At 34.0% G+C, this 63,873-nt stretch overlaps 2 protein-coding genes across 2 annotated transcripts; one reads left to right on the top strand and one right to left on the bottom strand.

Annotated features, from left to right (window-relative positions):
* Nucleotides 1–8,589: 8,589 nt before the first annotated feature.
* Nucleotides 8,590–15,867, bottom strand: LOC120348934 (protein big brother-like; the record flags this gene model as incomplete). The annotated part of the gene is given in 3 exon segments (XM_039443895.1): nucleotides 8,590–8,700; nucleotides 12,241–12,327; nucleotides 15,610–15,867. Coding segments are annotated over 3 exon segments (372 nt in total), but the record flags the coding sequence as incomplete, so codon positions are not given.
* Nucleotides 15,868–25,238: 9,371 nt separating this feature from the next.
* On the top strand, nucleotides 25,239–56,882 carry LOC120355477 (inactive peptidyl-prolyl cis-trans isomerase FKBP6-like). The gene is made up of 8 exons (XM_039443896.1): nucleotides 25,239–25,480; nucleotides 27,781–28,006; nucleotides 29,843–30,113; nucleotides 41,150–41,339; nucleotides 51,353–51,562; nucleotides 52,120–52,231; nucleotides 55,346–55,499; nucleotides 56,875–56,882. Exons 1-8 carry the CDS (start codon nucleotides 25,413–25,415, stop codon nucleotides 56,880–56,882), a joined length of 1,239 nt encoding a protein of 412 aa, XP_039299830.1. The 5' UTR covers nucleotides 25,239–25,412.
* The last annotated feature ends 6,991 nt before the right edge of the window (nucleotides 56,883–63,873 follow it).

Raw genomic sequence — 63,873 nt, 5'->3', positions numbered from 1 at the left:
CCCATTACCCATTTCAAGTACAAACAAACAAACAATGCTCACGATCCTCCCACGGCCTCCATCCGATGGTAGATGGGTGAGCGACCTTTTGTTTCAGGGCACAAAGCGACGTTTTTGCAAGGCGGTATCGCGACGTTGCAGGGTGGCGTCGCTAATTGACGTGCAAACAATGAGTCCCACTCGCTCAAAAATACGGAACAACTCTCTTCCACTCTTCGCATTCAAACATCCCTTCAAGTATTTCCAAACGTACACACTCCACGCTCTTGTTCTTGTCAAAGCCTTGTTCTTTCGTTTGTAGACTACATGGACAGAGCTCAACTCAACATCTCATCTATTTGTCCTCATCTCACCAGCTAACATCAACTCTAATAATATTCCTTCGACGAATAGTAATATCATCATTGGTTTTGTAGATGGTGTGGTTGGCTACTGCTTATACTGGTGACTATAGTCTTACAGTGATGTTAATAATCCAACAATATGGTAACAGTAGAGTCTTGAGCAATTTTAGGTGAATCAAGGTTATCGATTAATTCCATGATAAATGAATGTTGTCAACATGTTACCCACTATAGACTCAAATGTTTAGGCAAGTCACACATTTGAGTGAAGACTTGAGACTTCATTATGTTTTTCATCTTATCGAACTCTACTCTGTTCAAATATCATCAAATATTCATTTACCTCAAGTTCAATATCATTTTTAAAATGCTTTTCTTTGATAGTATACAGAGAAACCTAATGATCAGATGGAATATCAGCCTTGATATAAGTATAAAATGTATTTATAAATTGAAATTTGTTTTGCTTCTTTCCTTTTCCTTTCAAGGAACTACCATTCCAGGATTGTTTTTCTTTAAGATTGAGAAATTCTCCCCTGCTTGATCTTCAAGTACTAAACGTACATTACTACTATAGTGAGGCCCACGTTATAATGGCAGTGGAGAAATTCAAGAGAACAGCGTTGCCGATTCTCTGCCTTGCCACTGCCTTCTGTAGAGGATGACTGATACCGGTATATCTGATGAAATATTGACTGTTCATTCTTGTTTAAAATAATCAATTTTTATCCGTCAAGAAAGTATATCATACTTATTAAATAATGAATTTCATAATTGTTATTAAATATGATGTTAATCAATCATTTTTCTATATTGTAAAAAAACGATCTGGCAACGTAGCAGAGCTAGAAAAGGATAGCTCTATCTGCTTTATTGAATGATAGTCAAGGATATCAACGCTTTTGTTAATCAAATACTGTCATTATAACTTGGACCTCACTATAGCAGAGTACTAGAAATTGAAAAAACCATAGATCAATATTACTCCAATATTTTGCAATTAGTGATACTCATTCCTTATTATCACTTGGATTCGAAATTGGCCTTTTTTATTCTCCTGGTTGCTGGCTTTGAGAGTTTATTTTGTAATAAGCATATAATTTCAATCAATGAATGCGAACAATGCAAGCAAAAGCCTTCTGGAAGTGAGTGAATTTCCAAATCTTTGCTTTTACTATCTAATATGTTGCATATTTTTGACCCTATTCAAATTATTAGAACAGTTCAATACTAGGCTACAACAGTAGGCCTACATTATTGTCTGGAACTCATAAGTTCATCGTTTTAACTGGAAGTGAGTTCTTGAAGAGTCATTGTTTCAAAACGTTATCAACGGAAGAGACGTTTGATAGCGTTTTCCGGTAATGCACGATCTTGCGTTATCTTGAAAATCTCAAAACTCTCACCCAATATTTCTCTCATTACTAATTAGAAAATGAACAATCAAACATTTTATTTCCGTTTCCACTAACGACGAATCATGCAGATAAGATAACACAGTTCTATTGGGAATTAGAATTAACTTCATGCACATATTCGAATATCACAGCTCCAGCAGCACTCTGAAAACAACGAACTGCGCAAGCACGTCGCAACTGCACATCCTCTTTCATTATTGTGAAAAATAGAAACTTCCTCTCAACTTAATTTGGCAATTTAAACTCATGTATTCACTTATAATATTTAGTCTATATTACATCAAATACACAAATTTGTAATCTCTGGAAATTTAGTCACAATCACAAAGTATCACGGATATAAATGATACGTTCTTAATTAAAAAAATAGCAATTCTACCTCTACCGGAACATTTTTTAGATGTTGGTATTCATTGAATTTTCAGAGCTCTCATTCTGTCATCTATTCTGTTCATCGTGACGAAAGTCTTCATATAAATTTATACAATTTTAAAAACTGCGAAATATCAACAAAAGCTCATCTTTTGAACTTTTGAATGAGTAATAATATCAATAACTCATAATTAAATCAATCATTATCATTTGATAGTAATGCACGAAATTATCGACTCCACTCAAGCTGCATTGGATATAGAGTTGATAGATTCTTATGAGGTGAGTTTTCCAGACAAAACAATCGATCACTTACTTCAGACATTTTATATATTTTGATATTTTATATTTAGACTTTAGATTTTATGATTCGATTTCAAACCAGTGTAACCGATGAGTGAAAGATTCTATCAATTCTCATTAAATCATTTTGGATTATGATTATGAAAACAATCATCCAACTAACTAACGTACCAACATACTACCTACTAACGTACCTAATATCACACTAAACATGTTCACTCTTCCTCTGAAACTATGTTCATTCGAGCTCACCTCCCATTTCTTTCTGTTACATCTCGTTAGAACTTGTTAGGCCTCGGATCTTGTTGAGAGCTCTACATCAGCATGTAGTTGGCTGTTGGCTATTGAACAGGGCTTCTCGATGACAAGTGCCCGCTCAACAACCAGAGTGAAGAGTGCTTCAGAGCTGAGCTCAGAGCTCAGAGCCGATCATTGTGCGACTCAAATGAGGTGAACACGCGACCACGCAAAACACCAGCCACAACCACGACGGCACGACCTCCCACCGAGACTGCGAGACACCGACAATATTGTTGCTAATCTTCCATTCTACACCAACAACAACTTCATATGGGTATCACCTTGGCTTGAAAATAGTTGGGAGATAATTCCTTGTCCATTCAATCCTCATAAATAGCATCATTTGTAATTCAAATTCAACAATAAGCAAAAACATAGTTGAACAATCTTATTGTCTACACTATTGTTAATGAAATTATGGAAAATATAAATGAAAATAAACTTTAAACGCTTTTATTTTCCAATTTCTTGTGCTATTTTTATTATTGATTTAATTCATATTAGAAGTATTTTTCAAATTTGAAAATGATTCTTATGTGTTTTGAATTGTTAATTGGAGTGTTTATTGAAAAATGTTGAAGTGGCACATAACCTAGCTACATTTGAACTGTTGTATAAATTAGAATTGGAACTGTTTTGGCGTAAGCCTGTGGTACTCTTTTGAAAATTGAGTGATTCTGAATGATTAATAAATAAATAAAACATTCATGTGAGTGGAGAATACTACGATGATTCTAAGTAAAAAATATAGATAAGAATCACGCTATCAGTATCACGGATCAATAAGTTAAAATGACTTCCGTACTCTCAATTTTCTGTCATACATGCTTGTCTCTTTTCACTCATGAAGAAATATTCTATTTAATATCCAGTGGTCATGTTTCGTTTATCAGTTGTTTCCAACATTTTGCTAAAAGACAAATCTTCTATAGCTTTAGTTGGTTCCTTCTGCTATATCTGTCCCGAGGAGCAACAATTATTATTGTTATTTTTTCAGTTTAGGTCAGTGGCGGATCAAGAGGGCTTGAATATCCAATTTCGTCTATCATTATATCATTATATAATGATACTTTTTAATAAAATTTAACTTTAATATGCAAGTGGCATCTGAGTTCAGCTCCTGATCCTGTTAGGCACACTCTACTCAATCCACCACTGGTGGATCCTAGATTCCATCAACGAGATTCCATGAGGTAGCCTATTCAAATTCTAAACTTCGAAACTAAAAATGTATTTTCATTTCCAATGAGATAAGCGATGTAAGCTTGTTGCTATATTTGATAATTAGAAGAAAAAATATTTTTTCCTTCACTTACATACAAAACTCGATATTTTGACAACAACTCTGTATTATTCTCATCTTGAAACCCATTCATCAGTAACGTACAGTGTATAGTGTAACAATGTTGTAGGCTCTAAGCCTAACAAAGAACTTGAAATAGCCGTGACATGTTTGTATGTTTACCATGGGAGTGGCTGAGTCTACTATGAAGGGTTTAATCCCGACTAAAACTGTTTTGATTGGCTTATTTCCGTTATAAGCGTTGTTCAAGAGATGAGAGGAAGAACATGAGAGATGTTTTTTGAAAGCATGGGGGGGAGGGGGAGTTGGACCAGCACATGAGTATTATTTGAAGGGGATGTCTTAATACTATGGTATGGTGAGGGGTGTAGGGAGGGAGGGGCTATTAATGGAATAAGGGAAGTGAGCTTGTTGCTATATTTGGCTGTCAACGGCGACAGAGAGTATGAAAAGGAGAGTGAACACTGGAAGACAGCAGCTGTCGAGCCGTTGTTATATATTATAGGCGGAGAAGAAAGATGTCACCCTTGTCGAAATTGATACTTTTCCATAATATAAATATAAAAGTTGAGTTTTGAACAAGCAGCTATTGTCGCTAGCTCTCAAGGGCTAGGGCCAGGGACTCCAGAGAGCTTCACTCCCCAATTCGCGCCCCAATCGAAAGGGGCGACAAAAACGGCCGCCATTTTGCTCCGCTTCCGCCATTTCGATTCATTCGCTACCCTTTCAATATTCTGTTTCATTGCGCGACCAACCCCTGCCCCTTGCCCGTTTCTCCAGCCCCAGCAGCATATTACTCATTCATGCCCTTTTATCACAATATTCAAAAATAAGAGGGCTCATGCAACGCCAGTGGGGTTGATGCGACATGCGACGCCAGTCGCCAGCGTTGCATCAGTTAGCACAGCAATTATGCTAATGGCGTATCACTCTCAAGTCAAGCCTACAACGAGTAGCTGTGATTCGCTGCTTCTTCAACTAGGCCATAACAAGAAGCATTCAATTAAATATTAGTACCGGCCGTTATAGAAATTGAAAAGTCATACATAAAATATAGAACACAAATGTACGAAATATTATGATTGCAGCCTCAAATTAAGTTACCAGTAGGCCTAATCAGTGATTTGAAGCTCATTAATTAAGTAGGAACCATACTTTTGAAAAGATTGTAACATTGCTTTAAGCCGCCTACACACTTCCAGACCAGACCACAAACAGTCTGAGCCTTTGGTCTGGTCTGGAAGTGTGTAGGGCTGTCTTCAGACCGATTAATGATTTTCAGACCGTCTGCCGGTCTGCTGAAGCCCCCTACACACTTCTAGACCAGACCTCAGACCAAGACCGTTTGGCAAACGGCAAACCGTTTGGGACGGCTCTACACACTCCAAGACCAGACCTCAGACCAGACAAGCATGAAGTAGAATACCTTATGAATATTACTATTTGAGTTCACTATTTAAATTGGCTAGAACATTTGAAATCTATACTTATAAAATTCTTATCTTACTCACTGACTTACTCACTCACTCACTTCCACTTACTTTCTGAAAAACTACTGGATGGATTGCAAGAAAACTTGAAGTATAGCTTTCCCACAGGTCCTAGGTGCCCACTAAGAAATCTTTTGGTGATATTCAAACTCTAAGTATGGTAATAAGGGTTTGAAGTTCGTCTTTTAGCATGTATACTCTTATTTTTCCAATCTCTTAAATATAACATTTCAAATGTCCATACTATAAATGTTAGTACGGTAGAACTATAATCTAGAGAGAGTACCTTTTCGTAACAGTTGTTACGATTGAATTTGCCAACTAAATTGATTTTCAATTCTGTCAGGTTGGCCTAAGTTGAGGATGGTTTCTAAACAAGATTTGAGTTCTGTCACTTCATTAGGTAGAAGCTAAAGAACTTGAAATAGATTTATTGTGCAAAAACTTGATTGGGCACTGCTGCTTCAATCGGAGTCATTCTTGAGGGTATAGATCATTTTTATTAATTCTCAATGTTTCATGAAACAAACTTTATTACGGGAGTTGCTCTTATCAATTGATCCGATTCTATCAATACTACTTGTGTTTGTTTATTCGACAGATCTCGGAAAATGCTTCAACAATTTCGATGAAATTTGGATTATTCAGTATGATATATATGGAGGATCTTTTTAAAACTTCAGAAGTGTCTGTGGCAGAATCTGTGTGTAAAGAATGAGGAAATTCGGTCAAAATTTACTTGGGAAAACAAAAGAATGGTTTATTGAAACGACCAAATAGCTTTTCTTGCTTTCCTGAATGTAGAAATATCTTTTCTACTATCTTCTATCTTTATCTTTTCTTCTATCTTTTATAGAAGTAAGGCGCTTTTTTTCTGAATCAATTATCCTCAAAAATTAATTGCTTCACCAAAGAAAATAGAAGGTAGCTTTCGACAAAAATAATGGAGAATATGCATGACTTTTTGATTTCAAACTGTCAGTAGCATGCTATCAATAGCATCAATGATCCACATTCAAACAATGCTGAAACATTGATGTGAAATGTACTATAATAATTTATTCACATTAGATCAGATGAAGAACATTATATATTTATGATCACTCCTGTTCCAATATTATTTATGGCATTTTTGCATTTTATCCCAGCTGTTATATTATGTGAATACTATCATTATTTATAGAAATGTGACTATTTCTCCAGCTTTTGCTGAATTGGTTCCCCTGTTGCTCTTTGTTTGGACGCAGCTATGGCCTTTAGAGGCTTACACCCAGTTGCACATGACTCTGTTAACTCCTAATCCAGACTAAATATCACGAGAATCAATAAGAGGATCCTTCTTTCATCTAAAATAAGATTCCTGGGTAACTAGTATTATAGAAATGTATTTGAATGTAGCTTGTAATAGGCCTATAGCTAGGTGTAGTTCGGCTCCTATAATGTACATTCTTCTTTCCGTCTCCCATGACATATATGTTAAAATTTTCATGTAGGGAAAGCACCTCTCCGGAAAGAATGTTCTATGATAGTGACGAAACTGTATAATTGATTTATTAATACAGTTCTATTCAGCAAGCAACTTTTGATTGCATGGTGAATCTGAGACACGATTAAAACGATTTGATTGAATTTGGATTATAAATATCTCTCAAAAATAATCTACCTTTCAATTCCCGTAGCGAAGCACGGGTGCCCTGCCGGTTAATGAATAAAAAATTAATGAAAAAAGTGATAAATTGTAAAGGCATAGGCTAATATTGATTACTTCTATAACTTGTAGTAAAACAAGAAATCTGCTAGCCTTATAGTGATTTAATGATTATTATATGCAATCGAAAAGAATCCTAAATTTTGATTATTTTTGAGTACTAGCGAAGCATTTTATTAATTTGAGGGCGCTGAATCCGAATCTGAAATCACAATTCCTCTATCTTCATTTTTCGGCAATTCAAGTTTCCGATGAGCTACTATAGACCGTCTGCCGTCTGAAGACAGCGCTACACACTACAAGACCAGACCAAGATAGTGTTCGCACAAACAGCACAAACAGTCTGTTGTCTGTGGTTCAAGTCAAATAGATTTTTTATTAAAAATAATCATCAAGTATGTTCATAATAAAAGACTACTGTAATAAATTGAGTTCATGGATTCAAAATTTCGGAAAATATATTGAAGTGAGTAATTTTTGTTTTAGTAGGCCTACACTGAAACATTAATGAATTTTATTGAATTTAAATTCGCAATATTTTGAATTCTATCTCGAATCTGATCAAACGTTTGAAAAAACAAGCTTTTTCTGGAATCAATTTTGTATCAATATCATTATCATGTATTCTCATACTCTTGTTTTTGAGTTCAGTACCTAGCCTGCTGATCGAGAAACTGAAGTGGATTCTATGTCTTTACATTGGTTCATAATTCTGTTCTCATAATCTTTATATTAATTTATTTACATTTTCAAAAGTATACAAATGAAAACAAAGTATCGAATTGATGAGTGATATTCACTTCATCACGGCTTCAGTGTCCATCACGAAACCCATAGCTCACTTCCCCCCCCCCACTTGTTTCAGTTTTTCACGAAATTTTCATAACTCGATGAACTAAGATCGTGAGGAACTCAGACCCTTCTAAATCTCTATCTCGTTATCAGAGTATACAAATATTGTCTGATTGGGATTTATTGTCATCTAATTCTCTTGTCTACCATCTACATTTAATTTCTCTCATTTTCAAAATTTAATTAGAATTGGTTCTGATCATCTGATGAGTAACCTGAAACTTTGATAAAAGAACAGAGTACTGTAACCGCCTTTCCACAATGAAACGTCTCAACTAACCTGGGATGAGGTGGACTGTATTCAATTGAAAGACTGTATTTGGAATTGACAGTTACACTGAAAATAATATAAGTTTCTAAATACCTTCAGAAAAATTATCTGCTGAACCCGCAATGATTTATTTAATCAGGAAGGTCATATTCCATAATTAAGAGGAAGGCTACTACAGGAAATTTCAATACTGATGATTATCTACGTAAAAATGAATTTCAATCTCACCTTTCCGTGTTCTTTATCGAAGTCACATTCTCGTGCGGCGGAAGAGATGTGGTATCCGTTCGTGCTGGGACTAAAAACTAGTTGAATATTTGTTCCTGTCGCTATAAACGCCTGTGAAAACAGAGAGAAAATTATTAACGACATATGAATTTAAAAAAAAATAAAAAAATAAAAACATTTACTCCAGGAATAACCAGAATCTAGTCATCTATAGCGTCTTCGTACTTGTAACATTTAGAGCCGTTTGCGCAGTAAAAGCTTAAACTGAATTTAATTAGCTTATGCCTTAAACTCAGAATGAACCTCATTATGAAAAAGAACTAACGGGACTTGATATGGATTTAATCTAGTTTGAAATGAAATTTTATTCAAAATGGCACTGTGCAAACGGCACTATCAGAGACCAGAGTATCCCATTCAGATACTCTGTTAAAAATTTGAAGATACTAGCTGAACTGGTGTAGGTTTTCATTCTCAGGAAACAAGTATTCAGTTGATTACAAGTTCACAAGATAACAAGTCTACTGGTACGTCATGCTAACTCACAAAGTACATTCAGCATCTCGTACTAAACATTGATGAAGTATTTATGTTTGAAGATTATTCGGCCCATTTCTTATGCTTCAATGGAAGTTATGAATGAAATTGAACATTATTTGAATTAATCTGATGAGCAATCAAAGATCATAGGTGGCACGACGTCTTGGCCTAATTTGTTACAATGAGTATAGATTTGAATCTCTCAAGTATTATTTACTGTGATATATAGCTAACAAATATAGTGCAACGGAGAAGTTATGATTTGTTGAGAGAATCATAACCAAGTAAATAATAATTCTTCAAATGTTTGTGTTATCCCACTTTTTTGATTTTGGTTTTTACGTGACATTTTAAATTATTGAGGTGTATATCGATATAAAAGCGAAATGGTACTGATTCATTCACATACTATAATCAACAGAACTAAAAATCTCTCAAATTTTGCAGCTTGGTTCACTTGGCCTTCTAAAAGTGCACTAAGAACAAATTTTTGAAAAATTCCAAAGATACGCCAAAATCTGCATTTTTTCATCGCTTTTCTGCGTTTTTTCAGCTTTTTAAAGTTTATTGGCAAAAATGTTCAAGCTATTCGATACACAGGCTCAGCTGAGGTACAAAAATGTTGTACTGGAAGGGTTTTAAAATAACGCCCAAGTTCCGCTCAAGATCGACGGTTTTTGTGCGTTTTTCCTGCGTTTTCTAGGCCTTCTCAACAACTTATTGACAGACGATGTTCAAATTTAATACAGAAGTTCAGCAAGGGTGTGGACATTGTGTCTTTCAGAGGATTTCATAATTATGCCAAAGATAGGAGGTTTTACTGTATTTTCCTAGCGTTTTTTGCTGTGTTTTTTTCACATTTTTTCCAGAAAACATTTGGGGAAAATGTTCCTATTCGTTATAGAAGTTCAACTAGGGTGAAGATATTGTTTTCTTTAGAGGACATCTTGATTACGCCGAAGATACGCCGAAAATTAGCGGTTTACAGTATTTTTCTGCGTTTTCTCATCTCTGTAAAAAAATATTTTACAAAAAATGTTCATATTTGGTAAACAGGTTCATCTAAGGTGTTCAAATGTTGTTCTAAACTGGCTTTAAAATAATGTCAAAACATAAATCTAAATCTGCTTTATTCTTTGCTTTTTCATTGACAGAAAACGTTCAAATTTGGTACAGAGGTTCAGCCACGGTCTAAATATTTTTTGATGAGAGGACTTCAAAATTTCGCCGAATATACGCTCAAAATTTGCGTTTTCTAAATTTTTCGGCTTTTTGATTATAATTTGTCACAAATTATTGTTCAAATTTGGTGCACAGGTTCATCTAATATTTTTTGGGCTTTAAGTTCTTCCAGGGTCTTCAGGAACAAATGAACTTGAAAGTATATACACTGACGGTTTTAGCTCAAGTAATGTTAGTGCTAAATTATGTGGGTCTTTTCTTATCACTTATTGAGTTTTCAATGCATTCTTCTATAATTCTCAAGTGAAAAAATACTTAAGAGGGTTAGATTTGGATGGATGTTTGTTGAGTTCTCCACATTTCTCCTGTTTCAAGGTGTTGTTAAGGACGTATAAAACCGCCAAAGATATAGCCTATGCCCTCAAAATCGGCGTTTTTCCAGCGTTCATTCGCATTTTTTCAGTTATATCAAATGAACAGAAAATGTTTAAATTTAGTACAATTTTTCTGCTAAGCTCTGCAAATGTTTTGTTGGATGTGCTTGAAAGTTTTCCTGAAGATACGCCCATAATCAGCGGTTTCTGCTTTTTCTGAGAAGTTATTGACATTAAAGGATGAAATTTGGTACATTGGTTCAACTAAAGTGCACAAATTTTATCGAGAGTGCTTGGAAATGACACCAAACATACTTCTTCCTAAATCAGCGTTTTTCTAGCGCTTTTTCGTTTTTCAGTTTCTTTGAGGAAGAATGAAAAGAAAACGTTTAGAGCTGTGGGAGCATAGAACAGAGGTTCAGCGAGAGTCTGGAGAGATTGTGTAGAGAGAGCCTCAAGAATCCGCCAATGGGGTTTTCAGGGATGACTGAACTTGAACTAGCTTTACTTGCGATACACTACTTCTGTTTAGGTAATGGCGGTGCTACTTTTGAGGGTTCTTCTAAAGTATTCTTCTAGATCTTGATAGTAGATTGGAACTTGAAAGGGCGAGATGAATGTTTTGTGAGTTCTGTATATTATTTGTTTTAAAGAACTAGACTGAAATAGGATAATTCCTATCATCATAATTATCTTGATGACTTTAAATGACATTCATTTTGAAAATGACATTTTTTCCAACCCCGAACTACATAGTTGATATCAACTATTTCGAGAACTGATGAATAGGAAACGTTCATATTGGGTACAGAGTCTCAGCTAAGGTCTAAAAATTTGTTGTAGAAAGAGCTTCCTCAAAAGTTCGCCAGCGATACGATCAAAATCGGCGTTGTCCAGCGTTTTCTAGCGTAGTCTCAGTCAACTTGTGATTGAATCGAATCTAAAAGTCTGTATTCGGCTGTTTGACGGGAGGAAGCAACCTCAAATGAAGAATGCGGCCGAGCGAAGCGAGCCGGCTAGTTATAAAATAATTTTTTTTTTACTTTATTTGAGTGACTATAATCAACAAGTTATATGAGATGCCTACAGAAGAAGTTACATGTCTATAAATACCACTAATTTCAATGCTTGTTATCTTAATAATTGGTATAGACTAACTGACGTTGAAAATTGAGATGATAACGTAAATTCAATGAATAGGCCTGTTTCACATTCACATTCGTATAAATCCAAAGGGACTTATTTCAGCATAAGTTAATGTTATTTGGGAATCTGAAAACTTCTTGTCATTTCATCTTAGTTATGTAAGTGCTTCATCTCTATATTTACTGGATAGTATCAAATTTTATATCAACCATACAGCTAACAGATATGTCAAGCCTAAGGATTTTTCCGATACACCAATAGCATTATTTCATGCAGAAGCGATTAAACGTTACTTCCATGAACAGTCCAAAGCTTTCTGAATTATGTTGTTTGAATGGGTGTATCTTCAATTGTTTTACAATAGGCTTGTATTTTATACAATGTTATAATGAGTGCTTGCTATACTTACAATTTCTGTGTGGCCTTCTCTACAACCGTTTTGGAACCGAACTTGACGTTCTTCTTGTGGTCTGTCTCTAAATCCTGTGTATCTGACCTAGGGAAACACATAAGAAAATCCATCCATCAAATTGTTACATGATTTCTAAATATAATTTGAAAATGAAGTATATTTGAAACACTAACCTGGTATGTTTTTCAGTTGTCCTGGAGAACTGATATCGTAAAGTTTGACATGAGTAATTTTCTTGGAATCGTCGCTTCGCTTTCAAGTGTATGCATAGTTGGTCACGTATTACATTGAGTGTAGTTAGGTTTAAAGTCTAGTTAGCTTATAATGAATTCGAATCACGCGGCTAGCAAGAAATAACGTATAGCGATCACTGAGCGTAAGCGAGTGGGATTCCCAGCATGGAGAGAGGCGCAGTTTTCTCAACTATCAATGTGTTTGATGATTTGAATGATGAAGTGAATCATCATTCACCCATGTTCGCAATTTGATAGCACAGCTTGAAACCAGTGATCAAAACAATATACAGTCGATATCCTAAAATTCTTAGGAAATAGCATGAGAACTGTGAGTCTGAGAATGAAGTTATAACATAGAGGATAAAAACAAGACATCAAGATGTATCAATGAACTCATCAATATTTCCTATCATTTGTAAAGAATTTTGGAGAATGAGATTATAAATCGAAAATGTGAAATAATTCTAGAATAAACTTTCAATTTTGCAATGAGACTGTGATTCCCCTCACAATTTCAGTTTGTTTTTAAAAATAAGATAATTCAAATATGGAAAACGAAATGGAAAGTCGACTGAGTTACTGAGTATTCTGGATTCACTACCGGTCAGTTTTGCAACCTAAGTGGTATTTTCTGGTAATCAAGACCCTTTCTATACCTTTTAGTGAAAGTTCTGTGCATTTTTCACAAAATTCCAGTTATGCGCATTTGTCCTTGATCCTTGTGAGCATTCTTACTCGGCCCAGTGCTAACCAAAGAGAATACTGTTCCACTGAGAATACCAATCAAATCAATGTGATTCATTCAAGGTGAATGGACGTTCCCTTATATTTTGCCGACCTTATAGAAAACGCAGTTACATTGTTACTGTAATCCAAATAATGTCGCAAAATGAAAAAAATATATAATTGAAATCCAAAATAATCAAAAACCGTCATGAAAACATCTAATTTTGGAGATTGTGTTGATTGATTTGGCTGTGAGATTGATTGACTCAAGTTTGTATGTTTTAATGTATGTAAGGAGCCCGAGGCTGTGATAAAATCTAAGAAACTCTTTCATAGGAACATCTAAATAAGGTATGATGTCTAATGCTGTTAGAAAATAAAAAGTGCTCATCAGCTCAAGTGTACTTTTGCTAAAGTCATAATCATCGAAAAACTTTTAAAATTACTGTTTTGTATGATTGCTAAAATTTTAAACTGCACTACACATTGTGTGATATAATGTTCTACATTTCTCATTTCAACATCATATTACACGACACATGATATGAAACAATGTTCCACACTTCAACAACATTTTTTATACTGTAATGTATAGATTGAAACTAAATTTTAAACAGAACTAATCGAATTAACGTGATGCCTCCAGTACATTTCCTATCCATTTAAACTTAATAATGGATCTGAATACTCTGAAAGAAGACAGAAGATTCTGTGTGAGTTCATAGTTATTTTCTTTGTGAATAGCAATATAGCTATGTGAATAAAAGTTATATCCAGACCGCAAGACATTCGTTATTAAACAATAGTAAATGTATTCTCTTTACCATGGCGTCAGAAATAATAACTTTGTGTTATACGTGTTGCCTACCCTTCTCCTTCCAATATGCAAATGTAGCATTCATACAATCTGGGAAATGGGCAGAAGCACGACAATGTAATCAAACTCTCACTTGCAGAGAAATCTGTTTTGACATTTTCTATAAATGTGTTTCTCCTTTATCTTCAAATATTTTGAATCATTTTAAGAGGTGATATTTTGTTGTGATTAAATCAAACCTTGATAAATGGTTGTATTCTGCAATTTCATTGGGAAGTAGTATTAAAAATATCTGGTTTGCTTTCAAATTCCATAGGTCATACGATAGATACAAGTTCAATGATTATAGTACTCCATTGGAACATTCATGTACATAATTGTACGTACTGTATAAGAGATATATTGGATTGAGCTTGTACAATTTGCAGTTAGTAAAATTCTAAATGAAGATGAATTCTCTAGAGACAATCAATTGAGGAATGTTTACTGTTGACACTTGACAAAATGAAAAATAAATGAGGCAACTGTAAAAAAATTGAGATTTTTACTAGAAGAATTGACCAAGACAGCCTCTTTAGTCTTGGTGATATATTTTAGCCTGAGTAATATGTGCAATTTATTGTTATTTGATTACAATATAAAAATTATTAGTTCACTCAATATTTTTCAATTGTTTAATACCATTGTAGTTTAGTATGCTATCATAATGAAGAATGCAAATATTAAGCGTTTTCCAAGAATGATTAAAAAACAGCATCTCCTTAAATTTATTTCATAAGGCTCATAAGGCAGTATAGGGCTATTTGCGTTTCTCTAATCTGGATACAAGATCAAAATCAATCAAAATCTAAACAATTTACTGTCAAAAAGCATTCGACAAGAATGTTTATTGTCAAGTATCAATGTATTAATCACTTTTGACAACTTAAGAAATCAATTCAATTAATTTCTTATCAATCAAAACAAATATTTTTACAATGAATGGATAATAATATGTAATACACATAATCTACTCTCTGAGTCCTTTCCATTTCCCATTGATATAAAATCTATCAAATCATAGAAGGATCTATCTATCCTTATCAAATCTATTGATAAATTGAATGCACCCCAACTTGCCCACTATATTATATAGTGCATAAAATACTATATTATGCAACAATAGACGTGTTGTGAATAATGCAATATCCCGGGCTTTTACATGACACTTGTATCTCCACAACACAATCCTTATCCTTGGATTGATAGTGATGGTGGCTCTTAAATCTTAAAGCACTCTAAGTGCATATCCCTGAATAATTGTTGGGTCTTCTGGATTCTTTAGATCTTTAGATTCATCAACTAAACGTTTGGTTCATGAGACTTGTGTTTATCGACACTGTTTTCAGTCTCGCTTATATATGGACAGGATTAATATTTTGCTGGAAACCAGGAGTCAATAAATCTAATATATTCATAAGAATACAATATGGAATCCATATGATGAAATCAATACAAGAAATCGCTATCATGATTAATATTTCAATGTTGATAAGAATAAAAGAACACATTGAAGGGAATATGATGATAATGAACTTCTCTATTTACCTCACTTTCTCTGGAAAGTCTCCTGAACAGTTCATCGGACTCAAATTTGGCCTTCTGGTCGGGAACAACTCGCGGCATCTTGAAGATGAACCGCGGTTTAGGTTGCTCGTAGAGACCGATTGAGTCGAAGGGCAACATTCCCGCAAGAGCACTCGGATCATTCATCGACAACATCCCGGGGCAAACTGAGCCACTGAGCCCCGACCGCAAACACCAACTACAGGCATCCCCTCCCCCGACCAGCCAGACCGCCCATCAGCCAATCACGCGCCTCCAGCCGGTCACGCTGTCCAATCGGCTCAACCGCTCTTCAGCCGCCACCGCGTTTTCCTCAAAACCTCCACTCGCTCCGTCAACATTATTTTGTTCATCACCCTTCTACTTTACATGATGATAGACGCATGTCAATCAAAATCTTATTAAATTCAAGTGAATTTTTGAGAATAATCAGCGCTCCAATTATAATAATTTTGTTGACCGAGCGAAGTGAGATCTAAGATTCAATTCGACGGTTTTGCATTTCTCTTTATGTTCATATGTTTATATTTATGTTCCGCATTCACAGCAAAACGCAGCAATAGATTTTCATGAAATTTGACAGGTATGTTCCTTTTTGAATTTCGCGTCGACGTACGGTTACTTGAATACGGTTTTTTGAAAATTTGCATTTTAAGGATAATACAAATTGAAAAGGAGTCTCCTTTGAACGCCAATATTACCGTTGAAATCAGATTTTAGAATTATTCATCACTAGCTGGCCCGGCGAACTTCGTACCGCCAAATAGTTAATGCATCTTGCATCTCATGATTAACTTTAGCTGGATGCACACCTTAGGAGGCGCGATGCGGCATTTTGCAACCAGGTGCTTCTTGCTTATATTAGTTTGAATGGAAGAACTCACACACACTAAATCGGACATGGCGTGGAACGGAGTGATAAGGCAATCTCCATAAGATCAACACTTAGTATTACCAAGCCGTGCCTCCTCAGGTGTGCTTAGTCTTAGCTTAATCTGATGCACTATATTTTTATGAAAATTATCCAACAATCAGTATTTTATATTTCAATATGGACTCCCTATGTGCTTAGTTAGTTTTACAGCAGTTTGTATTTTTAGATATAGTTGAATGCAGCTTGCTGGGAAATTGAATGGCATATCTCCTTGTTGCTGATTTTTCCGTGCATATTCTAAATTTACAGCATTTCGAGTTCTACGACCCAAGTTTAGACGTCGTTCGCACCGCGGTATTATTAGAATTGAAATTTTGTGAATCAGTGGAAAGAAAAAAATTGAAAAACAGATCTACCGACGGCTGTTGGATGACGCAATTATCATACCAGCTGATTTTTATTCCTGTGTGGCCAGCTCACAAATCTTCCATAAGGATTAGGCCTACATGTAAACTTAGAAGGACCGTAGGAAAGAGTCCTGAAGTCTGATCATGAATTTGATTGACCATAAACCTGCTCCTGAACATAACAAACACAACTAAACAAAAAATCTGGTGTGGCGCACTCACAACTTTCCTTGCCGTTATGAAAATTGATCACCTGACGCTAGGGTTCCCGCGCATCTCAAGTCTACTATTCAAAGATTTGAGCCAGCTGGTGACAGGGCAATAACGCTGGAGACATACGAGGTCTGCTATCTCTTCATAGTGAATCATTTAATAGAATCAACAGTTGCCAACAGTTTGCAATAATTGGATAATCACATTTTCTCCAATTTCGAGCTTATTTTCAATTTAAGGTGAAAATTTTACTGAAAATTAATTATAGAGATTCTCATACTCAATCTTATCCACTCAATTTTTTTGTTTAAATTATATCTGAAGCCTGATAATCGAGAATCTAAAATCAAACTTTGCATAGATGGGGCGGAGCTCCTGAAATTTTTACAGATATGGGACTTGTGGCAGTTGATAGAACTTATCGATGACTATTTCAGGTATAACTTTAATCAAAATCGTTGGAGCCGTTTTCGAGAAAATCACAAAAAACCCTGTTTTTGACAACATTTGATCCGTCAACATTGTCGCCATTTTAGCCGCCATCTTGAATCGCATTTGATCGAAATTGTTCGTGGCAGATCCTTATATTGTAAGGACTTTAAGTTCCAAATTTCAAATCATTCCGTTAATTGGGAGATGACATATAGTGTACACTGACGCACATACACTCATACACACAAACCCCCCACACATACACACACACACACACACACACACACACACACACACACACACACACACACACACACACACACACACCACACACACAACACACACACACACACACACACACACACCACACACACACACACACAACACACACACACACACACACACACACACACACACACACACACACACACACACACACACACACACCACACCACACACACACACACACACACACACACACACACACACAACACACACACACACACACACACACCACACACACACACACACAACACACACACACACACCACACACACACACACACACACACACACACACACACACACACCACACACACACACACACACACACACACAACACACACACACACATACACACACAATTGGGGTACCTTAATTTTTTTCGGAAAGCAATAATTCCCTTGCCCTATTACCATAGGTAAGGAAAGTAGGTATTTCCTTACATATGGTAATAGGGCAAGGAAAGTAAAATCATCAAATTCGGTGGACACATATAAAAGTTATTGAATGTCAAAATTTGATGATCGATTTTTATTTATATAGATAATCAGATGTCTAGTGGACTATAATACTACCCGTTCAAAAACATCGAACATCTTGAAAATGTATCTTTTCATCAACGTTAGTAGACAGTTCTGTTGTCTAACTAATTTTGTCTTTCCATAATAGCCCAGTCAACGAAGTGTTATAGAGGGAAAAGTTTGGAAGACAATTTTTGACCCCGCAGTTCTGTTTAGGGTAGTGAGGAGGTATACATATCACAAGTCCCCACCCCTACCCACTGTGCTAAGGGGGTGGGGGTGGTTCAAAGGTATCATTTTTAGTTTCTCGCATATAACTCGAAAACTATGCATTTTACAGACATGTCTATTCCATAAGAAATTGAAGCTTACATAATTTTATATAATATTGATTCAACAACTTTTCCTACTTTATCTCTTTCACTTTTCGAGATATCCGCTCTAAAATATGTGACATTTTTGTAAAAAAACACATTCTCCCTCAATTTTTCCTATTTTTGCTCTCATTACTTTTTGAATATTGATGAGAAAGATACATGCTGATTATAAGCTTATAGAGCGTAAAATTCTCTTTAATTTGATGTATAATTTCACAAGTTTACGCACATCCCCACGACTGTTGCAGCAGCTTCAGTGTTGAGTGTGAGATCTTCAGTTATGCAAAAATAGATCAATTGACAAAGGAATTTGGAGAGAATGTTTTGAACACAATTTTTGACTTTGCAGCTTTGTTTGTACCAGTAAGGGGGTGAACATATCAAAAGTCCTCATCCCTATCCCTTGTGTTAAAGGGATGAGGGTAGTTTGAAAGTTGCATTTTTCAATGTTTTGCTTACACGCTTATATCTTGAGGAAAATGCGTTCAACCGACATGACAAACTATTCAGAAATTAAGCCTGATAAATTCTCTACAATATTTGTTCTGTGGTGATTTGTGATATCTCCAACAGTTTTCGAGATATACTCTCTTAAAAGTGTGATATTGTTAAAATAACAGCTTTTAATCCTATTTTTTGATGTTCCAGGGCCTACAACTCTCCAACAATGCATCAGAAGAATGAATGCTTGCCGTAGATTTGTGGAGCTTTGTTTTCTCTTCAATTTGATGAATTATTCCACCACTTAACGTTTTCCTTCTATTGTTATAGCAAATTGAATGTGGGAGGTGAAATTTTCAACTATGCAACAAGTGTCAACTTAGCAGTTCCACGCCTTCAATAGACGGGCTAGAGATGCGTATTTTGGCTATGTTTACCTCCCAACTAGTCTTCATAAAGCTACAAAGTCAAAAATTGTGTACCAGATGTTCCAGACTCAAATTTCATTGTCAAGTGATCAATTGTTACAAAATAAAAATTTCACCCCCCACATTGAATCTGCTATAACAATAGAAGGAAAACATTAAGTAGTGGAATAATACATCAAATTAGAGAGAAAAACAAGCTCCACAAATCTACGGTGAGCATTTATTTTTATGATGCATTGATGCATTGGAGAGTTGTAGGCCCTGAAACATCAAAAATAGGATTAAAAGCTGTTATTTTAACAATATCACACTTTTAAGAGAGTATATCTCGAAAACTGTTGGAGATATCACAAATCACCACAGAACAAATATTGTAGAGAATTTATCAGGCTTAATTTCTGAATAGTTAGTCATGTCGGTTGAACGCATTTTTCCGAAGATATGAGTGTGTAAGCAAAACATTGAAAAATGCTACTTTTAAACCACCCTCATCCCTTTAGCACAAGGAATAGGGATGGGGACTTCTGATATGTTCACCCCCTTACTGGTCTCAACAAAGCTGCGAGGTCATAAATTGTGTTCAAAACATTCTCTCCAAATTCCTTTGTCAATTGGTCTTTATTTTGCACAACTGAAGGTCTCACACTCAACACTGAAGCTGCTGCAACAGTCGTGGGGATGAGCGTAAACTTGTGAAATTATACATCAAATTGAAGAAAATTTGATGCTCTATAAGCTCATATTCAGCATGGATTTTGACCATCGATATTCAAAAAGTTATGAGAGCAAAAATAGCAAAAAATTGAGGGAAAATGTGTTTTTTTCAAAAATGTCACATATTTTAGAGCGGATATCTCGAAAAGTGAAAAATAGAAAAAGTTGTTGAATCAATATTATAGAAAATTATGTAAGCTTCAATTTCTTATAGAATAGTCATGTCTTTAAAATGCATAGTTTTCGAGTTATATTATGCGAGAAACCAAAAAATGGTACCTTTGAACCACCCCCACCCCCTAAGCACAGTGGGTAGGGGTGGGGACTTTTGATATTTTTACCTCCTCACTACCCTAAACAGAACTGCGGGGTCAAAAATTGTCTTCCAAACTTTTCCCTCTATACCCTTTTTTGAGCATCCATTTCCTGGACTATAAGCTGAGGCCATGATTCTAGTTTGGAGTTTGGAGTTATTGGTAGAAAACATTTTTTTTTAATTTTTCTTTTTTAATCTGATGATTATAAATGCAACAAATATTATTGAAAAGAAATTGATTTCTAAAATCATGAAATGTGAGAAATGAAGTTTTTAGGAAATCAGCATTACGGTAGTTTATTTTGTTAATTTCAACACACCTATTTTTCGCCAGCGCTCTCACTCACATTCCGGGACGAAACGTCACGGTACGATAGGACAGAAAGCTCTATGTTTGTTTAGGATTTTTTCTAGACATTTTAAAATTGATAAATTATTTATTAATTTTTGAGAAAACATAACAGGTCAATGTAACTTACTGAGCGCGAGGTCTGCTGTTCACAGAACTACTAGTTTATACAGTTGGATTTCCACATATCAATACCAGATATCAGACAGAGACCTTGTCAGGTACAGTCAAAATATAATTCCCATGAGCTCTAAATAATGGACTCTCTCCGGTCAGCCCGACCGAACAACAAGTATGAATAGTTCCATAAGAACTTCTGAGACAGCCGGCGTTTTCCTCAAAACCTCCTCTCGCTCCGTCAACATTAATTTGGTCATCACCTTTCTAATACTGTAGCCTATCTAATACTGATAGGCGCATGCCTATTACAAATAATGCTTTAATAATGCTAAGATCTTGGTCTAGTGTTTTATGAATTATATTTATTGGTCTATTAAACTATAATCGATTTCCCTTCGAAAATGTTTTGCCAAACTCATCGTAAGTTCAAAATGTGTTTCCAATCGGTAAAAGAAATTATGAGTTCAAGATTTCCAATGCAATGAGATAGTAGGATTGAAGTTTGTTTGGAATCTTAATGGCGGATTTGTACCACGTGATCGAGCTAGCCAATCAAAAGCGTGATAGTCAATGGTCATACTGTGATTATATAGTTACTGTTGTTTGCATGATATTATGTCATGCGGTCATGCCTCTTATTCCACAAGGTTAATAATATTGAAATATTGTTTTAATAAGATAAACTGTTGTTCCAAGTTTGTTCTATTAATAGTTAAATAGATTTAGGCCTACTTATGAAAAATTATCAAATTGCATTTAGTTCTCATGCTTGCAGAGATTTCTAGTCTCTCTAGTTGTTATTCTAGCCTCTTTTGAGATGTATTTTCAATACCACAAAAAGATGTGAAACATAAATTTTTTCAGAAATTTGTCAATTCTAGAGTTGGATTCAAAAAGTTCTAGGTAAACAATATCCTGAATATGAGCACAATATCCGGAGTACCGAGCTCGAAAACAGAGGTTTAGAAATGAAAATTTGGAAGTAAATTAACATGTAACTCAATTTAATTCTCATTTGAATTGGCAACTTTCGTATCAGCTTGTCAATTACTGATATTGATATTACTAGCAGGTAACCCGTGCTTCGCAAGGGTCTTTCTTAAAACTTGACGTAATGAAATCTAGAAGAATTCAAAATAGGCCTATAAGAATCCTCGGTTGATTAAGAATTTATATGCTGCATTTCAAGTAAATCAGAATGACCACCTTTCAATTAAAAAAAGAAGTTGGATTCAAAATGGCGGAAAAAATTTGGATGTGACGGAAAACCTGTTTTTATCATTCGAAAAGGATCCCCAATCATACCTATCTTCTAATTTCCCTTTTAAGAGAAATCTTCTGCTGCTTCCATACAAACTGGAGGCATGACAAATAATTGAAAACTTGATGTAATCAAATCTTGAAGAATTTAAAATTGGTCTATAACCACCCTCGGTTAAGCAAGAATCTATATGCAAAATTTCAAGTTAATCAGTCCAGTAGTTCTGACGTGATAATGCGTCAAACATAATTTCCCTATACTTTACATCTGTATAGGCTACGTTTATAATCCAGTTCTTTCCTTTATTATAGTATGAAAGATGGATGGATGATCATTGTTATTTTTACTAAAAAATAGAATAAGTTGAATAGTTTCCCTTTCAGAGGGAGTTTCGACAACCCACAAAACTCATTTTTCATTTGAAGATATAACGAAAAGGTGCATATGACCTTATTTTTTTGCACAGCTTGCCAAAATACCCCTCATTCCAATATTAAAATTTTCGACTGACTGTACAGTGAGTCAGTCATTCTATCAGGGCTCGAATAATTTTGAAATTTTAATTAAACAAAAATGAAAGAATATAATTTCTTTATGTAAATAACAACACCTTCATTCAAAGACATATTAACTGCATGCGTTTTCATATTGCCGATACATCATTGATGAAACTGTAGACGTTTATTTAGCACTTGTCTCAAAAATTGTTCTAGCTGAAAAATTAATAATCCATGCCACGTGTAGGCCTAAACATTGCATCAGGAAAACGAGGTTTCAAAACTATTTTTTTCAGGTATAAATCAATATAGAAACAGATGTTCCAAAAAGTTTTCAATCCTTTTTTAATTTCGACCATATGATTTGGTGATTTTTTAATGAAATCGAATGTACCATTAATGAAATTCAAACATTAATTCTGAAAAATCTAGAAGGAAAATTAAAATTTGGGCTTCCAGGTGCACGAGATTGATATTTTTAGAATCTATATGCAAAATTTGGAGATCTAAATCATTCCCGTTTTTCCGGTATGCAATCCACAAGTTGACATGTTTTGATGCGAACAAACGAACAAACACAACCCTACTCTCTCTTATTATATAGATGTTTGGTAATTAACCTTAGGTTTGATTTGTGTCATGTGAAGGCATAATGAATCATATTTGAAATGGAATAGGAGCAGCCTATGGAACATCATGTTTTTTCTTATGACTAATTCTATAGTAATTTCTTCACAATAATATTGGACTATGGAGGAAATTCCTTTTCCTGTGAACAAAAGACCTCGTGCAGTTATTAAACCACAGCGACAGCCTCCACTTATACTCTCGATCAGAGTAAATTCTGTAGTGTCGTGTCGGTCCAGATATCTGTATGAAAACGGCCAATGCCTAATTGGGTTGACGTATCGACAATAATTATCATCTGTTGAGACAATCTATCATCAAAAGCTAATTTCCTACCAGAAATACAGATTATTAGGTACTGTCAACTATTCAGCCCGGATAAGCAGAGATAGGTCGAGATGAAATACTCTATTACTTTTATTGTTATTAATATTGCATGCGACTTTGCATACAATTGATAATCCACTCAACAGCTGATTAGGGGAAGAGTTGGCTTCATACACGTACGGGATAGGAAATTCACGAGTGATAAGAAATTCACCCATCATCGCGTATGAACTACAGGACTAATTAACTTAGAATTTCACATATTGACTCTTAACCGAGGATGGTTATAGGCCTATTCTAATATCTTCAAACTTTTTTATTGTGAATTGAATAATTTATGTTGTATAGGCTATTAATCAGCTGCAATCATATGTCGGCGCATAAAGGACAGTCAGTGTGATAATTCCCAAATAGCATAAGCTATTTTAAACGAGTTTAAAAATAATAATTGTAGAAATAGCAAGCAATTATTCCCGACTGTTAAGTTCAATTTCGTTGTCCAACGAACTTGAGCTATAAAAAGGTTAGAAGAATATTTTAAAAATTTGAACCTGATTGATCAAATTGTTCAAAATGTTTTGTACATCACGAGCGAAAAATACTTTTTCTCCCTCAGGAAAATCGCTGCCCTCGGCTTCGCCTCGGGCTTCAAACTTTTTCCCACAGGGAGAAAAAGTCGTACTTTTCACTCTAGATAGATATACAAATAACTATCAACCGTGTCCTTTTTGAACACCTCGTGAGATACAGGGAAATTTTTCCTCCCTTGCATATTGGAGGAGTGTGCATGCAAGTGTGTGAGTTATTGTGTAGGTTTGTGTTAGTAAGGAGGGTTTGAAGGCTTGTGCGTGTGTGGGTAGCCGTTAAACAATGAAATGTGAATGTAGTGGTGGGGCCAAAATATCTCAGTGACGTAGAGATTTTGTGCCGTGGACTCTGTGACGTAGTAGTAAAAAAAACTGGTTTGACTACCCTACCAAGATATTTCAGGGCAATCTGGCATATAACACCGCCTGCCAAGATATTCAGAGTTCCATATATATCCAATTCCAGCTAGCTGCAAGATATTTTGAGTTCCAGATATTCCCAATTCATGCGACCCAAAAGGACAAAACATTGATGCTTTGTCTTTAGATACCCATCCCTACAAACTACCGATTCTAAAGCAACTTGAATATCGATATAAGTATCCATGACGTCATTTTATCCTTATGACGTCGAGGCACAGTATACATACAGTATGGAAACTTGGCTAGTTCCTGACGCCAAAATCCGCCATCTTGTTAGGAAGCGCCGCATTTTAATAGTATTGATGGTAGGTTCGGATCACTTCAATGATCCGGATCAATTGATCTCGTTCACTGCCACGAGCCAATCAGAAGACCAGGATTGGAACTTCCCAAGGTCACGTGACGTGTTTAGTATTGGGGTAATGTAAAAAGCATTGGTTAGATAGGCGATTGATTACAAGTTTCCATTCTGTATATTCTGTGACTCTGCTCTCCTTGTGAAAAAGAAACAGGAAAACAATATTCAGTTAGATTGCGTTTATTACAATAATATAATATTATTGTAGACTTATAATATATTAAACATTGAAATGTCGGAATCTTCAAAAGAGAATATATCAATGAACACCAATAGGCTAACAAAACCAATTTGTCTAAGGTAAATATTCTTTTTTCTCTACTTAACCTCAATCATTAAGAGTTCGCTTGTGCATAGCCTACATAAAAACTGACTTCAATTTTATGCCTTATTTATGAAAAATTTTCTCTATATCAATTTATCTTATTCATTTATATCATGATGTAACCTACTGCTCTTGTGGTACATTTTTTAGTTTTCACTCATGATATTTTTTTCAATAGGCTACGTCCAGTGCTGAAATACCTGTCATTTTTGTTTGTTTAAGTATGTCATTTTGAACACAAAATCACAAGAAATGAACAGCGGTCACTCACCATAAATTTAAAAAAAATAATTCAGTTTTACTAGCCTAATCTCACTTTGTTCACAACATTTCAAACACATCTAATATATTAGGCTATGTTAGGAAAAGCTTAGGTTAGGGAAAGCTTTAGGTTAGGAAAAGGTTAAAAAGCTTAGGAAAAGGTTAAGAAAAGCTTTAGGTTAGGATAGAAAAGTTTTGGTTAGGAGAAGCTATAGGTTATGGAAGTTTAGGATAGGAAACCTTAGATTAGAAAAATCATAATTTGATGATTTCGATAGTCAAAATGGCTGCCACTTATAGGTTGAATGAATGTAAAATTGTGGAACTTTGAACTTCCGTATTTTATTTTAAATCAATAGTAACCGCCGTTTAATTTTTGTGTTCAAAATGACATACTAAATCGATCCCAACCAAAAATTTGATTACAGGTATTTTGGCACTGCATGTACACTTACACCGAATATGCATGTACAAACATGATAAACATGTTTTGTCACCAACGTGGGGCAGAGGCTTTCAACATAAAATAAACAACCAATTACAATAAATTAACTACTGAATACATTAAATTTTTGTAATAAGTGAAACTTATAGGAATCTATAGAATTTATAAGGACGCCAAAAAATCGTACGTCCAAAAATCGATGTGTGTGTAGTGTTTATAGATGACTGGCTTTGAGGTGTGTAGTGTTTACTAGACACAGTGTTGGATAGCAATTAGTTTTATCACTTCAACAGTACAAGTACATACCTCACATTGTATGTATGCATGCATGATAAATGCACTCACTGCAGTTCTAGTTTATATTTTTGGACATTTAACATATTTATTATACTTATATATTTATTTAAGTATTTCATCATGTTTTGGGAAATTATTTATTTATGAAGATTGGGAAATTATTTATGAAGACAATGCAAATCCGTCTACAGGCAATATTCGACCAACAGCAACAAGTTGAACAAACAGGATTTAGAAGTGGCTTCTCAACTTTTTACTATTTTCATGGTGTGAATCAGCTTATTCAAAAATGTGAAGAATTTCAGATTGGAGTCTATGTGGCCTTTATTGATAAAAAAAGCGTACGATTCCTTGGAGCACGAATTATTTTTCACTACACTTTATAATCAATTAGTGCCATCAGCTTACATTAATATAATTAAAACAATCTACAATGATAATTTTGGATACTCCAGGAGAAAGTTTTTCTATTCGGAAAGGGGTCAAGCAGGGGGACCCGCTCTCACCAATATTTTTCAATGCAGCGTTAAAAAAAATTTATAGGGAAAAAGGGGATGTCATAGTAGATGGTTCTCTTTTAAAATGGTCAACTGAAACAATTTTCCTGGGTCAGCTCCTTTCCTTCAAGGATAGGACAGAGAAAGAAGTGAAACGTAGATCATCAAAAGTCTGGAAAAAAAATTTTCCATTTAAATGCATTCTTAAAAACAAGGACATCAGCACTGAAAGTAAGGTAGAAATACTCAGGAGTTGTATCTTCACGACACTAACTTTTGGTTCTCAATGGCCCAACAGGGCCGGGCTTATTTTTCCACAACAAGGAAAAATACAATTTATTATAGTATTCTTTGTATACCAATTTTGTATTTAATATCTTGTATTCTAATTTTGTATTTGAAGATTCAAATTTTGTTTTGTGGAAACAATAAAGGCTTTATTTATAGACAATATTGCTTATAGTTTATTGTATTTTGACATTATTAAGTTGGATTCTCTTATTTGTAACATTGTTTTGATTTTCATTCTATTCAGTTTGTTTCAGGAATTGTGTTTTGTTTTCGAATTATTTGGAAATATGACGATCTGCGAATGAACTTCTCAGGAAATTTATCTGTAACCTACTCTGTTGACAAACTTGCCTCATCACGAGTGGTATCACTAAACCGTAATGATTTTCTGGCTATCTTACTCAAACAATATAAGCTAAACTAATCGTTAGTAATAAGCAATTAACAATCGTAACTAGTATCTCAAACTGTTTATTTGTTCCAGAGAGCTAACTGACGGAAGAGAATTCGAAATTACTGCCGGCGACTATTGTGAAGGTGAAGATGATTATAATCTTATTAAGGATGAATTTCCCATGGATGAGATAGAAAAGTATGTCAATTTCGATACATTGGATGTCGATGTGGATGAGGAAGGCAAGGTTGTATGCTTTGCCGATTTGAGGCAAAAAATGTCTCCAGTTACAACGGACAAGAGAATAATGAAAAGAGTGAGTGAAGAAAATAGTATATTTACCATTTTGCAAGGGACATATTTAGACTGAATATCTCAACCACAATAACTAACTTAGTTTTGGGTAATATTTTAAAACGTTTCGACAGAAATAATGGTCGATTTTTTCGCCATTCGTGTCCTGTGAGTTTTGTCTTAGACGAAATGTCTCTAGTAATAAAGTCCAGTAAAGCCTCGAGATATACGTTTTCCTATGATAGTAAGTTTTGTACTTTGAAAACAGTACTATGACTAGACTTTATTTCTATCCTACTAGAATTTCTCCTTGTTCTGCAAATGAGTTTTTTGAAAGCAGTTCTACCTCCTGACATGTTAATAAATATGTTATACGACTTCTCTGTATTAGATCAATAATCACCCGCGCACTCCCCATTACCCACGCACAAGCAAAAAGCTCATGTGGGCAACATCCGCAATAAAAATAGGCTGTGACTACTGAAGCTGATAACTGGGAATTTTATCCTTGATTATTTCTTACTCCATGTTCATTCTATCTCCATACTTATTTAACTGGAGCCAATACTTGGAAATAGTATATTTCGCACCTAGAGCAGAAAATGAGATTTTTCCAGCTCGAAATCGGTTTTCAAGTCCGAGGCCGTAGGCCGAGGACTAGAAAAGATTGAGAGCTGGAAAAACATTTTTGCCCGTGGTGCGAACGATATTTTTCGCCACACTACAGGTATTGCTGACAAAATAAATAAAGAATACAAAATAAAGAATACTCGTTAAGCTATCGTACCTATCTCTTGATTTTAGTGGTAGAAGATTTGCAGTCAGGATTTCAGATTCTTTTAAAATTTCACTTGGAATACCACAGTCATCTTCAAGCATTTTTGAAAATTCGGAATGCACTAATCAACAATAAATAATTGAATAAAACTGGTTGCGAAGCGAATTAGTTTGATTCGAAACTGGAACTAAAATCATGGCGACTTCAGCTTATTATGAAAGTGGACACTCGCCCGATCTAGCGGATGACTTATTAATAATAATTAGCGCGTTGTTTCCAGCCATAAGCGGCTGGAAAGAGACAACTTTCTGGCCTAGACCGGAAAAGAAACCCTTTTCTGACGTCGTCTGCAAACAAGGTCTTTCAGATCTACGTAGGGACTGGAAAACAGCTGCTTTCTGTGCAGTGTGGCGAAAACTTATAAATCAATAATATTTGATTCGGCAACTCTATTATTAGCTATTAAGATTTAGAGTTGCAAATTTGCAGATTCAGCTTGCAAATATTTTGTAACTTGCATGAGTAAAGAAACCTAATCTAATGCATTTAATTGCATCAAAAGCGGGAAAACGTTGTTCTTTCTCTTTCTAAAATATAAAATATTGATTATAAGAAGTTTCTGGAAAATGAATAATATTTTCATAACTTGTAATTTCTTCGGGCCAATATTTTAGACCGATTCATACAAGTGGAAACCCCTAACTTAAGAGGAAAAAAGAGCGAGTGCGTGGACGCCTGATTACACAGCCTAGCTCTTGTTAATCTGTGTTAAACATGGCGATTCGATCCTGTGAACTTGCCTAAAACGCCGAGAAGATATGTTGAAAGTGTGCAAGATGTTATCTCAAGTGACTAGTATTAGTTTACATGATATAATCCACCACTATGTTGAACACTACTTGCACACTAGTGTAAGTAAACACTGGTAAGGTACCTTGTGAGTTGTTAACAAGGTAAATCTCATGCTCGCAAGTCATATCTCACAGCTAGTTTCTTATGTAACCAGTGCGATTCAGTGTGTCTACTAGGTTTGGTCTTGAAAACGTATATTTTTGTCGTATTTATTTTGTGTATTTTCAGATGATAAAGCAAGGGATGGGAGAAATGATATCGAACGCTGGTGTGGTGTATTACCACTACAGTGCCTACGTCAACCTTCAAGAGGAGCCTTTCGATAACTCTTATCTCCGTCGGCACCGAAGACCTGAGAGGCTCGTCTTGGGTAAAGGAGAAGTTCTTATTGGGGTCGAACTAGCACTAAAAACTATGAAGAAAGGAGAGGTCTCTCAATTTATTGTGGAACCTGAGTACGCTTTCGGGAAGCTGGGGTGTCCCCCAAGAGTGCCTCCAGGTAAAAATAATCATCAACAATCTTGTTAATCAATTTCCGTTCTGTAATGTATAAGTTGTACTTTCCTTGCCGTACCTACTACCATAGGTAAGAAAAGTAAGCTATTGCTTTTCAATAAAATTTAAGGTACCCCAATTTCATGTTTTCTATACTTTTTAAGATTCCCTGAGTCCAAAAACATTATTTTTGGGTGTTGGTCTGTACTGTGTATGTCTGTGAACACGATAACTTTATTTCTAATTAACGGATTGACTTGGAATTTTAAACTTAAGGTCCTTATACCATGAGGATCCGGCAATAAGAAATTCAATAAAAAATGACGGAAAATCACTGAAAAACTATGTTTTTCACGGTTTTCATGAACACGGCTTTAACGATTTCTTTAAAATTCATACCCTGGATAGCTATTTATAAGCCCTATCATCTGACATAAGTTTCATTTCTGCAAAAAAAAAAAAATTGGAGCTGTGCAACATTGTCGAGAAAAATGGATTTTGTTGAATTTCTATCACTATTTTTACTTTCCTTGTCCTATTACCATAGGTAAAGAAAGTATTGCTTTCCAAAAAAATGAGGTACCTCAATTTCTTTCAAGGTCCCCTGAGTCCAAAAAAGTGGTTTTTGGGTATAGGTCTGAATGTATGTGTGTGAAGATGCGTACAGACTTTCGCTCTGCTCCGCAATCGAACGTCATTCGAGCAGATCGATTGATGATCGGAGGTGGAGCAGGAGTGGAACGCGAACAGAGCGTGTATTAGAGCTCGATCTTGGCTAGTTCCTAGGTCGAACTAACCAATAGTTGCGCATGCGCGGTCAACGTTTTGTTTGTAATATTTGTTAATAGTTACGATCTCTGTGTTGGCACATATAATTATAAAAATTGATAATTAATTATTAAATCAACAAAATTAAATAATATAGAATTATAAAAATATTTTTAATAGTAGGTACCAGCATATTGGAATTTAGAAGAAAGATGCCGAACTCCCAACCAAGCCTTTCACCTTTCAAAACATTGACAAACATAACTTTTTTTGTAATAAAACATCATAAATGCAACAAACATAATGATTGGAAAAAAGCTCAAATCATCTATACTAGGTTTCTACCCTGCAGGCAGCAGACTGTGCCGAATAAGAATCAAAGGCAAATTTAGGAATATATCAATAATTTCTGTGTATGCACCAACTGAGGAGGGGGATGAAAATGAAAAAGATAGTTTCTATGAAGCTCTAGAGAGGGAATGCAGAATGGTACCCAAATATGACATGCTGATAGGAGACTTGAATGCCCAGATTGGGAATAGTTATTTGTGCAACTAGTGCGCAAAGTGACAGTTTGCTGCACCGAAAGAAACGTTTACGCCCGAGCCGTAGGCGAGGGCGGAATGGCTTCTTGAGTGCAGCAGAGGAACTTTGCGCATGTATTTCACATTAATTTTTCCTACAGTTACCATTGAATATGAAAAGTGGGTAATTATGGATAAAATGATGGCTGAAATCCATCAAATGTTTGTGTGTGTGATGCTTTTATTAATAACAACCTTAATTCATTTAAAAATTAATAATCCAATTGGAAGTTGAAAATTCTCAGCCAAGCGCGCGACCTAGCAGGAAGAATCGTACCTAACTTCGTTTCATCCAGCTAAAAACAGTATTCAGATATTTAGAATATTATGATTAACTAGAAATACCAAAAATACTATAAGTAAACTAAAAAATATTTATAAAATAACATAGAAAACAGAAAATATTCTATTGTAGTATATTCTAATGTTATTTTATTAATTTTATTGACATGGATTTCGAACGGTAATTATTTAACCTGAAAATTCGAATTTCAAAATGTGTGTTTGCTACATTTCTCATTGCTTGGAGTTGAAATAATTATTACTGTCAATAGAAAATAAACATTATTTATTATTAAATGATGAGAAGTTATTATTTAATTATGATTTAGATAAACATTATTCTTGTTTTGGATTTCTAGATTGGGATTTTATCATAAATGTAGGGTAGCCATTGAAATGATTCTTATCTAAATCTAACCACAGTCATTGTTGCCAACTTAATTTTTGTTTTCGTGCACTAATCCTCCATATAACCCACCAACTATTTTGTGTTGCCATGTTGCAAATCTGGAGTGCAGAAAATTTTTCCCGCACTAGAGCGGGAAAGTGATTCTTTGCGTTCTGTAATCAGAGCAGGAATGGCCACTTTTCAAGGTAACTGTAGGAAAAGAAGATTTTCTGAACACAGTGGCAGGCAAGACACCATACATGATGTAACAAATGAGAACGGTTTAAAACTGAGTGAATTTGCAATAGCAAACAATATGATCATCAGCAGTACATGTTTTCCAAGGAAAAATATTCATATGGGTACCTGGACCTCACCCTCATCAGAAACAGTCAACCAAATTGATCATGTGTTGATATCCAAAAGACATGCCTCGTCAATCATAAATGTGAGATCCCAGAGAGGTCCAAATTGTGACTCTGATCACTTCCTTGTCTCAGTAAAGCTGAGGGAGAGACTATCAAGAGTCGGATACGAAAGAGGGCTAAGAAGGTGCATGTTGGACATAGAAAAATTGAGAAATGGAGAGAGGACAGACATATATGAAAGAGAACTTGCAAGACTTATCCCTGAAGGCCTGAATGATTTCGAGGGTACTGACAGGAATATAGAGGAGCTATGGGATAATTTAAAAAGAACAGTAAATGAGGTCGCCACAGAAAGCCTTGGTGAGAGAAGTAGGGGAAGAAACATAGAATGGTATGATGATGAGTGCAAGGCAGCTGTAAACCAGAAAAATGAAGATAGACGGTCAATGATGCAAAGGGAAACGAGGAGAAATCGTGCTAAGTATATGGAGAGTCGGAAGACAGCCAACAAGCTTTGTAGAAGAAAGAAGAGAGAATGTATGAAAAAGCTCATTGAAAACATGGAAATAATGAACGAGCGAAACGAAAGTAGGAAATTTTACCAAGCAGTGAAAAGGATGAGAAAATGTTTCCAACCAAGCTTGATTGCATGTAAGGACTTGAATGGAAGAGTGCTTGGTGAAGATAGCGAGATAATGGATAGATGGGCTGACCACTTTAGCAGTTTATTGAATCAAGTTGAAGATGAAGAAGACCCAATAGTATATGATAGTGCTGAGCCCCTAATTCAGCCCCCATCATATGCTGAAGTAGAAGAAGTTATAAAAAAACTCAAAAATAATAAAGCTCCAGGAGGGGACTCAATACCAGCTGAGTTACTAAAGTATGGAGGGAAAAGGATGAGAAGAGCCATGCATACCTTGATTTTATGGATTTGGGAACAAGAGACAATGCCTGATGAATGGAAAATTGGAACAATATGTCCTATTTTCAAAAAGGGATAAAATGGTATGCAACAACTTCAGGGGAATAACACTGCTAAGTACTTCATATAAGATTTCTCTGCATGGCTTTTGAAGCGTCTAGGTGTGTATGTGGAAGAAATAATGGGAGAGCATCAATGTGGTTTCAGACAAGGAAGAAGTACAATCGATCAAATTTTTACCATGAAGCAGATGATGGAAAAATGTTTTGAGTACGATACAGATCTACATCTGCTTTTTGTTGATTTCCGCCAGGCATTCGATAGCATCAGGAGAGAGAGAATGATGAGAGTATTACTTGTAAATGGAATACCGAGAAAATTGATAAGTCTCATAAAGCTAACAATGTCCAGCACAACCGCTCAAGTTAAGATAGGTAACAAAACTAGCCGAATGTTCAGTGCTACTACTGGTGTTAGACAAGGCGATGCTCTCTCTGCAACACTATTCAATTTGGTTCTAGAGATGGTGCTCCAGAAACTCGGCACAAGCGGAACTATAATCAACATAACAAAACAAGTATTAGCTTATGCAGATGATGTTGTCCTAGTCTCAAGAAATCAAAATAGCCTCAAAGAAATGTTTAGCAAAATGAGGGAAGAGGCAAGAGAGGTGGGTCTAGAAATTAACATAAATACAACTAAATATATGAGAATGTCTGCAAATCAAGCAAGAAGGCAAGTATGTATGAGTTCAAATACCTTGGGGTAACCCTGACAGCAGACAATAAGACCAGTCAAGAAATACACAATCGGATAATGATGGGCAACAGAGCATACTTTGCTAATCAAAAAATATTTAAAAGCAGGCTCATATCCAGAAAAACAAAGGTGAAAATGTTCATGACGCTAGTGAGACCAGTTGTAATCTATGGGGCCGAAACATGGACTATCTTGAACAAAGATGAAAAAGCATTAAGGTCATTTGAAAGAAAAATGTACAGAAGAATCTGGGGACAAATATGTGACGGAGGAGTGTGGAGAGCCAGATTCAATATTGAGATAGACCAGGCCATTGGAGCAGGAAATATGGTGCGTTTCATAAAGGCCAGAAGGATTGAATGGCTTGGACATTTAGCCAGAATGAGTGACGGGAGGGTACCATCAAGACTCCTGGAAGAAAGAATGCTTGGGACAAGAAAGAGAGGTCGACCACGGACAAGATGGCTGAACGAAGTGATTGGAGACCTCCGTGTGCTGGGCGTGGCAAACTGGCGACGGAGTGCTCAGGATAGAGACGAATGGAGGTGCTATGTTGAGGAGGCCAAAGTCCACCCAGGACTGTAGAGCCGGATAAAGTAAAGTAAGTAAATACAACAAACATAATGATTATTATCAATTTATCATATAAACATAATTAATAGACTAATGTAATATTAGGCTACCCAGCAATCCCCTGGTTAGAATATTTTATTTAGTTTCGTCACCCGATCAGCTGGATTGAACATTTCACATTTTGTGAGGGTAGGTTGTAGGAAAGTCAACAATACGACAAGCGCGCGATCATCCTTCGAACCTCTAGTGAACCCTTGCGTAACATTTCGCGTAGCGTTCATGATCGGATCGAGTGCGGAGCGTGTTCGAGGCGCGTATATCTGTACGCACTTTATGAGTGTATGTGTGTCTGTGTACATGATATCTCATCTCCCAATCAACGGAATGATTTGAAATTCGGAACTTACGGTCCTTACAATATAAGGATCCGACACGAACAATTTTGATCAAATGCAGTTCAAGATGGCGTCTAAAATGGCGAAAATGTTGTCAAAAACTGGGTTTTCGCGATTTTCTCAAAAACGGCTCCAACGATTTTGACAAATTCATACCTAAAATAGTCATTGATAAGCTCTATCAACTGCCACAAGTCCCATATCTGTAAAAATTTCAGGAGCTCCGCCCCATCTATGCAAAGTTTGATTTTAGGTTCCCAATTATCAGACTTCAGATACAATTTAAACAAAAAATCAAGTGGAAGAGATTGAGCATGAAAATCTCTACAAGTAATATTCAGTAACATTTTCACCTAAATTTGAAAATAAGCTCGAAATTCGTGATTATTCAATTGCAAACTGTTGGCAACTGTTGATTCTATTAAATCATTCACTATGAAGAGATAGCTGACCTCGTGTGTCTCCAACGTTATTGTCCTGTCACCAGCTGGCTCAGATCTTTGAATAGTAGACGTGAGATGCGCGTGAACACTAGCGTCAGGTGATCAATTTTCATAACGGCAAGGAAAGTTGTGTGAGTTCGCCACACAAGATTTTTTTTAAATGGCTTGACTGAATTTTTTCAAATTTATATCCTGGATAATCATTTATGAGTTCTATAAACTGGCATTAGCCTTCTTTCCGGGATTCTAGCAGGAGGTTCTTGAGAAAAGGAATTTGTAACTTTCTTCTCAGGCATGACAGAAAAAGCCATTAATATTCAAAAGAGCACTTAGTGGAGATAATTTTATCTGCAGAACAGCTGTTTTGGAGAAGTTTTTAAAATCAGCAAACTTTACATCTTCCGTTCCAGATCACAGGTAGAATACTAGCCAACCACTAAAACATTAATTTTACTTTCCAACCACAAAAACTAAAACTGTATTTACACCGGAGTTAATAACACAAGTTTTTAACATTTTTGTTATTAGCTGATGTTGATTACAAAAGTCATTTTAACATCATGTTGAGCTGCGTTTACACCGGAGTTAATAACACGAGTTATTAACAAACGTTATCAACTTGACTGAATCGACAAAAATTTCTCTTAAAAAAGTTAATAACTCGTGTTTTTAACAGAAAATTCCTTATTATTAACAAGATTTATGTTATCCATCGAGAGTCGGTAAAGATCAAATGAAATGTGTTATGTTAATAACAAAAGTCTCTTTTATCGCATTAACTTTTGTTTATAACAGGTTTCTATCTTCCCCGCAACCCTCTCGCCCAGCATCCCTACCCTACAACTACAGCTATTCCCTAATAACTACAGCTGCAGACGAAACACGTGACAAAGTTATTAACTTTTGTTTATAACAAAACTAGCAGCCAAATGAAAATGTTATTAACATGTTGAAAACTTTTGTTATCAAACTATGGTGTAAACGCACTATAATTTGTTTACATTAGATCAGATGAAGATCATTATGTTAATAATCACACCTGTTTCAATTTTAAATTATTTTTCCTCTACCTACTGTCCAAAGTGCTTACTTTACTCGCTGGAACATAATACTAATGTGTCATTTTTTCGCTCTCGAGAGGGAAAACAGAAAAACTCCTTAGAGCGTGAAAGTAACTCCATTTAAATAACATGGATCTTGCATTTGAAACTTAGACCAGTTATAGAATAGACACGCTGGGAAGTCTAGCCTCTGAAGCCAACATCTACTGCCATATCACCATATCGTGACGTCAGCATCGGATTGAAAACTTTTCTGCAGAGTTTGTTTACATTGTTTTCTATCCGATGCTGACGTCACGATATGGTGATATGGTAGTAGATGTTGGCTACATCGATTTTCAGTATGAATGTACAATAAGCAGTATCTATTCTATAACTGGTCTAAGATTTGAAATAGGTTAGAAGGTCTAAGCTCAGATGAGAAAGCATATAGATTAGTCATTACCAACTAAATTCAATACCTCAACCAGACATTATTTTATCAATATATGAAATATATGTTTGTATGCTAAATTATTACATACTTTATATCAGTATACTATAAAAATGTATAAATATTTTTTTATATTCCGTGTTATTCAAAATACCATCCAACTAATATTCCTCATTAACTAATCAATTTGAAACGGGAACTTCATTGTAGTTGAGTCGGCCATTGTTGTTACAACTTTTGCCGACAGATAACGCATAGCGCTGTCGGCGGTGAACTGTGATTACAAGGCAGCTGTTACTTTTTAGGTTATGTTGTAACACATTGCTTTGTTACTAGTCACGTGAGTTTTTAAAAATTATTTATTTGTGGTTTTTATAAAAATGTGGGTAGAGGAAAAATCTCGGCTTCGCCTCGGGCATAAATCTTTCCCTTCAGGGAGAAAAGTGGCATTTTTCACTCTAAATATACAAATAACTATTAAGGCATTTTTGCTTTTTATCCCGGCTGTTATATTATTATGTGAATACTCTCATTAAATGAAATCTCAATTACATTTTAGTCCAGTCACTATAGACATAAAAAAGGGGTGTGCTCGCAATTTACATTGTAGTTCTGATTTTTTAATATATTATTGGGTACATAAGAGAAGTCCAGAACCAATTTCTTCAAGCAAAATTTCCTTGTGCTAGATACAGAGTGGCCCAAAAACCTCGTATTTTCTGCTTATTTTCCAGTTTTCAGCTATTTCTACCAAATCTCGTGATGAGACAGAAAAATTTGCTCCCGCCTTTTTTTACATTACAAAATTCTCAATAAAATGAGATCATTCGGAACTCTCTATCTCCCATGAGTACTGAGTTATGATTTTTCAAAAATGAGCGAAATTTGAAGAAAAAATCATTTTGATAAATTTTAGTTTTTGATCAACAATATCTTCCGATTGTTACCATTTAGATGTATAATTCAAAATCCCTCTGGGCGTATTTTTGTGAGATCGGACACGATCAGCTGTTATTCAAGGTCATTTTACAGCCCTAGGGCCGTAAAGTTTTACCGGCCTGGTCGGAAAACAATCACTTTCGGCCTCCATATGACGCACGTAAACCAGCTCTTACATCCAGTGTGGTGAAAAATTATTTATTTGTGGTTTTTATAAAAATGTGGGTGGAGGAAAAATCTCGGCTTCGCCTCGGGCATCAATCTTTCCCTTCAGGGAGAAAAAGTGGCATTTTTCACTCTAAATATACAAATAACTATTAGACATTATTTTTGCTTTTTATCCCGGCTGTTATATTATTATGTGAATACTCTCATTAAATGAAATCATATGGAAGTCAATTACATTTTAGTCCAGTCAATATAGACATAAAAATGGGGTGTGCTTGCAATTTATATTGTAGTTCTGATTTTTTATCTGTAGTTCGGCTCATTTTCCAGTTTTCAGCTAATTTCTGCCAAATCTCGTGATGAGACAGAAAAATTTGCTACCGCCTTTTTTTAGATTACAAAATTCTGAACAAAATGAGATCATTCGGAACTCTCTATCTCCCATGAGTACTGAGTTATAATTTTTCAAAAATGAGCGAAATTTGAAGAAAAAATCAATTTTGATAAATTTTAGTTTTTGATCAACAATTCTTCCGATTGTTACCATTTAGATGTATAATTCAAAATCCCTCTGGGCGTATTTTGTGCTCTACAATCTGAGATCAGGTAGAGCGCTCTATCTCATATAGATTTCCAGGTACACCTGACAACAATGCTCCTTGTATTGTGAAATACCCCAATTTTCAGCTTCAACCATCATCACCAACTACATTGTCCTCACATTGATATTTCGCACAATGACATGAGTTCATGAGATTATGTTTTATAAGAATCACCCGTTAGATACACTTCATTTCACTATTTCCTAGTGGAGAGGCGCGCTTAAGGACACCTCAAGGATCAAAATTTCGAACACTTATAACTTTTGACACAATGCTCAGATTTCATCGTACTACACATCATTTTTCTCGGCTCGTCAAGGCGGTCCAAAATAATGCATCATAAGTCAAATTCGGTCGAAAAATGGAAAATTTATTGTTGAGTATGCCCATATTCCATACACAAATAATTTCTATATTCAAAGCTATCTCGGTAACCCCCTCATTATAAAAATCATTATTGATCTTGAAATGTAAAATGAAAGTTTTTCTTTCATCTGCTGTAAACGATTCATGAAAAAATATGTTCGTTAAGTGAGATTTGATTGTTGAAAAAATCCGGAAATTTTAGATATTTTGCTCATATTAACGGTTTTGGCAGTTATATGATAGGGAAAAGTGATTCAAGATGGGTTTTAGGCAACTGAGCTCGTAGAGTATGAATTTATCTACAATTTGGAATCAATCGTGAGTTTCTATGATGTACCAGACTCGTTTTAGAAGCTCTTGATCAACAGTAAAATCACAAAAAAAATGTAAAAACTGAAATCGCCATTTTTAAAATCTTCTGTAACTTTCGAATTGTATTGGAATCGAAAGTATTATTATTGTTGTGGGTAGAGGGGGACAATTTTCACACCCTCACTAGATTTGGAAAATTTATCAGAAGTATTTCACAAGACATGCAGGTTTGAATATAGAATTGGCATTATTTGTGTATATGGGCTTAAGTACACTCAACAATAATTTCCCATTTTTTGACCGAATTTGACTTATGATGCATTATTTTGGACCGCCTTGACGAGCTGAGAAGAATGAAGTGTAGTACGATGAAATCTGAGCATTGTGTCAAAAGTTAAAAGTGTATCTAACGGGTGATTCTTATAGAACATAATCTCATGATCTCATGTCATTGTGCGGAATATCAATGCGAGGACAATGTAGTTGGTGATGATGGTTGAAGCTGAAAATTAGGTGTTTTTCACAATACAAGGAGCATTGTTGTCAGGTGTACCTGGAAATCTATATGAGATAGAGCGCTCTACCTGATCAAAATTGATTTTTTTCTTCAAATTTCACTCATTTTTGAAAAATCATAACTCAGTACTCATGGGAGATAGAGAGTTCCGAATGATCTCATTTTATTCAGAATTTTATAATCTTAAAAAAAGGCGGGAGCAAATTTTTCTGTCCCATCACGAGATTTGGCAGAAATAGCTGAAAACTGGAAAATGAGCCGAAAATACGAGGTTTTTGGGCCACCCTGTATCTAGCACAAGGAAATTTTGCATGAAGAAATTGGTTCTGGACTTCTCTTATGTACCCAAATAATATATTTAAAATCAGAACTACAATATAAATTGCATGCACCAATGTATATACTGTAGTGACTGGACTAATTATTGATAACATAAATCTTGTTAATAACAAGGAATTTTCTGTTGAAACACGTGTTATTAACTTTTTTTAAGAGAAATTTTTGACGATTCAGTCAAGTTAATAACTCGTGTTATTAACTCCGGTGTAAACGCAGCTTAAGAGTTCGATTTCCGACCGAGTGACTTTTTTTGAAAACTAAAAAATATTCAAATTTTCAACTTTAAAGTTATAAGCTTTTATGAAAGATAACAATAAAAAAATAATTTATCTTTTCATCAAAATGACATAAAAACTGCCCCCTGCGAAGCGCGTGTCAATAAAAATGGAATGAATAATAATAATTCTATTTAGAACATTTACTGCAGATAAGAATTGAGATGAAAATTATAACAATTGAAATAAGCAATTTGAGGACCAAAAAAAATCAACTAATAACAAAGTAAAATACATTGCAATAATAGTAACAAGTAGAATGTAAATACAGTACTTCTATTAGATACAATTGAAAATACAACAAAGGAGTTCCGATGCAAAGCAAGAGTACATACTACTTAGTGAGAAATATTTGATCATGGCAAGGAAAGTAGTGTGAGTGTGCCACACCATATTTTTCATTTTTATAATTAACCTTTGTTTTGAATCATTACTCTTTTTAGATCCAATTGGATCTTTTTTCATCATATATGTATGTCTTTTTAAATTAATATGTTGACATTTGTTCACTTATCCCATAATTTATTTTTGTTTTTGCCGCAGAATCTACAGTTCTTTTCGAAATTGAGGTTATTGATTATACGGAGCTATCCGATTGCACAGAACCAGAAGCTATAGACATCGAAGAAACAACAGAAGAAAAGTACAACCGATTATACAAAGCAGCAAAGGATAACCGTGCTTTAGGAAATGACTTTTTCAAGAAATTGAACTATAGAATGGCTGCTGTACGGTAAGCTAGCGCATTTATGAGTGATGTACATACAACACATGTTTCTATATAGTGAGATTCACGTTATAAAGTCAGCAACTGATTAACATCCTTGTCTGTCATTAGACAAAGCAGATAGCTCTATCCTTTTCAACCTCCGCACCGTTTATATGCTATAAAGAAATATAATGAACTACCTAAATATTTTTCTTAATTGTGAATATTTATTAAATCATGAACATTTTATTGTCTATCTCTATAGACTATAGTCCAAGCATTAAACCCTTCGGTAAATAATTGTTATTTATTACCTAATTTCATTGTATCATTTTAGTTAATATACACCTCTATGATTTTTTTGCAGAATAGAAAATGGCGAATACGTTCGAAATAGGTTTCATATTTCAATACATCACATTTTGTATTTGCTTACATCAAAAACTTTATTGAAACTGTCAATTATTCCAAATGAAATGTTTTATTTACACTGTACAACCTCATGAATTCGAATTAACTTTAACCATGCGTGATCTGTTTGAAGAATCCTGATATTCCAAGTATGTAAAAAAGTAGACACTTTTCATAGTTCTGATACCTTCTAAACTCTAATTTGTTCAAATTAAATATTTGAAGTAATTTTTTTTTCCAATTACCATCTAGACTTTATCTTACTCAATATATGTATCTATAAATATAATAAAGAAAAGAACTGGCTTATACATGTACGGGATAGGAAATACACGAATGACGCATCATCACGTCTGAATTACTGAACTGATTTACTTGAAATTTTGCTTATAGGCTCTTAACTCACCGAGGATGGTTATAGGCCTATTTTCAGTTCTTCAGGATTTCAGTTTGTCAAGTTTCAATTTGATGCTTTCAGTTTGTTATAGTTTGCTTGTGAGTGGTCAAAAATAGTGTATTCAACGGTTTTATCCTCTGTTTGAGACGAATGAATCTTCTATCTTCTATATATATAAAAATGAATGTCTGTGTGTTTGTTCCCTATGACTTGAAAAATACTTGACATAACGGCATGAAACTTTGGGAATATGTTGTGTGAATATTGGGGATTGTTTCTGACCAGAAATTTTAATAGGGTGGCTAATAATGATTATTTATTAATCCATTTTACAGACCTATGTTTTCGAAATTGTTGGCCTAGCGGCTACCGAAGAACGGAAAGATGATCATGTAGTGTCTGTCAAGTCTAGTTGATTGGTACCAGCTGTATATAATGGTTCCTTAGAAGACCCATACAAATAATTATCACTCCCCTATCATTGAGTAACCGGAAAATGTTGGAAGAAATTATTCACCTCATGGAAGAGAGTTGTTCTATTGCATTTATTATTACTGAAGAATGTCAGAATAATTTACAATTTTTTTGAATTTAGCTTAGCTTATATTCATCCTAAAATGGAAGATGGAAAGAATATGTAATTCCTGGTGATTCATCGTACATCGCATATTTCCTGGACCATCTATTGACAATCAACAACTATGAAAACATTGAATTCATCTTTGAAACACTGATTTATCCTATCTATTTTTTCTAATTCAACACTTTACTGTTAGATATTACTACCAATTGATTGAGAAGAATATGTTTTGGGAATAATGAATGCTGCATTACTAAGCACATAGGAAGTCCGTATTCAGATGTAAATGAAAATATTGATTGTCAGATAAATTCCATGATTCACCAAATAAAGTAGTGTGACATGAGATACATTGACTTTTTGGCGGTACGAAGTTCGCCAGGTTGTAAATAAAGCTTTATTATTAATAGTCAACGCTGAAAAAAGACAGGTTCAATCACCAGGAATACTATAAATTCTATGAAGGACCAGTAAACCATTAATTTTGAGTAGTTTAATCACTTACATTATAGACACTGGATACATTATGGACAATCAATACGTATGAAATTTATTAGCTACAAAATGAAAAACTTTGATTGAAGTGACCCCGACTACTACAATATGAATAACCATTTAGATCAAATATAAGAAATTACTCACATCTCTCATCCACTCGTACTTTTTGTTCACAAAATATTAACACAAAAATATGAGTTATATTGAATAAACTCACAGCTAGTACCTACTCAAGTTTGTCTTTTTCTGGCCTTGCTACAAATAAATGTAGGTTTATGTTTGACATCTTGTTTTTGTGATCTTGTTGTCTATTAAGAAATTTGTCAATGTGATTTTTGTTTGCAATAAAATTTGAATTTGAAAAAAGAATTATCAACAAACTCCTAACCAAAGAAAAGCTCTGTGCTCTGTTCTAATCGGAATGTATGAGACTCCATATACAGCTGATAGAAGGCGCAAACAGAACTGGCCAAACATACAACAATGGAACAAACACGTGGCAAGCTCGCGCTTTCGATCCACAGAAAATGAAATTCGATCAGCTGATTGATAAAATTATTTCAAGCTTTCCAATGATTACAACATATGTTAGAATATCATGTGTCAATTATCTCAGATCCATATGGCATTCACCTTACCATGTTCATAACCTTACTAAATAGGATCCTTTTTCATCCTTTGAAACCCTTAGAGGCAAAATATCTCAAAATCCGTTCTTAGTGCGCGTCTAGCATTTTTGAAGAATATTTGTGCAGAGTTTTAAGTCTGTAGGCCAATTAGTTTGAGCTGTAGTGTGATTTTACATGAACATTTTCAAAAAATTCCCTCTCCTGGACCCCTCTCTGCTCCTGGTCGGAATTTTTCTGCATAGATCTAATTTTTTTTCGTAGCTGAACAAAAAAGTTCCTCATGACTTTGCTGTGCAATGAGCGGTTAAAAAGTACAGCATTTTTGGGGGGCCCCAGCTCCCTCAGGGGGGCAAATTTCTGAAAATCCTTTCTTAGTGGATGTTTTAAGGCTATCATAAACAATTGTGCAAAATTTCAAGTTTGTAGTTTCAGTAGTTTGGGCTGTGGAGTGATTTCAGTCTGTAGGGGCTTAGCCTTTTATAGATATAGAGAAGAAGAAGAAGAAGAGAAGAAGATAAAATAATATATAACGTCTGAACTACTAAACTGATTTACTTGAAATTTTGCTTATAGGCTCTTAACTCACCGAGGATGGTTATAGGCCTATTTTCAGTTCTTCAGGATTTCAGTTTGTCAAGTTTCAATTTGATGCTTTCAGTTTGTTATAGTTTGCTTGTGAGTGGTCAAAAATAGTGTATTCAACGGTTTTATCCTCTGTTTGAGACGAATGAATCTTCTATCTTCTATATATATAAAAATGAATGTCTGTGTGTTTGTTCCCTATGACTTGAAAAATACTTGACATAACGGCATGAAACTTTGGGAATATGTTGTGTGAATATTGGGGATTGTTTCTGACCAGAAATTTTAATAGGGTGGCTAATAATGATTATTTATTAATCCATTTTACAGACCTATGTTTTCGAAATTGTTGGCCTAGCGGCTACCGAAGAACGGAAAGATGATCATGTAGTGTCTGTCAAGTCTAGTTGATTGGTACCAGCTGTATATAATGGTTCCTTAGAAGACCCATACAAATAATTATCACTCCCCTATCATTGAGTAACCGGAAAATGTTGGAAGAAATTATTCACCTCATGGAAGAGAGTTGTTCTATTGCATTTATTATTACTGAAGAATGTCAGAATAATTTACAATTTTTTTTTGAATTTAGCTTAGCTTATATTCATCCTAAAATGGAAGATGGAAAGAATATGTAATTCCTGGAGATTCATCGTACATCGCATATTTCCTGGACCATCTATTGACAATCAACAACTATGAAAACATTGAATTCATCTTTGAAACACTGATTTATCCTATCCAGGCTCAATCACCAGGAATACTATAAATTCTATGAAGGACCAGTAAACCATTAATTTTGAGTAGTTTAATCACTTACATTATAGACACTGGATACATTATGGACAATCAATACGTATGAAATTTATTAGCTACAAAATGAAAAACTTTGATTGAAGTGACCCCGACTACTACAATATGAATAACCATTTAAATCAAATATAAGAAATTACTCACATCTCTCATCCACTCGTACTTTTTGTTCACAAAATATTAACACAAAAATATGAGTTATATTGAATAAACTCACAGCTAGTACCTACTCAAGATTGTCTTTTTCTGGCCGTGCTACAAATAAATGTAGGTTTATGTTTGACATCTTGTTTTTGTGATCTTGTTGTCTATTAAGAAATTTGTCAATGTGATTTTTGTTTGCAATAAAATTTGAATTTGAAAAAAGAATTATCAACAAACTTCTAACCAAAGAAAAGCTCTGTGCTCTGTTCTAATCGGAATGTATGAGACTCCATATACAGCTGATAGAAGGCGCAAACAGAACTGGCCAAGCATACAACAATGGAACAAACACGTGGCAAGCTCGCGCTTTCGATCCACAGAAAATTAAATTCGATCAGCGTATTGATAAAATTATTTCAAGCTTTCCAATGATTACAACATATGTTAGAATATCATGTGTCAATTATCTCATATCCATATGGCATTCACCTTACCATGTTCATAACCTTACTAAATAGGATCCTTTTTCATCCTTTGAAACCCTTAGAGGCAAAATATCTCAAAATCCGTTCTTAGTGCGCGTCTAGCATTTTGAAGAATATTTGTGCAGAGTTTTAAGTCTGTAGGCCAATTAGTTTGAGCTGTAGTGTGATTTTACATGAAAATTTTCAAAAAATTCCCTCTCCTGGACCCCTCTCTGCTCCTGGTCGGAATTTTTCTGCATAGATCTAATTTTTTTTCGTAGCTGAACAAAAAAGTTCCTCATGACTTTGCTGTGCAATGAGCGGTTAAAAAGTACAAAATTTTTGGGGGGTCCAGCTCCCTCAGGGGGCAAGTTTCTGAAAATCCTTTCTTAGTGGATGCTTGAGGCTATCATAAACAATTGTGCAAAATTTCAAGTTTGTAGGTTCAGTAGTTTGGGCTGTGGAGTGATTTCAGTCTGTAGGGGCTTAGCCTTTTATAGATATAGAGAAGAAGAGAAGAAGAGAAGAGAAGAGAAGAAGATAAAATAGTATATAACGTCTGAACTACTAAACTGATTTACTTGAAATTTTGCATATAGGTTCTTAATTAACCGAGGATGGTTAAAGACCTTTTTTTCATACTTACTCAATTGCAGCTGTTTTCCATGCATTGAATCAAGCCGGTAAACAGCTGTTTGCAGAACAAGAAAACATATGATTCTCATTACAGCATACTATACTGTAGAGAGATCATATGTTCTCTTTACAGTCGAGTATGTTAGGACTCTACTGAGTCCTAATAACATCTGAGTAATAAATACTAACTCAAATATTAAAGAACTCATTTAAGTAGTTTCAAGCTATAAGAACTCATCTGAAATCTCATAATTTAGGCCTTTATTATTTTATTTGAGCTCGAAGGGTCTGTCTGTTATGAACTAGGCGCTACGGGTTAGGTCATGTTTATAGAAACGTAGCTCGAGCTCGAGCAGGTAATGGTTTCTGTTTCTCAGCAATATTATTCTTTCTCAGATAAGTATGACAAAAAATATTGTACGTAACTTGTACGGTAACGTATTTACCGCATTCGTATGATAATTCTGCCCTCAACTACGTTTCGGGCAGAAACAATCATACTTATGCGGTAAATTATCGTTACCGGACTTGTTAAGTAAACATGTTTTCATTTTTGTAGATTGAATAATTATAATTTTAATAATTGAAAAAAATTTATTCAATTTGTGAAGCAAAGTTCACGTAGGATGAAAGCCCAATCAAATTGTTTTTCTGTTGTAAAGTATTACAGTTGAAATTCTTTTAATATTAGAAAGGAGCTATAGAACTAAATTCAATTTATTTGTGCTTTAACATACACTTGCGGGGCACGGGTTACCTGCTATAGTCCGAGAGATATTATTTTTTAGATGGATCTTTTTCGAAGACAGAGAGGCCCGATGCTTTTTCCTTCACCAATCACTGCCACTACCTAACAGCATTTTTCCTACCTTCGTCTCAGCATCCGATTGTACGCAGCATGCTTACTCCGCTGCTCCACTACTCTGTCCATGTTGTGGACTCCTCTACTACTCTGTGGAAGGAGAAACTGGTTTCTCCTCTTCATGTTTAAAAGTAATATTTCTCGAACTATAGTATAAAATACAGTGAGACACTCACTAGAACCTCTTACTTCTATTGATATTATTTATTTTTTGTCAGAAACACGTTAATCTATATAGTACCAAAAACGTTCAATGATTTACCAGATAATTCTGTCGAGTCTGTTAATATCCGCTTGCTGAAAATAAATTAAAAAAATTTGTTAAATAATTACACTATAGGTGTAGCATAATAACATTCATAACCAATGTATTCTTTTGTTGTAAGCCATTTCGTTCTAATTTTTGTATGTAAGTCCAGGTTGACTATACATTATAACACTTTTGAGTTCTTGTTTTGAGAGCTGAGCCAACAATTAATTAGTTAATATCATAATAATAATTAACTGTTAAGTAAATTCTCGTAAAAATAACGTTCACTGATATATATATATATATATATATATATATATATATATATATAATATATTATATATATATATATCATTATGCTTTTTCCTTCACTAATCACTGCCACTACCTAACAGCATTCCCCCTACTTTCGTCTCAGTATCCAATTGTACGCAGCTATATATATGCTGCATTATACAGGGTGATTCATAATTATGGTAAAATAATTCAATACGTGATAGTAGAGGTAGAAATAAGAAAAAAAGTTCCTATAAACATATATCCATAAACACTTCATTAGCGAGCTATACAGGGTGAAAGATTTCGCCCGGAATTCAGTTCCTCTGGTGAAATACACCGATGCTGAATTGTTTGGGGACTAGTTTTTGAAAAACTTATGCTGGATTCATATGGAAAAATATCTGAAAAACTGAATAAAACTAGTCTGGAAGCTGTAGTGTGAGTAGTTTTTGAGAAAAAAGTTGAAATATGCAAAAAATCTAAGTAGAAAAACACAGACTTCTACGTTTGATGCCCAATAACTTTCTTTAATGACCAGTAAACAAATAATTTTTCGCAATAAAAATTGTAGAGAATTTAATTCTGAAAAGAATGATGTAAGCTGTGTAAACTAAATTTGAATAAAAGTTGGATAAAATGTATTCTTATGTAGTACATTACACCACAAAAATTTGCTGTTTTATGAGGAGAGAACTAATAACTCATAAGTTGTAGCTGATTGCAAATAAAATATTCGGTTTTTTATGAAAAGTTTTTTTTTTATATGAAAGTAGCATATCTAAATGACATTAAACTTATACCAAAAGACTAGTAGATTATGACATTAAGCCTGGGAGGAAGCTCGAACAGAAGTAGATGATCTCCTATGATTCCTGCCCAAATGTTTACTGAAAACTGATGTTGTGGAAGATAGGGATTGATGGCATGAGGATTCTCAGCTGCCCAAATATGTTAGTTGTGGACGTTAACGATAGCTGTTCTTGTAAAGTGAGCCTCGTCTGTAAAAAAAACGGTTGTTAAAAAGTTTGGGTAAACAAGTTTTACTAAAAACCATCGGCAAATACCAGCACGGGGAATACTGTCTCGTGGCAATAGAGTATGAACTTTCTGGAGGTGGTATGGATGTATTTGTTGCTCTCTTAGTATCCTCCAAATAATAGATTGATTGACATTAAACTGCACTGACAATTCTCTCGTGCTCTTCTCTGAATGTTCATAAATTTCATTAAGAACTTGTTCTTCTAACTCAACAGTCTTAGTAGATCGGGGTATGCCTGCATAAATGTGCTCTTTGGATATCAAAGAATCTGTCTCAGACAGACGTTGATGAATAGTGGCAAAAAACCTTGAACTTGGACATACTCGGTTAGGAAAGTTCTCTTGATACAAACGTCTTGCTTCAGTACTATTACAGTAGTGTCCCATTCCATACATTAAATGCATGTCAGCTAATTCGGAGTATGAATAATGTCTAAAATTACCTGCCATTTTTCAAAAAGTTAACACTTAACACAAAAGCAAAGTGAAATGGTTACAAATAACTGGTTAATAGGTTAAACAAAAAACACAGCACGGCTACAGTAGGCCTAACTTACAGTTTGTTTTTTTGTTCAACAGTGAGCTAAAATATTTCTGAAAATAATTTCCAGCTGATAATTTCTTTTAAATATTTTTTTATTTAAAACAAAATAAATCAGCTGTTTTGGAACAGCTGTTCTTAAAATCAATGTTCTATTTGCAATCAGCTACAACCTATGAGTTATTAGTTCTCTCCTCATAAAACAGCAAATTTTGTGGTGTAATGTACTACATAAGAATACATTTTATCCAACTTTTATTTAAATTTAGTTTAGACAGCTTACATCATTTTTTTCAGAATTAAATTCTCTACAATTTTTATTGCGAAAAATTATTTGTTTACTGGTCATTTAAGAAAGTTATTGGGCATCAAATGTAGAAGTCTGTGCTTTTCTACTTAGATTTTTTGCTTATTTCAACTTTTTTCTCAAAAACTACTCACACTACAGATTCCAGACTAGTTTTATTCAGTTTTTCAGATATTTTTCCTTATTAATCCAGCATAAGTTTTTCAAAAACTAGTCCCCAAACAATTCAGCATCGGTGTACTTCACCAGAGGAACTGAATTCCGGGCGAAATCTTCCACCCTGTATAGCTCGCTAATGAAGTGTTTATGGATATATGTTTATAGGAACTTTTTTTCTTATTTTTACCTCTACTATCACGTATTAAATTATTTTACCATAATTATGAATCACCCTGTATATGGAAAAGCAGAGCAGTGACTGAGTGAACAATTAATAGAATAGAATAGAAAAAACGTTTTATTGAATAGATAAGCTACCTTAAGCGAACCTTAAAAAGGCTGCTTGATAAGGTACCATATACAAACATGTAAATTCAAATATAATTTTATATATATATTATATATATATATATATATATATATATATAGTCACCGAAAATTTCCCCATTTCTAATGTAAGTCTTTAAGTGTTTTCAATCTATTTATATCTTGTGTCTCCTGTTTTAATTTATATTACAAACTTTTAAGTGTAATCTGTTATGTGCTATATATATATATATATATATATATATATTCTGTTATGTGCTATATATATATATATATATAATATATAATATATATATATATATATATATATATATATATAGAATACACTTTAAAGTTTGTAATATAAATTATAACAGGAGACACAAGATATAAATAGATTGAAAACACTTAAAAACTTACATTAGAAATGGGGAAATTTTCGGAGACTGAGTCTCCTTCCTCAACCGAGCAGACTGTGCAGTTTTGAATCCCAAATTCTCGGTTGAGGAAGGAGACTCAGTGTCCGAAAATTTCCCCATTTCTAATGTAAGTTTTTAAGTGTTTTCAATCTATTTATATCTTGTGTCTCCTGTTTTAATTTATATTACAAACTTTAAAGTGTATTCTGTTATGTGCTATATATATATATATATATATATATATTTGAATTTACATGGTTTGTATATGGTACCTTGTCAAGCAGCCTTTTTAAGGTTCGCTTAAGGTAGCTTATCTATTCAATAAACGTGTATTCTATTCTATTAATTGTTCACTCAGTCACTGCTCTGCTTTTCCACTTGCACTACACTAATTCAATTGTATTAACACTTCTTTTGAGCCTTCGCACCAATCCTACCTTGTTCTACAATCATTGTATGATGGTTCGTTGCAGCACCATAGTTGAATGCCATTGGTCCAAAGAGGTTTGACGATTTGTTTTTATAGAAGAACTTTGTTTTGTATTGAAAGTGATGATTTTCCTCCAATAGGCCAATAGCAATATCCGATTACTTGGTAAAACGAGGCTATTATTACACATCATCCATTACATAGGAGTTGAATAAGTTTAATTTCAATTGAATAATTTCTCAACAATATGTTGAAAACAGTTTTAAACAATTCATTATTAAAATTGTTACAGGTACAGGAGATCAAGAGATATTTTGTTGGAAGCTATTTGCAAAAACGAGGAAGATGAAAAAGTTAAAAATCATTTACTCGCGAAAGTACTTTCAAACTTGGTTATATCATATTCTATGCTGAAGAAGCCAAATCTAGTATGCATGACATGTCGGGATGCGTTCTATTTCAATGAAGAAGAAGCAACGAAAAATCCCAAACTGTATTACTTGTGAGTCAATCATCTCATTCTTATTTCCACGCTTTCATTAAATTTTTGCTTGAAAAAATGAATTATTCTAATTTCTATGTGTGATGGTTACACTCAGAATAAGTGTTTTGAAATACATTTTATGGCATCCATTTGCTTATGATTTTTGTCATTATCCTTGAAATATTAAGGACATCATCCTAAATATTTATATTGAAAGACTTTTGTAAACTAATGACTGCCACTTTGAACATTTTACTTGAGCAATTTACATACGGCTTAGGTTGGGTTATGTTAGCAGTCCTATAAGTGCAATTTTTATTATGAAAAATTACATTATAGCATTATTGTTATAATTGTAAAATGAATTTGAAAAAATATTGTGTAGAATTGCTTGAAGAAAATATGGTGGCAATATTTTTCAATCCTGTAATTTTCGCTGCACGAGTTAAGCCTAGTAATTATTATAAATAAACATTCATATGTTTATTCATGCATTTGGAATAAAAATTAGATCTACACTGTGGAATTGATCTTAATTATATAGTCATGATTAAATACTTTTGTTATGATTTCAGTTGGGGCTTAGCTTTGATGGAATTTGGTGATTATGAATTGGCAAAAATTAAACTCAAAAAAGCGTTGAGGCTCCAACCGAATAGTATGGAGATCAAAGAAGCTCTCAAGAAGGTAGGCTATAAATTACTCCCCAAGTCCTGGTATCAGATTTCGAAGTAAACAAAATTCCAATCAAATCTTGGTAATCATAGCTTATTATTTGAAACTCTACAGCTAATTCTACTGGATTAATAACTGTTAGAATGTTAGTGCTAACATTCATAGTTAATTTATTGTTTATTTCATCATAAGTGAATTTTAAGTGTAATTTTTTTGTAAAACCAACAGTTTCTGAGTTATTCAAGAAACAAGATTTTAAATGGCCGCCATTTTGTTTTAAGAATTTGAAAAATTATCATTATTTTTTTGTAGCGTTGTCTAGTTGTTATAAATGATTGTGCAAAGTTTTAATTTTGTATGTCCAACCATTATTTAGAAAAAAAATAAATAAGTGAAAAAAGCAAAATGGCTGCTGTGTGAGTAACTGAAGACTTCCGGACAATTTAAATATTATATTTAGATATGTTTGTTAGCTTGGAACAATGCCCTGGAGTATTGGTAGGCAGTTCGTAAACAGTCTGTACAGTGTATACAGAGTTTATTGGAAACATTACATGGGAAATAGATTAAGAGAAAATCGTAATTCTTATACGAACAAAAAAATCACAAAATATTCAAATTGAAATAAAAATTCTGCAAATCCAATCTCTTGTATTATTTGAGACAGTTTTGGTATATGGAAATTCAATGAGATCTGTAGGAAATTTATTGATTATTTTTGGTGCAATATAGTAAAACTGCTTACAGATGATTGTCAGATCTGAGTCATAACATTTATATTGTATCTGGTTCGCACATATTCATTATTTCAATGGCGTATATAGAATATATTTTTGCGGGGGACCAAGGTTAATGTTAGGTTAAGTAATTTTAAGTAACACCCATGATACTTAATATCAGTTTTGCTGCTCATATTCAGAGGGTAATTTGCGCTTAACGTCCTTTTTACTTTACCGTTAAGCCATCAAAAATTCAGATTACTGTACCTATCCAGGAGCCCCTGGATATGTGTGTATTGTCCTTTAGTCCAGAAGAAGAGATCAAGAAAATTTACGAAATAAGGCACATCATGTTGTGCAAAATTGAGATACAGGCATTGTTAACATCGAAGCTGATACCACAGTGTAAGAGGTGCCAATCCTATGGCCATACTCAAAAATACTGCAACCGGGAGCCAAGATGCGTGAAATGCGCTGGAAAACACAGCACCATTAGTTGCACAAATTCTAAGGAGAATGAGCCCAAATGTGTTCATTTTGTGTTGTGGTGGGAAGCACCCAGCCAACTATAGAGGATGCACTGTAGCAGTTGAACTACAAACAATTAGAAATGGTCGCAGTAAGCAACTGAAAGTTGAACAGAATATGAGAGATCAGGTCCCAAACAAAACCTCTTCATTAGCAGTGGAACCCAAAAAATTCTTCAGAGTAGTTCTACTATCAAATCTGGAAAAACATTTTCCGAGGCTACTTCAGGAAGAAAAGAAGAGAAGAAACCAAAAACCAATGAGAACATACATGCCGTATTAACTCACATTCTCGAGAAGCTTGATAGACAGGAGTCCTTGATGACTGTTTTTGAGCAGAGACTGAAGAAAATACAGAACATCTACACTAGATCATCCAATACAAAATGAATAATGTTATGAGGATCATGACATGGAATGCCAATGGACTGCAACAGAAACAACAGGAATTGTTGGCGATACTCCAAATTAGGAACATAGACATAATTATGCTTGATATTTGAGACTCATTTTACTAAGGAATCCTACATGAGACTCGGAGGCTACAAAGTTTACCACACTATACATCCTCAAAATACAGCGAGAGGCGGTAGTGCAATTATAATAAGAGATAGCATAAAATATTTTGAAAAACATCTGTACAATCGGAAGAGATGCAAATCAATAAATTTCAGTTGAGACTAAACTCTACAAATTCACGCTAGCATCAATCTATAGCCCACCAAGGCATAGCATTACAAAATAATGTATAAGGCTATGATCAATCGTCTTGGTAAAAGATGTATTATTGGGGGTGATTTCAATGCCAAAAATACAGATTGGTGCTCAAGATTAATCAATCCAAAAGGAAAAGAACTTAGAGCAGTTTAAGAATGCAGGTGTGACACTATATCGTCGTAAACCTACATATCAGCCAACAAATACCAGACTTGATAGAAACTTTGTATACAGCAATATGAAAGTAGAAGAATGTGATGATTTAAGTACAGATCACGCCGCTCTTATATTGGAGGTCAGTGGAAAATTAGTAATGAAAGAATGTCAGCTAAAACTAGTGAATAAAGGAAAAGACTGGGAACTAGACAATTTGAAATCTGGCAGATTTTAGGAACAATTACACTCAAGTTCTATCTTGAGTAGAAAAAAAATAAATCAATTGCAATGTAACCGCCAGAAGGGGAGAGATTTCCAAATACTAAACAAAACGTGTCATGGGATTTGATAAAAATTTTTTGCTTTTTATTCAACTTCTAATTCTATTGAGTGATCTACTTGAAAATTGTATAATTTTGCTTTTGGTTAAGATTTTGCTAACTGATCTGGAATTTAGCAGGCTAATTAGCAATTTATTTAACATGAGCTAGAAAATAATACTCCAATACTCCCACTAGTATAATACTATTATAACTCCTATATACTGGGTAGAATACAATACTCGAAACAAATCTACAACAATTTTGCAAATGATTATTGTTTGATTCAGTGATTGAACTTGTGCTGTGCGAACGAGTATTGTCAACAATATGTTACATTTCCAGGTTGAGGTTGAGCTTAGCAATCACAATCTGCCATTAGACCAACCAAAATCGATAGAGAGCTATAACAAGTTTTCACAAAAACAGCATTTGAAAAACAATCTCATTAGTAGGCCTATTCATGATCTCAGTGACTGAAAATTATGCCTGAAAGATTCTATTTTAAGCATGTATATTCTACTTATAAGTGAATCCTTGTTTAAGTTGTCATAATAAATAGGCCAATGACCCCAAATTATTAATGAATGAAACTATGAACTATAATTCAATGAATAAATTCATTATTATTCGCTACATTGAAAGTAATACAATCCTTAGCTTTCATTTAACAATTTTATTTTGTAGCTGGATGATAAGCAGAAACAGTACAAAGATACATCTCGAATAATTTTTCAAAAAGCTCTTGGATTCAGCGGTGAAACAGAGAAGAAGGCAGTTGATGAAGAGGTGAGTGAGAATACATCATTTAGGGTTTTTAGATGTGAGATTTCTGCCAATGGTAACCTTAAGTTTCTGAAAAACTTTCTCGCTTTCACCACCTACTTATATTTGAAACAAAAAAGTTCCCAGCATGTCGAAAAATGTTTTCTGCACAAAAATGTCTTGATATTGACGAACAAAATCATTTATTAGAAAAATAACTTTGAGTCAAATAAGAATGATGTAGACATCAATAGAAAGGAGATATTCTTCACATCATTTTTTATATAAAATGCTTACGTATAACTCTGAGATAGTCCTTTTTTTAAATACGTCTATTATTTTTAATATCACCTGGGTCGTGAGGGTGGGTCGTTGATAGAATGTATTACTTCACACTAATAGAAAGACGACATTCTCCCCGTTATTTTGATAAAAAATCTTACTTATTACGACATCCCATAATTCTCAGAGAAATGATATTCCAAGTAAAACATATTTTCGAGTTTTTAATTTCATTAAAAAATTAAATTTCCTTTTAATCCTGAAACTTTTTTAACACTATGGTATATCTGGCATTAAGTTGAGTTGACTTTGTTTGTTAGGTTGGCACCAAGTTGAAGATTTAAATGCATTTATCGCGGAAAGATTGATTGGGCACTGCTACTTCAATCCTGGGAATATTATATTACTAGCCATCAGGCTCGCTTCGCTCGCCATATCCGTTTAGTCAGACGTTTAGTCTGGACCCCCGACTGGATTGTTCTAACATATGATAAAAATGCTCAAATAAAAAATGCAGGCGAGCGAAGCGAGCCTGCTGATCTCATTCTTGGACGATCCAGTCGAGGGGCGGAGCCCCCTGGCTAGACGGATATGGCGAGCGAAGCGAGCCTGACGGCTAGTCAAATATATAATTATTTGAATATTTTCATACTTTTATACTGTAGTTTTTGTTCCATAATTTTCTCTGATTATCATCGTAAGAAGGACGTCACTATGACATTTCAGCCCAGATTCATATTATTAATGTGCGGTGTCATTAATCTCCAATCTGCCTGTACCAACGGTTCGTGTTTCATTGAATGCTCTTATTGGAAAATCACAGTCTGTTTACTGTCTGATTCATTTAAAAGTTCATTTGTTGTTCCTTCTGTTATTAAGTTTGAATTTTTGGTTAAAATCAGACGCTTGTTGTAGTTCAATCAAAACTTTATAGAAGTTAGGTAACAGAGATTTGTTCAATTCATGCCAAATATGCGTGTTAATAGTGCATTTTTGGAATATTATGTTCTACTTTTAAATTATTTAATTTATCGATTTTTCAAAAGAAATTACATTGTTCCTTGCTTGTGTCGTTCAAATCAATTATCTTCTATATTATTGCAACGTAATCTTGATTATTCCAATCAATAATTAAAGGGCTGATTATTCGATTTATGTATTTTTGTTAGCATCTTAATCTTTGATTTATGAGTTCTAGTTATTCTTTGTTTTTTTAAAGATTTTATAGTACATGATAAAATTGTTTTTCGTAGGAGCTCCTACCCTCTCAAATGTATGTCGTTTTTAAGTTCTTGTTTTGATAATATGTTTGAAAAAATTTCATCTTTGTGCATTGACATTTTTATCCAATTGTGTTTTTTCAAGTTTAATTAAAATGGTGGAATAAAGTTTGTGTATATTCTTAATGTGATTTAATTTTCCTTCCTCTCTTTTGTTACCACTTTAAAAAATAACTTTTTAATTCTATTTCACATGTGTAGAGAGAATCTAGTAGGCCTGAAACATAGATCTAGAAAAATCAGACTAGTTGAAGAGGTTATCATAAAGTTCAATTAGAAAAAATATTTCATCGTAATTGTCGATTCATCTCACCTCTTTTGTTCTCACGATGAAAAAGATATTAATCTAAAATTCAATGTGATAATCACGTAATTCAAAAATATAGGCTAAAAATTGGAATAGTGATCGAGCATCTCTAAGAACAAGTAATAAAACAATGAAAGCACAAAAATTTATTGAAAAATAGCTTTAACTCAAACTGTTGATTCTACAGTACTCAGCTGTAGGTGTGTGCTAAGTAGGATATTTTTTGAACTCTACAAAATTCTTTTCGTTTTAAAGTCTTGCATATTGCTTAAAATGCATAGCAAAATCAAAATTGCCAATGCTAATGGTCCAATTCATTATATATCCGGTTCAGTCACTGAAGCAAAAAATGAGTCAATGCTGATTACACCTAATTCGCGGTGATCGGTGATCGCTTGAATAAGTAGTAATCAGTGAAGTATGCTTGACTTTCATTTCAGTGTGCCATGAAGCCTGTCCACTGTGTCAGTAGTAGGCCTAATTGTCGTGAGTTTGTTTAGTTGTCAAAATGTGTCTACTTGGAGAAAAGTTTTTCCTGAGAAGCATCGTATTTCAATTGATTCTACAGTGTGCAATTGGTAACTTACACTCACTCAAAATACTATTATTGTTAATGACAATTATATTCAATTTTCTTAAATTTTATTTTTTGTTACCTTTTTGAATTACAATTGTTCGAAATTATGACAGGCCCAATCATAGCTCGTTTTAATGAAAAATACATTTGGTGCTTATTTAATTGAATTGAATTTATTGTTTCACTAAAAAATGCGGATTCATAGAAGATCAGGAGATTTATTCAATCCTGCAGAGCGCTTTCCAGGAAGCAAATTCAAATGGAATTGCTCAAATACCCTTCCATCTAGTTTGCAAGACAGCATTCTGGATATGTGTTCGGAACTTGTCACTAAAGACCTTCAGTTTTTCGTAAGAGGAAATAAACTGGTCATTTCTAAGAAAGCTTGATAGAAGCTTTCTGCATATGAATTCATTTTTATACAGAGTGTACCCCGAAAGCTGTAACAGCCAAAGACCATAGATTCAACAAAAATTTGCAACTATGTCCTGTAAAATGTTCTTATATCGACCTTAGTTTTCGTGATCTATCAATTTTTCTATATTTTTGAAAAACGTCAATAACAAAAAAAATCGCTCAGACAAAATCTAATTTTAAAGATATGGTTGGAAAGAGGAAGACATTTTTAATAAGATTCATATAATTTGTTCCTTTATTTTACGTTTTTGAACTTTCTATGAGCGCTCAAACTTGAAAAAGTGCATTCGTCGAGTTCAAAGTCAAATTTCAAACATTTTTTTTCGTTTTTTTTTCATGTTGTCAATATATTTTTAATAATTGAAAAACTTTGCCATTTTGTAAGCTTTCGAATGAGTATAAACGTGTTAGGAAAATGTCAATACCAAAGTAATGAAAACTGCAAATAACGTGGTCTTCGGCTGTTACATCTTTCATGGGACATTCTGTATTAGTGTACTACATTAATCTATATATATAAAAGCGAAATGGCACTCACTCACTCACTCACTCACTCACTCGCATAACTAAAAATCTACCGGACCAAAAACGTTCAAATTTGGTAGGTATGTTCAGTTGGCCCTTTAGAGGCGCACTAAGAAATCTTTTGGCAATATTTTAACTCTAAGGGTTGTTTTTAAGGGTTTAAAGTTCGTCTTTTAGCATGTATATTCTTCTTCTCCCAATCTCTTAATTATAATTGAAATTTCCATATCATATGTTACTATAGAACTATAATCTAGATAGAGTACCTCTTCGAAACAGTTGTTAACTGGCAACTAAATTAATAATTTTGTCAGGTTGGCATTAAGTTGAGTTGACTTTGTTTGTTAGGTTGGCACCAAGTTGAAGATTTAAATGCATTTATCGCGGAAAGATTGATTGGGCACTGCTACTTCAATCCTGGGAATATTATATTACTAGCCATCAGGCTCGCTTCGCTCGCCATATCCGTTTAGTCAGACGTTTAGTCTGGACCCCCGACTGGATTGTTCTAACATATGATAAAAATGCTCAAATAAAAAATGCAGGCGAGCGAAGCGAGCCTGCTGATCTCATTCTTGGACGATCCAGTCGAGGGGTCCAGGGGGCGGAGCCCCCTGGCTAGACGGATATGGCGAGCGAAGCGAGCCTGACGGCTAGTCAAATATATAATTATTTGAATATTTTCATACTTTTATACTGTAGTTTTTGTTTTCCATAATTTTTCTCTGATTATCATCGTAAGAAGGACGTCACTATGACATTTCAGCCCAGATTCATATTATTAATGTGCGGTGTCATTAATCTCCAATCTGCCTGTACCAACGGTTCGTGTTTCATTGAATGCTCTTATTTGGAAAATCACAGTCTGTTTACTGTCTGATTCAATTTAAAAGTTCATTTGTTGTTCCTTCTGTTATTAAGTTTGAATTTTTGGTTAAAATCAGACGCTTGTTGTAGTTCAATCAAAACTTTATAGAAGTTAGGTAACAGAGATTTGTTCAATTCATGCCAAATATGCGTGTTAATAGTGCATTTTTGGAATATTATGTTCTACTTTTAAAATTATTAATTTATCGATTTTTTCAAAAGAAATTACATTGTTTCCTTGCTTGTGTCGTTCAAATCAATTATCTTCTTATATTATTGCAACGTAATCTTGATTATTCCAATCAATAATTAAAGGGGCTGATTATTCGATTTATGTATTTTTGTTAGCATCTTAATCTTTGATTTATGAGTTCTAGTTATTCTTTGTTTTTTTAAAGATTTTATAGTACATGATAATAATTGTTTTTCGTAGGAGCTCCTACCCTCTCAAATGTATGTCGTTTTTAAGTTCTTGTTTTGATAATATGTTTGAAAAAATTTCATCTTTGTGCATTGACATTTTTATCCAATTGTGTTTTTTCAAGTTTAATTAAAATGGTGGAATAAAGTTTGTGTATATTCTTAATGTGATTTAATTTTCCTTCCTCTCTTTTGTTACCACTTTAAAAAATAACTTTTTAATTCTATTTCACATGTGTAGAGAGAATCTAGTAGGCCTGAAACATAGATCTAGAAAAATCAGACTAGTTGAAGAGGTTATCATAAAGTTCAATTAGAAAAAATATTTCATCGTAATTGTCGATTCATCTCACCTCTTTTGTTCTCACGATGAAAAAGATATTAATCTAAAATTCAATGTGATAATCACGTAATTCAAAAATATAAGGCTAAAAAGTTGGAATAGTGATCGAGCATCTCTAAGAAACAAGTAATAAAAACAATGAAAGCACAAAAATTTATTGAAAAATAGCTTTAACTCAAACTGTTGATTCTACAGTACTCAGCTGTAGGTGTGTGCTAAGTAGGATATTTTTTTGAACTCTACAAAATTCTTTTCGTTTTAAAGTCTTGCATAATTGCTTAAAAAATGCATAATCAAGAGTTGCCAAATGCTAATGGTCCAATTCATTATATATCCGGTTCAGTCACTGAAGCAAAAAATGAGTCAATGCTGATTACACCTAATTCGCGGTGATCGGTGATCGCTTGAATAAGTAGTAATCAGTGAAGTATGCTTGACTTTCATTTCAGTGTGCCATGAAGCCTGTCCACTGTGTCAGTAGTAGGCCTAATTGTCGTGAGTTTGTTTAGTTGTCAAAATGTGTCTACTTGGAGAAAAGTTTTTCCTGAGAAGCATCGTATTTCAATTGATTCTACAGTGTGCAATTGGTAACTTACACTCACTCAAAATACTATTATTGTTAATGACAATTATATTCAATTTTCTTAAATTTTATTTTTTGTTACCTTTTTGAATTACAATTGTTCGAAATTATGACAGGCCCAATCATAGCTCGTTTTAATGAAAAATACATTTGGTGCTTATTTAATTGAATTGAATTTATTGTTTCACTAAAAAAATGCGGATTCATAGAAGATCAATAAATTTACTGATTTCAAGTACCTATAAGATTTATACTTAAGCCATTTTACAAAATAATTGAAACAGAACTCACATGACCTGTCATGTTATTTAAATTAAGAACTTATTACTATTAAAATTGAGAATTTTGTAACAAAATAACGGGGAGAATGTTTCCTTTCTATTGGTGTCTGGATCATTTCTATCCGACCTATAATATTATTATTTAATTAATAATTGTTCGTCAAAGTCGAGCAGAAAACATGAAATTTTCAACATGCTAGAAACTTTTTTGTTTCAATAGATGAGTTGGTGGTAAAAGCCACCATTATAATTTTTTTGCTTTTTCTTTCAGCAGTAAAGTGATTGAGTTTATTGAAAAACACTTATTTTCAAATACTTTTATTATTCAATATTATATTGAACTCTCATATTTATTACATCTTATTGACATTTTTTGTTTCTATGTTTTCTATTATCTCTGCATATTTTGTATTTGTATTTTCTGCTAACGACGTGGTTAAGTGGTAGAGTGGACATTACTGTCCAAACTTCGCCACGTCAACAAATAAAGAAATCATTCTATTCTATAATCATGTGGCTTACTTTCGCTGAATTTTTCAAAAAATTTTTGTTTTTGTTGGTCCTAGCTATTGATAACAACATAAGAACATATCAATAGAAGAAAGATGTAATACAATAGAATAGAATAGAAAAGTGGTCAGGACATCTTTTGTCGCATGATCGGTTACCCATTAAAGCATGGTTGCATTAACCAGAAGGCAGAAGATGTATTGGGAAACCGAGGGAAAGATGGACACCGGAACAGGATTAACTCACAAAGCTATCACGAAGACGATATTATGTCGACTTCTCTTTTGTAGACCTAGGTGTCTGCAAATTTTCAACTTCTTTTGTTTATTAGTTTTTATTAAATCTTCAATTATTCTATTTCACAAAAATATGTTAAATGTATATTTCTTTCTTAGGAACATATTATAACTCAAATTATTGCTCTGATGACTTCAGTTTGTCACATTTTATCACGTTTGAGCAATATATTCCTACAATATTGCTGGCAGAGGAGGCAGATGACATTGTTCGCAATCCATCCCTCAAGCAAAGTGTTCTTGATAGTGAGTACAGAATAATAATATTTATGTTCTATAAAAGTAGGTAAGTTATTCTTTTATCATTTATAGTTTATACTATGGCTATTCCTCTATGCGTCAATAATCACAATTGAATTTTATTCGTGTTTTACTTATTTACTTATTGGAATAGTAGAGCTCAATAACTTTTTATATATTTTTTTCTATATAGAAATCATGTATGTCACATGGCCATGCACCTTTCCATTAAAAAAAGAAAATATGAATAAAATTAAATGGATTCAATATGGTCAATTCAAGTTGCCGAACAAAATTTTTGACATGACAGAAAGTTACCTAGCTTTTTCAATTCGAATAAGATCCCCAATTAAAATGAGATTAGCAGGCTAAAGTCCTCCATGATACTCGCCTATCGACTTGACAGTGCCGTTGGGTAGAAGTTCCCGAGTCACACCTCACGGGATGTGAGGTACCCACTTGGAGGTGTGGTGTCGCGGCCAAATCCATATTAAATTTTCTTGTAAAAATTTTTTTTGCTGTTTCCATAATGTTCACCAACCCTGTAGGCCTATATGAGTTGTAAACCAGTCCACGTTGGGACACCAAAATTCAAACAGCTATAACTTGGACAAAAATGGAAAAAATCTTCATTTTTTTAATTTTATGTTTATTGTATTTGCTTACACTTTCATCCTTGAGGATGGCAACTGCATTGATTGTCAATTTTTTTGTGAGTGTCCCAACCTGATCGGCCCACGATGGGACATCCCTTGCCCAGGTTGGAACATTGAATTAAAAATAAGCAATTCATTATTTTTTTCAATTTATTAGAAACATACTTCAGTTCACATTTCATTATAAATATTAATAGTATAAATACATTATTTGAAAATCTCAAAGTGTGTTCAAATCGATGCCTCTGAAGCAACATTACAACTATAATCATAATATCATATCTATTTATAATTAATTTCATTGATTGTAGCCTACTTTGACTAAACTAAGATTCAGAAGCAGTGCTCATTATTATAATAGAAGCATATCATGATACTATGATTGAAGTGTACCAAGGTGGGCAGATGGTCATGGCTTTGTTTTAGAGAGAATAACTGGATTAAAAAAAAGAGTACAAAAACGCTCTATTTATGTCAAAATATTCATAAAATAATACAGAAGGCATATTAGCTGTGAGGCTTTCCTTGAATGGTGGATTTTTAAGCTGCGTTTACACCAAAGTTATTAACAACATGTTAATAACTTATAATGCTTATAGATTCTATTAGATTGAACATAACTTATCATACACATGATGATCATATGTGTTTGTCAAGTTCCGTTCAATCTAATAGAATCTATAAGGATTAAGTTATTAGCATTTTGCTATTAACTTAGGTGTAAACGCGGCTTAAGAGTGAAAAATGAAATTCCCCTCCTCCAAAAAAACGTTGAGGTTACAAAAATGTGTTTTCAATTTTTTATTTATAACGACTGGTGCTAAAGCTGAAATTATTATGTCTGTAAATAAGGCTATAAACAGCTG

Source organism: Nilaparvata lugens, unplaced genomic scaffold (genome assembly GCF_014356525.2).
Source record: "Nilaparvata lugens isolate BPH unplaced genomic scaffold, ASM1435652v1 scaffold2007, whole genome shotgun sequence".
In the NCBI taxonomy this organism is placed as follows: Eukaryota; Metazoa; Arthropoda; class Insecta; order Hemiptera; family Delphacidae; genus Nilaparvata; species Nilaparvata lugens.
Note: the sequence above shows the minus strand (reverse complement) of the source record. Positions and strands in the feature narration are given on the sequence as shown.

What these genes read in the sequence shown, in the direction of transcription:
- LOC120355477 (XM_039443896.1), top strand. Translation starts at nt 25,413, where the DNA reads ATGTCGGAATCTTCAAAAGAGAATATATCAATGAACACCAATAGGCTA. An exon ending in TATAGAATGGCTGCTGTACG is followed by an intron (nt 41,340 to 51,352) that starts GTAAGCTAGCGC and finishes AAATTGTTACAG; the next exon opens with GTACAGGAGATCAAGAGATA. An exon ending in AATCCCAAACTGTATTACTT is followed by an intron (nt 51,563 to 52,119) that starts GTGAGTCAATCA and finishes TTATGATTTCAG; the next exon opens with TTGGGGCTTAGCTTTGATGG.